Genomic DNA, 65,917 nt, shown 5'->3' with positions numbered 1-65,917 from the left:
CCAGGGTTAAACCACTCTGACCTTCCATTTTAATGAAAAGATAAGGCGCTAGCCAGGCAGAGGCGGAGCCTTCGGCTCAGACACAGTAAACCCCAAGCAACTCCTCTTCTGAGCAAAACCATCTCATTAGGCCTCCCTGTCTTTGGGTCATTTCGGAAGTTGACTCACCCATTGTCCACCCTGAACGAGGCCCTGGGAACTGGGGCCTCAGAATGTGTGGTCTTGTCCTAGGGGGAGGGGCAGATGAGGCCCTCTCTCTGGGAGTGAGATGTTCAGGTGGCCCCATGGCCTGTATCTGTGGCACTTCCCCTGCAAGTGAACTGCAGGGTCATCTCAGGGATGAAATGTAAAATACTATTATTATTATTATTATTATTATTAATTTTATTTTATTTATTTTTTCTGCTGTACAGCATGGGGACCAAGTTACACCTACATGTATACATTTTTCCCCTCCCTTTGTTCTGTTGCAACATAAATATCCAGACATAGTTCTCAAAAAAAAAATATATATATATATATTTTTGTCTTTTTGCCTTTTCTAGGGCTGCTTCCACGGCATATGGAGGTTCCCAGGCTAGGGGTCGAATCGAAGCTGTAACCACTGGCCTACGCCAGAGCCACTGCAATGCGGGATCTGAGCCGCGTCTGCAACCTTCACCCACAGCTCACGGCAACGCCGGGTCCTTAACCCACTGAGAAAGGCCAGGGATGGAACCCGCAACCTCATGGTTCCTAGTCGGATTCGTTAACTGCTGCGCCACAACAGGAACTCCTCAAAAAATATTTTTAATCCACTATGGTATAGGGCACCACCCCACCTGAATACATTCTGGAGGCCCTTTGACTGAGCCGGGCATTAACCATTTAGCTGCTGGATTATGGAGAGGTCTGAGAAATCCTGGGGAAGGATCGGGGGCTGTGAGGGAAGCAGGTAGGGGACCAGTGCCTATTAACCGGTGTGTTCTGCAGTATTTTCACAATCCTTAAAGCCACATAGGTGCATACCTTCTGGTTGTTGGTTCTGCTTGTCCGTTTAATCCCTGGGAACCAACGTCAGCACTGGCTTAATCCCTTCTCTTCTTTTTAGGGCTTTTACCACAAGGATCCAAGCATTCTCAGGCTGGCAAAGGAGCCGCTGGCAAGTGCAGAACCTGGGTCGCTGGGCTTAGCCGCTGGCGGGCATCCCCAGAGAACTGGGGAGGGGGGATGCCCTTCTTTCCACCAGAGGGATGGAGAGACAGGAGTCAGCAGGCCTCAGAATCTTTGCCCTCTTCTCCTGGGTCATCCAGACACTGTTCCCCGGACCCTGTGGCCCGCCTTTTCCCCAGGCCTGGTTCATACTCTTGGCGACGGTTGGGCTGTACCAGGAGGTGGGAGCCTTGGGTACCACTTGGGGCCATCAGCCTCATCAAGGGGCCCCTCTCCTGGGCCTCCTACCCCCCGGGTGGGCTGTTGCTCATCTCACCCGCCAGCTGGAGATGGAGGTCTTGACCCTTGTGGGAAGTGCCAGGAGGACCTGGAGCGAGGCTCTGGTGGGCCAAATGAATCCAGTGAGGAAGCCAGCAAGGCCCCTGGTCCCAGGGCCTGCCTGCCCAGCCATCACACCAAGCTGAAGAAGACGTGGCTCACACGACACTCTGAGCAGTTTGGCTGCCCAGACAGCTGCCTTGGGGAGGAAGAGAGCCCAGCTACCCAGCTGCGGGCCCTCAAGAGGGCAAGCAGCCCTGGGGTCCAGGGAGCGGTGGACAGCCCAGCCGCCAAGCGCCCGCCTGATCCCTTCCCAGGCAGCGTGGCGCAGGGGGCCAGAGGCTGGCAGGAGGGGCTGGACTCGTCATTTGGGAATGAGGCGGAGGCAAAACAGCATGATGACCCCACAGGTAAGGGAGCAGGGGAGGGGCTGCAGGTGCCCAGCCCGTGAGGGTTTGGGGTTGGGGCTTTTGCAGGAGGGAGGCGGGGGTGTCAGTAGGTCCTTTACAAGTGGGTCACACCCAGCTATCTGATTGCCCACCTGGATGGAATAGCTCTCTGGAAGTTCCTTAGCATCTATAGGCCAGAGCCTTCCAGCAAGTGACTTCTCTTCTCATCTGCCTCCTCCCAAGCCATGGCGTGTTGGTAATGGTATAATGACAGTGTCCGGTGTGTGGATTCTGGAGTCAGAGTGCCTGGGTCCTGACTTTGCTGATGTGGTGCTGTGTGACCTTGGGCTAGTTACTTCACCTCTCTGGGCTACAGTTTATTCATCTACAAAGTGGGGATAAAGACAGCACCTGCCTCGAAGAGATGGCGGCCAAGATGCAATGATATCACTCACCTTTGGCGCACTTAGTAAGGACTCAGTGAACAGTCACCTTTGTGATTATTTGTGCCACAAATCCCCTGTCTGGGGGAGGGGGGACTGCTTCTCCTGAAGGACCTCAGGAACGAACAGCAACTCGCTGGGCCGACTGGACCATGGAAACTCAGTTTGGACTCTGCCAGTGTTAGGACTTGGGCATGTCCTGGACCTCTGTCACGCTGTGTCCTTCACGGAAGTTTCTGGCACTGCCAGGCCCAGTCTCAGTTCTTCAGGATCATCTCAGTTTCTTGGCCTCCTGGATTGCTGGGCCTGGATCAGGCCCCTTGCTGGCTTTGCCCAGGCACCCCTGCACCTGGCGTGGGTCTGTCTCTGCTCTCCCGGGCCTCTGCCTGCACCGGGAAGCTGTGGATCCCTCCGCCTTCTTGGGTTACTGCACCTGTGGCCTGTGTTGAAACTCTCCGGCCTTCTCACCTTCCAGTGCCCTCCGTCCATGTCGGGATTGTCTCTTCACACTGTCACTAAGCCAACAGTATCACTGAGTGCAAAGCAGTGCTAGCCCAAGTCTATACCAACTGGATCCTGCGCCCCAGCTGCCCCAACCTGAGGCCCAACATAGCAGAGTCCTCCTCTCGGCCCGTCAGTCCATGTCAGGGCATTCTCAGGCTCCTGTTTAGCCTTTGTGAAGTTTTGGGCTGCCTCTTGTCTTGTTCCAAATCAGGCCTCAAAGACTGGGACCTAGGGGCTGGGTTGGCTCTGCCTGGGGACGAACTGGGTACTAAGGCAGGGCCTGGGCTTTGCGGAAGCCCAGACTTTTTTTTTTTTTTTTGCTTTTTAGGACCGTACCCAAGGCATATGGAGGTTCACAGGCTAGGGGTCTATCAGAGCTGCAGCTGCCAGCCTACACCACAGCCACAGCCACATGGCATCTGAGCCGCGTCTGTGACGTGTGCTACAGCTCGGAGCAACGCCAGATCCTTAACCCACTGAGCAAGGCCAGGGATTGAACCCGCATCTTCATGGATACTAGTTGGATTTGTAGCCCGCTGAGCCACGATGGGAACTCCCAAAGCCCAGACTCCTGACCAGCTGTGTTGTCCCTTCAGGACCCCGAGATGGCAGAGCCAGCCTCCAGGACCCTGGGCTTCAGGACACACCTGGCACAACTCCCCCAGCAGGCGTCACCCAGTGCCAAAGCTGTGCCCGGGCAGTTGGTGAGGCAGGAGGGCTGTCCTGCCATGCCCAGCCTGTGCCCAGGTGAGCCACTGCCCCTGGATGGCTCCAGCATCATCCTCCCAGTGGGGGTCCCCCCCTCACCTTCCTCTGCCCTGCCTGCAGATTGCCTCCGGGGGGGGAGCCACAGCAGGACGAAGACGCCAGCTCTGCAGAGGGAGGAGGGTCTGGCCTGGAGGCCGGGCTCAGCGTGGGCCTCGCCAAGCACCTGCTCAGTGCTCTGGGAGACCGACTGTGCCGCCTGCTGCGGAGGGAGCGGGAGGCCCTGGCCTGGGCCCAGCGGGAAGGTGAGCAGGAGCCACCGGGCCTTCAGGACCCCAGAAGGGCCAGGCCTGTGTCTGTGCTTTCACAAGGAGCACGGCCCCTCCCACCGCCCTTAGTCCTGCCTCAGGCTTGCCAGCTCAGGAGAGCTGCTGCCCTGCCTTGTGCTTGTTCCCAGCTCAGGCTCTGAGTCAACTTGTATTCCGAAGTTTCTGGCCTGGGCGGGGGATGTTGTGAAGGTGTAAAACCTGGTCTGGCCCAACTCTCTAAGAGCTTTGGGCTTGTTAGGGAAACAAGACTGAGTGCCAGTGTGTCTGCAAGAGCAGCTGGAGGTGGGGGAGCTCCCGCCGGCTTTTGGAAGGCTTCTGGGGTGGCTGGCTCTCGGGCCCTGGGGGGCTGTTGGGATTGGGGCTGAGGTTAGAGGCCGATGGAGGCCAGGTGATAGGCTAGTCCATCTAGCTCCAGGCTCTCCCTCCTGTGTCCCTTCCTGAAAATGGTGGAAAACACACACCTGCGGTCCTATCCCTCCTTAGGTAGAGCCTGCTGGTGGCTCGCTCTTGTCCCAGAAAGTCCACCCCTTCCCTCTTCACAGCCAGCCCCCGTCCACTCTGCCACTCCCTCCGCCTGGATTCCCGGTGCACTGCATCACTGGCTCACTCGAGCTGCTCCACCCTCTTGGGCCTTGGCACCCTCTGTTCCCTCTGTCTGGAATGCCCTTCCCCTCCCTTCCTACCTGGTGAATGAAAACTTACTCATCACTCAGGGCCCATTTGTGTGGCTGTCCCCACCCTCATCCTTCCATCCCACTCCAGCATCCACCCCAGGGATGCCATGATCACCGCCATGCTTATGGGTCCATCTCCCCCCTTGCGATGTGAGTGCTTGGAGGGAAAGCATCAGGTCTTGAGCAGCTCTGAATCCTCAGCACCCAGCTTGGGATGGGACAAGTGTTTGTTGAATGAGTAAATGAGCGTGCGCTCACTGGCGTCCTCCCACTTACCAACCAGGCTTAGGGTGAGACTCGGGGGAGGGGAGCAGCCTGTTGAGGCTTCCACTTCTGAGATCCAGGGTTCCCTGAGGAAACACCACTTGGGAGGGAGGGAGGAAGGGAGGGAGTGGGTGAAGGGCTGTGTTGAGAGTGGATTGGGAAACCCTGGGGCAGGCACTGGGGAGGTGCAGCCTGCATGGTCCTGGGAGGGTTGGCCAGAGATGAGGGCGCTTAAGGGCGGCTGACCGGGAAGTGGGGGTGGCTATGAGGGGCCTGTCTCTTTTCTGGGGCAGCGCCCCCCTCAGTGGAAACCTCTCCTATTTCTGTCCATCCCAGCCTAGAGCCCTCCCACATGAGGCCACTGGCCTGAGGTCGCTCTGACCCTATTCTCTCCCACGGTCAGCAGGCCAAGGGCCAGCCGGGACAGAGGACAACCCAGGTATCCTGCGCTGCTGCAGCCGCTGCCACCATGGACTCTTCAACACCCACTGGCGATGCCCCCGCTGCAGCCACCGTCTCTGTGTGGCCTGTGGTCGCGTGGCGGGTGCTGGGAAGGCCAGGGAGAAAGCAGGTAGGGAGAGAGCTGGGGCCCTCGGAAGGGCTGCTCTGAAGTTTATGGCCATTTCTTGGCTGCCTCTCCCCAAGAAAGCCTCCCTCCCCAGCCCTGGGCTCAGCCACCACTGCTCACTGCCCCTTAGAGCAGGCCTTTCCCTTTCCCAGATCAGGGAGCCATGCCCTGTCCTTGTCCACCCTTAGAAGAAGTCAGGTGCCTCCTCTCTGCTTCTCACTTGGCTCAGCTTGCACCTTTTTAAACCTTACAACATGGTGAGGTGGGTATTATTGCCTCCAATTGCTAAATATGGAAAACTCAGAGAAGTGAAGTGACTCGTCCAAGGTCATGCAGCCAGTAAATGTTGGGTCCAGGGTTTAAAGTCAGGTCTGCTGGCTCATGATGCTATGGAACATCGTGAGTGTAATTAATGCCCCTGAATTATATATAAGATTAAAATGGCAAGTTTGATGTTATGCTTATTTTACTACAACTTTTCAACATTAATAAAGTTATATATCAACCCCCCCAAATAAATAAATAAATAAATAAATAAATGAAGTTAGGTCTTCCGATTCCAAGTCCTGCTCTTTTCATGGTTCTCAGCTTTCTCTCCCTTGGCTCAACTTGCCATCTCAACCCTTGAAATTTCCCGGTGTTCCCTGGTCAGAAACCTTTCGGAACACCGTATTCTGCATGATCATCTTGCATCTTGCAATGCACATCTGCAGATTAAAGGCTCCCTGTTCTGTAAGCAAAGGATCCTGTGTCACTACTGAACCTGTTTCCTGGAAAGCCTGTGTTTTATAGATTGTCAAGGCCCCCGATTTAGATATCATGCCCTTGCTCTTCTTCCCTGACCTTAACCTTGGTTTACCTTGATTTCCGAACCTGCAGCTTCTCCCTTCCTATCCCACAGGCTCTCAGGAGCAGTCCACAGAGAAGTGTGCCCAGGAGGCTGGGCACAGTTCCTGCTCCCTGATGCTTACCCAGTTTGTCTCCAGCCAGGGTGAGCCCTCTTGCGGGGTGGGATGGACAGAGGGCAGGTCCCAGGGAAGGTCAGCTTCCTATGTGGATGTCCCTCAGCCTGGTCCTATGCTGTCCTGGGCGGTGAGGCCAAGCAGCATAGGTGTGGCCTCCTGTCTGCTCTTACTGGCAAATTCCATCTCCCCTTTCCCCCTCACAGCTTTGGCAGAACTGAGCACGGCAATGCACCAGGTCTGGGTCAAGTTTGACATTCGAGGGCACTGTCCCTGCAAAGCTGAGGCCCGGGTATGGACCCCTGTGGATGGGGGCCAGCAGGTAAGAAGTGGGGCACGGGAGGGCTCACTAGCCAGTGGGCCCCAGGAGAGGGCAGTGTGACTGCAAATGACTGACCTTAGCAGGGTTTGGTCCTCTGCTTTGTTTTTTTTTTTCTTTTGGGGGGCTGCCCGAGGCATATGGAGTTCCCAGGTCAGCGATCAGATCTGAGCTGTAGTTGCAACCTAAGCTGTAGGTGTGGCATCACTGGATCCTTAGCCTATTGTGCCCGGCCGGGGATTGAACTTGCACCCCAGCTCTTCCAAGATGCCACTGATCTCACTGTACCATAGCGGGAACTTCTGTTCCTTTGCTTTTGATGGGAATGAAGAGGGACATGGAAGTTGGGTGAAACCAGGCTACTTTTTGCCTTCCCCTGGGGGTGAGGGTCCATGGAGTGAGCTCTAGCGTCTGCCCCACCTCTCCTCATCCTGCCCAGCAGAAGTTCTCACTCTGCCTGCCCAGAGCTCCCACCCTTTTTGTGCACATTCCAGCATCTTTTTTTTTTTTTCTATTTTAGGGCCGTACATGAGGCATATGGAAGTTCTTAGGCTAGGAGTCGAATCAGCGACAGCTGCTGACCTATGCCACAGCCACAGCAATGTGGGATCCGAGCCACGTCTTCGACCTACACAGCTCACCACAACGCTGGATCCTTAACCCACTGAGTGAGGCCAGAGATAGAACTCGCAACCTTATAGATCTTAGTCGGGTTTGTTAACTGCTGACCCACGAAGGGAGCTCCCATTCCAGCATCTTGCTAGAGCTGCTGGCTGGAAGTCCTATCTCTCTACTCACCAGGCACTGATTCCTGCCCGCAAAGTGTTGGCCCACATTCTCAGTATTCCCGCACCTGATGCAGAGCATGTGCTCAGTATGCATCTTACTAAGTTTTTTTTTAATGAATTTCATGCTTTTATGATAAAAAGCTTTTATTCAAGAAATTGTTTATTGACTGCCTTTCAAGTGTCAGACACTGTGAACTGTCCCACTGTGGAAAATTTGGAAAATACAGACAAGAATAAGGAAGAAAAGTGCTCCCTCATGGTGCAGTGGTTAAGGATCTAGTGTGGTCACTGCTGTGGCTCTGGTTATAGCTATGGCGAGGGTTCGAGCCCTGGCCCAGGAACTTCCACATGCCATGGGTGCTGCCAAAAAAATAATAAAAGAGTAAGGAAGAAAAACAGCAATGGCCTATAATGCCACCATTATCATTTTGACATATTTCTTTTATTTTTTATCTTTTCTAGGGCTGCACCCATGGCATATGGAGGTTCCCAGGCTAGGGGTCTAATCAGAGCTGTAGCTGCTGGCCTACGCCACAGCTGCAGCAATGCCAGATCCGAGCTGTTTCTTCAACCTACACCACAGTTCATGGTAATGCCGGATCCTTAACCCACTGAGTGAGGCCAGGGATCGAACCTACAACCTCATGGTTCCTGGTCGGATTTGTTAACCACTGAGCCACGATGGGAACGCCACATTTTGACATATTTCTTTCCAGTCTTTTGCCTATATATTTATTGCAGTCCCCTTTTTTTTTTGGTCTTTTTTTTTTGCTATTTCTTGGGCCGATCCGGCGGCATATGGAGGTTCCCAGGCTAGGGGTCTAAACAGAGCTGTAGCTGCTGGCCTATGGCACAGCCGCAGCAATGCCATATCCGAGCTGTTTCTTCAATCTACACCACAGCTCACGGCAATGCTGGATCGTTAACCCACTGAGCAAGGGCAGGGACCGAACCCCCAACCTCGTGGTTCCTAGTCGGATTCATTAACTACTGCGCCACGACGGGAACTCCTGCAGTCCCTTTTAAGTATACTTTATTTATTTATTTATTTGCCTTTTTAGAGGTGCAGCCGCGGCATATGGAGTTTCTCAGGCTAGGGGTCGAATCGGAGCTACAGCTGCCGACCCATGCCACAGCGGCAGCAACGCCAGATCCGAGCCGCGTCTGTGACCTACGCCACAGCTCATGGCAGTGCCGTATCCTTAACCCACTGAGGAAGGCCAGGAATCAAACCCACAACCTCATGGTACCTAGTCAGATTTGTTTCCGTTGCACCACGACGGAAACTCCTAAGTATACTTTAGCTCGTACTCTATACATAAGGTCCATGGCCAATGTTTTTCCACCTAAGGTTTTTCCACCTAATATGACATTTTGCTCCTTATAAACATGATTTTGGGACTTGCAAGAGTTCACTGTTAATACTTGTGGGTTGAATTGTACTGAGTTGCACCTGCCATTTTTAAATTTCTGGTTGGATTGGGGGGTGTATTTAACAGAAGGAGCCGACAGAGGAAACTCCCCCAACTCCACAACCTTCCTGCAACGGGGATACCAACAGGACCAAGGACATCAAAGAAGGTGAGCAGCTGCCTGCCCCTCGCTCAGACTATGCGGGAGAGGCTGGGCCAGGTTGGGGTCCCCAGGAGAGACTGGAATTGCTTTAGCCACCCCCCAACTCATTCCAAAGAAAATAAATCTAAATAAAATCTAGGCCAAGCCTCCTAACCCTTCTCCAGGCAGCCCCCCGTTCTGAGCCCCTCCTTTGGAGATGTCCTGGAGATGCTGGCAGCAAAGCCGATGGGAGGCGAGCACACCCAGAGCAGAGCTGAGATGGGCTATGCCAGTGAGGACAGAGCAGACTCAGCCAGGAGATGAGGGACGAGCACGTGGGCAACGGAGCCTCAGGAGAAAGGTGAAGCTCCTCACCGCTCTCCTCCCTAACAGAGACCCCGGACTCCACAGAGACCCCGGCAGAGGACCGTGCTGGCCGAGGGCCCTTGCCTTGTCCCTCTCTATGTGAACTGCTGGCCTCCACTGCTGTCAAACTCTGCTTGGGGCATGAACGGATACACATGGCCTTTGCCCCTGTCACTCCGGCCCTGCCCAGCGTGAGCAAAGGGAGGGTTGGGGTCTGGAGCGGAGGCTGGGCCAGCCTTCCCTGCAGGGTCAGATGGGTCCTGAGCCCTCCTGCCCCTCCCTCGCTCCCTCCCTGCAGGACGACCGCATCACCAACATCCTGGACAGCATCATCGCGCAGGTGGTGGAACGGAAGATACAGGAGAAAGCCCTGGGGCCAGGGCTGCGAGGGGGGCCGGGCCTGCGCAAGGGCCTGGGCCTGCCTCTCTCACCGGTGCGGCTCCGGCTGCCTCCTCCCGGGGCTTTGCTGTGGCTGCAGGAACCCAGGCCTCAGAGAGGCTTCCATCTCTTCCAGGAGCACTGGAGGCAGGGCCAGGTGAGACTCTTCTCCTCCACGCTCCCGGGTCCCGTAGCCCAGGCAGACATGGTCTGTCCCTCAGAGGAAAAAACACGGCCTGTCCCTGCGCTGTCCTGGTGCCCCTACAACATGCTCCAGTCTGGCGGTGTTGGGTACCCCATCCATCCTCCTTGTGTCCCCCTTTCTCCATGACAGCCCGTGTTGGTGTCAGGGATTCAGAAGACACTGCAAAGCCACCTGTGGGAGACAGAAGCTCTTGGGGCACTTGGAGGCCAAGTGCACGCCCTCACTCCCCTCGGGCCTCCCCAGTCCACGAGCCTGGGCAGCACAGCATTCTGGGAGGGATTCTCCCGGCCTGAGAGTAAGCATCCCTGACGTGGATAGAGGAGGACCTGGGAGCTGGAGCCGGGGGCAGTGGAGTCCCAGGGTGGCCCTGGGGCAGCTGGAAGCAGAGCCCAATGCAGAAGCTGGACAGAGGAGTAGGGGCCTCTGGACCAAGGTGGTTCCTCCCTGGGCCAATGGCTTTTCTGTCTCCTCCCCTAGCTCGCCCAAAGTCAGACGAGGGCTCGGTCTTGTTGCTGCACAGAGCTCTTGGGGACGAGGACGCCAGCAGGTGTGTGGTACCAAGGACAGGCCGGGCCCCCCTTCCTTGCCTCCTTGGTGCTGTGAGCCTCAATGCTCTGTGCTTGCCCGGGGGAGTTACCCTAGTCTCAGGGGCTTTGACGGGGTCTCTGGTACCTGGGTTGAGCCTGCTGGGCTTGCCCCCTCCCCCCCACACACACAGGGTGGAGAACCTGGCTGCCAGCCTGCCGCTCCCGGAGTACTGTGCCCACCATGGGAAACTCAACCTGGCTTCCTACCTCCCACCGGGCCCTGGCCTGCGCCCACTGGTGCCCCAGCTGTGGGCAGCCTATGGTAAGTGTCCATTCTACTCTTACCCAGTGTCCACTCCCTCCCTGTCATCTCCCAGTATGCGTGCGTCTGTGCCAAGGTCATGGGGCCCCTTCCCAGCTGTTCTTTCTCTACCTCCATGCAGGTGTGAGCCCACACTGTGGGCATCTGGGGACCAAGAACCTCTGTGTGGAGGTGACTGACCTGGTCAGTGTCCTGGTACGTGCTGAAGCCCCACTGCCCACCTGGCACCGGGCACAGAAAGGTGCGTCCTTGGCTGTAAGCAGGGGTGGGCATAAGCTCCAGACGCGAGGTGCTGTCTGTGGGCCCCCGGCCCTCCTGAGCCGTCTTTCTCCCTCCAGACTTCCTCTCAGGCCTGGATGGGGAGGGACTCTGGTCTCCAGGCAGCCAGGTCAGCACCGTGTGGCATGTGTTCCGGGCACAGGACACCCAGCGCATCCGCCGCTTTCTCCAGATGGTGAGGAGGGAGCTGGGAGCCCTCCCCTTCCCCTCCCAGCCCCAGAAGCTCTCCCTCTGTATGTGTGCCCCGTGTGCTCGCTCCCCGCCTCAGGTGAGCTGGACTCAACAGCTGCAGGGAAGGTCGACTGGGCCCTTGTGAGAAGCATGTGGTGGGGTGCATAGAAAGAGCAGAGTGTGGAGTTCCCATTGTGGCTCAGCAGGTTAAGAACCCGGCTGGTATCCATGAGGATAAGTGTTTGATTCCTGGCCTCGCTCAGTGCGTTAAAGATCTGGTGTTGCTGTGAGCTGTGGTGTAGGTCGCAGATGCAGCTCCGATTTGACCCCTAGTCTGGGAACTTCCATATGCTGCAGGTACGGCCCTGAAAAAAAAAAAAAAAAGAAGAAGGGGGGAAAAAAAAGGAAAGAGCAGGGGGCCTAGGCAGACCTAGAGATGAAATAAGAATTGCCATAGGCTGGGCACTGTGCTGAGGGCCTTGGGTCCATTATCCATGTTAATTGTCACAACTAGGCTGTGCAGTTGGTACTGCTGCTTTCCCATTTTGAAGATAAGAACACTGAGGCTGGGTGTTAAAGTTGGGACCTGAGCTTGTGGCTGTTCCCAGCCCGTGTGGCTTTACGTCTCCTGGGGGCAGGCAGCCTTCCCTTCATGGGCTCCTGTGGAGGGGGGGTGGGGGGCGGGGTGCTGGCAGGGGGCAACCAGAAGCTCACCTGAGAACCTCCTCTGGGCATCTGCACCTCACCTGGAGGTTCTCTGAGGTCCTAGGAAGTAAAAGCTGAGGGGGGCATCATGGTAGGTAGAGGGAGAGACAGCACCAGGAGGGGGCAGAGAAGGAGAAGAGGAGGGGTGAGCAGGAGTCAGGAAGCTGTGGAGGGGGGGGGGGGGGGACGCCATGGTTCCAAAGTCCAGCTGAGCCCTGGCTGTTCTTGGGGAGAGATGTCCACCAGGAGTCACCCCTGCTCAGGCACAGGAATGTGTGGGTGCCCAGGAGAGATGCAGATATGTGGACAGACTCACCCAGCTCTGCAGATGCCCACAGGTGCTGGGATGCTGACATACACAGATGGCCTTGTCTGGTCTGGGTGTGGTTGGCTGTGAGCAGTCCCAGATGGCCAAACCCAGTGATTCATGGGGAAACTCTGGGGGGCATATTCTCCCTGGGTGGCCTGGGAAATACTGCTCCAGTTCCAGGTTGGACATCCTTGGCACCTGCCTGAGGTTACCCTAGGGTCCAACCTGATTCACTCGCCTCCTCTCTCCCCGTGGCACAATCTTGAGGCCTGAGCCCTAACACCAGGGGGTAACCTGCTGAAAGGGTAGGTGGAGCTGGGAGCCAGCTGGAGCACAATGCAGGTGTCATCTGGGCCCTGGCCTCCACAAGTCCCCCATCTGCCCAAAGAGCTCCCTGTTCTGGGTGGGTTGGTAAAGGCTCCCAAAGCTGGGCCTGCTTTCGAGGCCTTGGCCTGGACTGTCAAGCCCATCCACCCCCCCAAATCAGAACTTCTGTGTGGCCGTGCCTTTCTTGGATCTGGGATCTTTGAAGAATCTGTTGAATGCTTTGGATTGTCTTCCCAGAGACACAAAGCTACCTACTCACCTACCATTTAGCACATAGTTCAGGGCATTCACAGGACTCCACAGGTTAAGAGCTCCTGGTGGGGAGTTCCCATCACGACTCAGCGGGTTAAGAACTAGTATCCGTGAGGACACAGGTTCAGTCCCTGGCCTCACTCAGTGAGTTAAGGATCCAGCTTTGCCATGAGCTGTGGTGTAGGTTGCAGATGCAGCTCGGATCACAAGTTGCTGTGGCTGTGGTATAGGCCAGTGGCTACAGCTCTGATTTGACCCCTAGCCTGGAAACTTCCATATGCCACGGGTGCAGCCCTAAAAAAAAAAAAAAAAAAAAAAAAATTTAAAAAAGCTCCTGGTGGAGATGGTTTATAAGTTGGAATTATACAGGACCTTGGACAAAGGGGTAGCTTTGAAGGAGGGAACAGAGGGCTCAGGTCCAGGGACACAGAAGCTATCAAGGCATCCAGCCCAGGGAGTTCCTACTGTGGCTCAGCGGAAATGAATCTGACTAGTATCCATGAGGATGCGGGTTTGATCCCTGGCCTCACTCAATGGGTTAGGTATCCAGCATTGCCATGAGCTGTGGTATAGGTTGTAGACGCAGCTCAGATCTGGTGTTGGTGTGGCTGTGGCATAGGCCAGCGGCTGTAACCTCGATCAGACCCTTAGCCTGGGAACTTCCATATGTCCCAGGTGCAGCCCTAAAAAGAAAAAAAAAAAAAGACCCCCCCCCGCCCCCCCGCACCGTGGCATCCGGCCCAGAAAGAGCGGGGATTTAGACCCCCAGTCAGAGCCCTTAATCCTTTCCTCTAAGCTCCTTTCAGCCACATCTCTGTTCTGCCAACCTGAGCAGCCCCCAGCCCCTTGCCACCCTGCCCCTTTCTCTCCCTATGTCCTCCCAGCCGGCCTGCCCTTGAGACTCGACCGACCGCCCACCTCAGCTCTTTCCTGTGCCTCTGGCCTTGGGGCAGCCGAGGCCACACCTTCCTGTACTCCTGCCCTAGCCCTCCCCCTTTGCTCATTCCCCCTTCTCTTCTTCAAGGTGTGCCCGGCCGGGGCAGGAAACTTGGAGCCTGGCACCCCGGGCAGCTGCTACCTGGATGCCAGGCTGCGGCGGCGCCTGCGGGAAGAGTGGGGCGTGAGCTGCTGGACTCTGCTGCAGGCTCCTGGAGAGGCCGTGCTGGTGCCTGCCGGGGCTCCCCATCAGGTGCTTCCCCAGCGCGGGGCGGGGATCTGCAGAGCTCAGAATCTCAGAAGCCTTCCCGGGCCTGTTATACTGCTGGGAAGGGCGGGCAGTCCCATCTCCATTGTAGTGAAGAGAAACTGAGTGATCTTGAAGTCATCAAGCCAGTTGGGCTTTGGGCTTTGTGCTAGTTCTGCCTGTATCTCTGACATCCCCTGGGCTGGGTTTTGGCCACACACTTTGGGGTGCCTGGTGCTGGAATCAGGGCCTCTGCTCTCTGAGAGCTGGGCAGGGGTCATTATGGGAAACAGATCTCAGCGATGAGAGGGGCAGGCCATGTCATCCTGGGTCTCTGCTGACACAGAGACACCTCCCCCCCCACCCCGCGCCCCATCTCTGGCACAGGTGCAGGGCCTGGTAAGCACAGTGAGCATCACTCAGCACTTCCTGTCCCCCGAGACCTCTGCCCTCTCCACTCAGCTCTGCCACCAGGGTCCCAGCCTGCCCCCTGACTGCCGCCTGCTTTATGCCCAGGTGAGTGTGAGCCTGGCTGGGAGCCTGGATGTACCGCCTGAGTCCCCCCACAGGCCCAGGAGGGGTGTTCTTGGTGGGTGGGGGGAGACCAGGGATGTGACTGTTAACTCCTTGTTCTCTCTCTTTCTCCTAGATGGACTGGGCTGTGTTCCAAGCAGTGAAGGTGGCCGTGGGGACATTGCAGGACGCTAAATAGGGGGACCCCAGGTGTCCGGGGTAGGGGTGGGAGGCAGGCAGACCAGTGCACAGCTTCAGCAGAGAACGGCACTGACGATCTTGGGGACTTTGAGTCAATGCCCCAAGTACCACTCTGGGCACAAGCAGGGCACCCCTTTCTCTGTCCCTGACCTAGGCCCTAATGCCAACGACCACAGTGCCACCGAAGCTTCACTGGCCCTTGCAGGCTGGCACCTGCTCTGCCCTAGAGTCCCTCTCCATGGTACCAGACCCGCACTGGGGGTAGTTGTCTCCCTCCAACCCCTGCCCCCCAACCCAGGAGACAAACAGACTTTCCTTGGGGGACCTCGGAAATCATTCTGGCTTAAGCAACACCTTCTTTTGCTGCCTCATCTCCTGCTGTCTCACCTGTGCCCGAGCTCTGCTTACACCACCCACATCCTCCCGGGCTCCAGGGCGGCCCTGCGCACTGCAGGCATGCTGGATGAGGGGCCACTGACATCTGGCCCTCTTGTCAGAGAGCTGTGAAGTATGCAGAGGGGGTGTCATCAGGACACTGCCCAGGCTTGGCTTGGGGGGATGACACAGGCAAGACCCTGTCCTGCTCCTTCCTCTCACCTCCTCTCAATTTCCATTAAAGTTTCTTGTTTTGTGATTGCTGCCATGATGCTGTGTGGTGGGCCCTGCTCCCGCAGACCAAATAGGCCGGGGAAGGTGGGACGGCGGGAGGGGGCTGAGGAGGTGGTGACAGGGACGTCAAACACCACTGCCTGCTCTTCTTAGGGTGGGAAGCTGAGTCCTCCCTCTCACTGAGGAGCACTAAGTGCCCTTGAGGACTCTCCTGACAGTGACCAGGGGCCAGGCAGAGGCTGGGTCACAGCAGCAAGGTGATCTCCCTGTGGGTGTGGCACCAAAGGCCCCCTCCCTAAACTCCAGGCTACCCCATCTCTTGTCTGACCTGACCTGGAACGCCGCAAGGCTGGCCTAGGAGAGCCCCTGCCCAGCCTTCTGCTCTCAGTGCCCGTGGTGGCCCCAGATCCACTGCTTGGGACTGGCTGGTTGCCAGAGATAGTTGTTGGCCCCTCCCCACCCCCCAGGGCCCTCTGGTGTGGCTCTGCCCATGCCCCTGCCCTTGTCTCAGCCCCAACATGCTCCAACTCTTATACCTAATTGTTCCTGTGGTGATTTGGGAAGCATTGTTTTTTTTTTTTTATGAAATAAAAAATTTTTATTATAAACAATATACTCAGAACATTGAGAAAATAAGAAGAAGAAACCTGTAAACCTACTTCCACTCACCTCCAATCCAACCACAATTAGTATTTGGATGTATTTCCTTCTAGTCTTTTCTCCAGGGATCTGTTTTACACATGGTTGAACTGGGGAGGTTTGTACTGGGTTTCTTTCTTTAACACTGTACTGCGATCATTTTCTGTGTCACCATCTAACCTTTATTTATTTATTTATTTATTTATTTTGCTTTGTAAGGCCACACCCATGGCATGTGGAGGTTCCCAGGCTAGGGGTCCAATCGGAGCTACAGCTGCCAGCCTCCCCCACAGCCACAGCAACGCAGGATCTGAGCCGTGTCTGGGAACTACACCACAGCTCGCAGCAAGGCCAGATCCTTAACCCACTGAGTGAGGCCAGGGATCGAACCCACAGCCTCATGATTCCTAGTCGGACTCGGTTCTGCTGCTCCACAATGGGAACTTGGTCATCTAACCTTTATTTTAAACGTTGCTCATATTCCCTTAAGTGGCTTTGCAGTGATTGATATAATCACCCCTCGTTCTTAAAACAATTAGGTTTCTTCATTGTTTGTGAAGCTAGGTTATTTTCATTTCTTTGCAGGAGAGGAAAAAAAAAGAAAAAAATTATGGAATTGCTGCACTTTATGTGCCAGTATTTTCTTTTTTTCCTTTTTTCTTTTTTTGGCCGCCCCTTGGCCTATGGAAGTTCCCGGGCCAGGGATCAGATCCGAGCCACAGCTGTGACCTACAGCGAAGCTGAGACAACACCGGATCCTTAACCCACTGTGCTGGGCAGAGATTGAACCTGCATCCTGGCATTGCAGAGACACCACTCACTGATCCTGATCCCGTTTCGCCATATCGGGAACTCCCAGTGTTTTAACGGATCTCACTTAATCCCTTATCATGACTTTGAGGTATATATTATTTCCACTTTACAGAAGAGGAAGCAGTCAGGCTGGAGTTAAGTGAGTTGCCCAAGGTCACACGACAATATTCATGGCAGACTTGGGACTGGAACCAAATTTCCTGCCTCATTTACATTACAGCCTTAGTGCTTAATGGACTTTGCAGATGGACTAGCTGTCCCCTCTGTCCTCTTCCTTCCAGCACAGGCACGTCGCAGCTGATCACATTCCAAGTGGCACAGAGCGACCCATCCTTACCTTTGCTTCACCATGTATAGCCGTGTCCTGACGTCACCCCAGATCCCCAAACACACACAGGGTCCTTGCTATGGGAAGATGGCAATGGCCTAGCCCCAGGGCCTCTCTCCCCTCAAGACAGCTCCCCTCTCCATCCTTTTACGGCAGGTCACAGTACCCTCCAGGACATACTGGTTCTGCTCCTAGGGAACAGCAGGTGGACCAAATGTTCTAGAACTAGACATGGGAATGAAGCCAGTCCAGGTCGGGACTGACCTTGAGACAGCTTGAGGCACTCAGTGGCCCTCTTCCTCACAGTGGCTCAGCGGGCTCACCTGCCATCCAGCCCTGCCCTTTGGGCCTCTGCTTCCCCCAGCCTCCCACTGTCCATCTTCTACCCCAGCCCTGCTCACTGGCCCCGAAATCAGAGGCGCAGCCCGCAGAGCTGGAAGTGACCTTGGAGGGTGTACATCCAATGCTGCCTTTTTTTTTCTTATCCAGCACAATTTTTAGACTTTTTATTTTGAAATGATTTGAGGTTTCCAGGTGAGCTACAGAGATGCAACAGAAAGTTCCCAATTACACAGGAGTTCCTGCTGTGGCTCAGCAGGTTAAGGACTCCACATTGTCTCCGTAAGGATGTAGGTTCAATTCCTAGCCTCGCTCAGTGGTTGGGGATCCAGAATAGCCACAAGTTGTGGCATAGATTGAGGATGCGGCTTGGATCTGGTGTTGCTGTGGCTGTGGCATAGGCCCCAGCTGTGGCTCCAATTTGACCCCTGGCCCAGGAACTTCCATGTGCCATGCAGCTGTAAAAAGAAAAAGAAAAGAAAGTTCCCAATTACCCTTCATCCACCTTCCTCTCATGTTAACATATAATCATGGCACAGTGATCAAAACTTAAGAAACCGACATTGATGCAAAACTATTAACTCAGCAACAGACTTTATTGAGATTTCACCAGTTTTCCACAGACGTTCCTTTTCTGTTTCGGGATCCACCCAGCCACCTTACAGATGTCTTAGAGGGTAGATATGGCTCCCCCGAGGTCAGTCAGCAAGCTAGTGGCAGAGCACAGGCTGGAGCCAGACCTACTCCTCCCTGAACCCCTCACCCTGCCTTTTGTCCAGGGCCAGGGTTGCTCCTCCCTAAACAGCTCTAGCCTCCCAGACACCCTTGCCCCACCCTGCCTCCGTTTCCGAGGCTGCCTTCCTGCACACATGCTCACACACACACATGCGTGCCCACAGGCCCTGAAATGGCTGGTTCAGGCTTGGCTGCCGTGGGTGCTGGGAGCCCACAGGCCCAGCCACTTTTGTCTACCACTCTGCGAGGACAACAGCCGTCTTCCTTACGTGAGAATGGAGGACACAGAGCAAATGGGAAAGAGACCTACCTTTGTTTCAGGTTCTGGACGTTGCTGTCTCAGCCCACCTCCCTCCCTTCGATTTTCCAGTTCTGTCTCTGGGTCTATGCTCTCTGCCTCCCCACACCTTGAGAGAATCTGCTTTCTGTTGTCCCCTTTAGCACTATGTGAAGGCCTGGGTACACCCACCGCAAGGGTCCCCTGCCTGGGGGGCCCTTTCACAGTTTGCTACTGGCTTTCAAGTTCCTCCTGTGCTCCTCATTACTTCACAGGAGAGGGGTGCTCTTCCCAGTGATAATGGGGGAGTGGAGCTTCGGCTTGCTGCAGGCTTTACTCTTGCAGGCTGTTAGGCTGTCTGGTGTTTATCTTAGGCTGCCTGTGAGGCTCTCAGAGTCCTGCCCAGACATGACCTCACTCTCTCTCAAATCATCCCTGGGAGGCGGAGAAGAGTCAGGGACCCATGCTCTCCCCACTTCACAGATGGGAAAACCAATATCTAAACACACATGTGCACACACACACACACACACACACACACAAAGCTTGATAGAGCAAATTTGTTGACAATTTGCCCTGCAGTCCCAGGACTTTTCAGCCCTGTGAGTTCAGTTGATTGGATGTGAGAGTCTTGGATGGGGGTGGGGGCAGCAGTGTTCACCAAATGCCTCAAAAGATTGTGGGCCCCCCAGGGATATCCCACAGCCCAATCCAGCACTCCGCCTCCGGGGAATTTACAATCAGTTCAGTATGTGAGAAGGGGCTAAGGATTTGGTGTGGCTGGAATTCCTGAGAGTAACATCTAGTTCATGGCAGCTCTCTAGGCACATCTTGTGAAAGTGGGTCTTTGTGTAGTAGCAACAAGTGCTGTGGCCAGAAGGTTGGTGGGCTGCCTGTTGATGGTGACCCACACTTCGCAGTCTACCAGGCTCCTCTCACGACGTCTCACCTTCCCGACAGCCCTGGGAAGGAAGAGCTGTCAGGAGCTTACTGTACAGATGAGGGAACAGGCCCACAACTTATTCAGGGCACAGATCAGCCAGGGAGCAGTGGCTGGGCATCCAGCTCCAAGCAACTCCACCAAGCAACTGTCACCCCAAAAGGGATGTGCCCAAAGCCAGCAGAAGGGAAATGGGAGATCTCACTGGGGCTGAGCAGCTCAGAAATGGCTGGTTTCAGTTTCATGCCAGCTGGCCCTGCCTTCCTGTCCTGAGAGGAGGTTAAAGACGCTCTGAGGAGGCAAGGTCAGGCCAGGGGAGAGGCAGGAGCTCCCCAAAGCAACCCGCGCCTGGCTGTCAATGGACCAGGCCCTGTGAAAGTGTTAGGGGTGTGTGTGCGCAACAATGACAAAAGGCAGAACCCCGCCCCTGGCGGGAGAGGGCCCTGAAACTGATGACTGGGAAATGTGGCCGGCCGGCGGCGAGGGACCAGGGACACTGCTGAGGGCTGATCCCAGGCCCTTTCTCTGCATCAAATCCTCGCCTCCCAGCCTCCCACCGCCAGGCACACCTTGACCTTCCCAGCTCTGCTCCCTCCCTCCTCTGAGCGCCTGTAGCAATTCCTGCCCAAACCAGTCATTTAGCACTTGGCTTATTAAGTCCATTGACTTTCCATTATATAGCTATGGCCACCTCTCCAGCTGGATCGGAATCTCCTCCAAGGCAGGAGCTCTCGTCCACCTTGCCACGTGACATTCTAAGCGAAGAAAGGTTATTTGGGCAGTGTCATTTCAGGTAATGCAGTGGTATGTTTATGACAAAAGCTATCCAGTGGGTCCAAGCCGTGGGCGGACCCGGTGACAGCATCGGGCTTGTGACGTCACCGTCGCTGGCCGCTGCGGCGCTCCGCAGCCTGCGGGCAGGGTGACGTCACCGTCGGAACCCGCTCAGACAAGTGCGCGCGGGAGGAATTAGCGAGGCTGGCGGCGGGAGACGCCGGGGAGAAAGGAGGACGCCACTGAGCGTCAGAAGCCTGGCGGGGGCCGCAGAGCGGGGGCGCGGCGCCCAGCCCCTTATGGACTGGCTCCGCCTCACAGTGACGAATGCGCTCTAGCCAATCCTAGCCGGCCGCGGTGACGCGTAGCCTATCAGCGGCCAGGGCCTGCCGGGTGCTTCCGCGTTCGCGAGCGCTCTCCGCCCGAGCCCGCAGGGGGAGGGGTTGGGGGCGACGAGTTTCAGGGTCACCCACGTCCACCCTACCCTTCTCGGCGGGTCTTCGGGGCCCTCCCCATCGCCTTTTAGGGGACCCGATGGCCTCGGAAGGCCTTGCGGGGGCGCTGGCGGCCGTTCTGGGGGGCCGGGGTCTGCGGGTACAGAGCTGCGATTCGAAACCGGCCGGGGAGCCGCTGGCGCCCGTGCGGCTGCGGAAGAATGTCTGCTACGTGGTGCTGGCCGTGTTCCTCAACGAGCAGGTGAGCGTCCGCCGGTCGGGCCCACCGCCCGGACCTCCGGAGCGCGCAGCCAGCCCCGGTGGGGACCGAGGACCTACCGGCAGCAGCCACCGCTTCCTGGTGTGTGGCTCTTCCCAGTTTTGCAAAGCACTCTTACACTTATACCTGAGCCTGGTGCGGCCGAGCCCTGCAATTGTCACGAAGTACAGAGGAGGAAACTGAGGCCCAGGAGCCGTCTGTCTCATCCCACTAGGCCTCAGTTTCTTGAGGAGAGGGCTGTCTATTCCTCCTCTTTTCCCCAGAATCTAGCAAAGTGCCCGCCGCGACGTGGGTTTTTTTAAAGATCTGTCCAGTTCTTCAGAGATTCCCCCCTTGGGTCCCATGGGCAGTAACTGCACAACCTGCGCTTACACTCTGACCTTCTGACTTCCTGTGTGATGCTCATTTTGGTGTAGATCCCTGCATAAGTGGCTTGTAAAAAGAGCTAGAAGGCGTCAGGGCCATAGGTAGGAGTTCAATGGGGCCATGGTTTGGGGTGTGTTTCAAAGCTGAGAGCCCAGTGTGAAGACTGGCCACAAGCAGTTTATAAACCACGAGGGGAGGTGAGAGAGATCATTGACTGGTGCAGACAGAAGTCATGGCTGGGCACATGGTAACCCTCACTGTGAGGCCTGTTCTCTGGCCCCTGAAGCAGCTCACAGGAATCTCAGCCCCCTTCTGAAATGGAAGCCTGAATACAAAGTGGGATGAATTGCAGAGACAGCTGCAATCTACCTACACACAAGGGCCAGGCCCCTGGGGAGCTCAGCAATTTCAGGGTGTCCACTAGCAGCTGTACCTGAGCTTTGGTCTCGGCAAGTGAAGGTTGCTGGCTGTCCCACTCCCCTGGAGCTCCCAGCCCAGCTGTGGTGGCTAAGAATCCTCTCTCTCCTCTCAGGATGAGGTGCTACTGGTCCAGGAAGCCAAGAAAGAGTGCCGTGGGTCGTGGTACCTACCCGCGGGGAGGATGGAGCCTGGGGAGACCATCGTGGAGGCGCTGCAGCGGGAGGTGAAGGAGGAGGCTGGGCTGCACTGTGAGCCTCTGACATTGCTGTCCTTGGAGGAGCGGGGCCCCTCCTGGATCCGCTTCGTGTTCCTTGCTCGCCCTACAGGTATGGCCCAGTGGGTGGCAGTGTGGGCAGGGGCAGTTGATACCATTTCCCCAGCTTGTTCTCAGGTGAGCTGAACCCCTGTTCTGGCTGGTTCAAGCCTGGCATCGCCAGATTCCAGTTTGAGACTTGACTCAGGGCCTCCTGTGCACCTGCTGGGTCAGAGCTCGATTCCTGGGTGGGCCTTTATTCTGCCAGGTCCAGCACTTCCCTCAACAGACTTTTTCCACCTCCTTTTCCCCCACATCTATCCCAGGTGGAATTCTTAAGACTTCCAAGGAAGCAGATGCAGAGTCCTTGCAGGCTGGCTGGTACCCACGAACCTCGCTGCCCACTCCACTTCGAGCCCATGACATTCTGCACTTGGTAGAGCTAGCCGTGCAGTATCGCCAGCAAGCCAGGCACCCTCTCGTTCTGCCCCAAGAGCTTCCCTGCAGTTTGATCTGCCAGCGGCTTGTGGCCACCTTTACCAGTGTCCAGACAGTGTGGGTGCTGGTTGGCACTGTGGGGATGCCTCACTTGCCCATCACCGCCTGTGGCTTTGCTCCCATGGACCAGAGGGGTGGCATCAAGATGGCTGTCCTGAGGCTGCTACAGGAGTGCCTGACCCTGCACCATTTGGCAGTGGAGACCAAGGGGTTGCTTGGACTGCAGCACCTGGGCAGAGACCAAACGGATGGCATCTGCTTAAACGTGCTGGTGACGGTGGCTTTCCGGAATCCAGGTATCCAAAATGAGCCCCCAAAGGTTCGGGGTGAGAACTTCTTTTGGTGGAAGGTGGAGGAAGACCTACAAAGCCAGCTCTTACAGAGGCTTCAGGAATCATCCGTGGTCCCAATCAATAGATAGGAGGCTGCTGTCTGTGGGCCAGGACATGGGCATCTCTGCTTTAGAGGAGGCTTTGCCTCCTCTAAGGGGGACAGGGTTGGCAGTCAGGGATCTTGTCACATCAGAACCAGGACAGTTCTCCTGGCTCCGAGGGTGACTTCTGTCTCATCACCATGGACCAGGTTTCTGCACTGCACCAAAAGAGACAGTGCCTCTTCAATCAAGCAGAGCTCATAGACCCAGTTGCGCAAGGGGACAATGATGGCATGACTCCCTAAGGGGATGCGAGGACTTTCTGAACCAGGGCTGGCATCGCCTCATCATTTTCCAGGCCTGCCTCAGTGAAGGCTTCATTCGGATCCTTGGGCACTTGGAACAAGGAGGGGGCACTGAGGAAGGTCATTCCAAGGGAGTGGGTCCCTGGCTGAGTAAAGAGGTGTTGCTCACTTTGCCTTCTCACCTCATTGTCTCTGCGGGGAGGGAATGAGCAGAAAGGTGGTGGGGGGGCATTCCCACTGTGGCTCAGTGGTAATAAACTCAACTAGCATCTATCCATGAGGATGCAGGTTCAATCCCTGGCCTCACTCAGTGGGTTTAGGATCCCTTGTTGCCGTGGCTGTGGTGTAGGCCAGCAGCTACAGCTCTGATTCGACTCCTAGCCTGGGAACCTCCATGTGCTGCAGGTGTGGCCCTAAAAAGACAGGAGGGAAAAAAAAAAAAAAGGAAAGGGAGGGTGTGTGCCATCAGGAGAAGCTCCTCCCCTGGTTTCACTGACATCAGCCAGACCTTCCCAGACAGCAGGTGACCGGCTAGCAGACTTCCTTTGTCCACCACAGCCTGTCTCAGGCACAATGGGGCTCCTTCATCTGCCTGCTAGGCGGGATGTGACCACTTCCCCTCCAAGGTTTGAGCCGTGAGAAGGCCAGGAGAAGCTTCAGGTGGGTGAGGAGCCCGAGCACGGCCCCTCCTCTCTCTCCCAGTCTCTTCCTCCTCTGGCTTTTCCAGGGGATCCTTCCCTACCCCTGTGTCGCTCTGCCCACCCCAGGCTCCTGGTCTGACTCCTGCCCAAACTTGACCAAAACCTTTTCTTCATTTCCCCTCAGCATGGCTGAATCAAGGCAGGAATTATTTTTTAAAAGATCTTGACCAAGGGAAAACTACAGGAAATGGGAACACGTCATGCTACTCACTGCTGTATGCGCATCACTAATGTGCACATTTTTTTTTTTTCCTTTTCTCTTTCAGCTGCCCTGTGGCATATGGAGTTCCCAGGCCAGAGACTGACTTTGAGCCAGAGTTGTGACCTATACTGAAGCTTTGGCAACACCAGATCCTTTAACCCACTGCTCCAGGCCGGAAATCAAATCTAAGTCCCTGCTGCTGTGGAGACACCTTTGATCCCGCTGTGCTATAGATGTGGTTTTGACAAGAGAGATCCTTGCCCGGGCTTCCCCTCTGCGGTAATTCTGCTCTGACACCAAAGGACCAGGGCCGCCTCGAAGACCCCCCTCCCTGCCTCTCTCGGCTTCCATCTGGTTTTCCTGGCCTCTGGGGCTGTGGTGGGAATCATCTTGTTCCCTCTAAGGACAAACATATTCCAAAGGATGGAACCAAACCCTTTCATTCTGGTTCATTTCTCTCAGTGTCTGAGGGACCAACCCATCCGTATCCACATCAAAGGACAGTGATCTTGACGTCCATGATTTAGCACATGGTAGCTCTCAACCCTGCGTGCCCGTTACAGTCACCTGGAGAGCTTTCAAAACAACCGTGGGCCTGCCCCCCAGAGATCTGATTAACTGCAGCTTGCCCTGGAGTACTCTTGGTGTCTCCCTCTTCCCCCACTTAGAGGATCTCCACACATAGGTTTAGGAACAAGATCTTAAAAACATCAGACCTACTGTTCACCACTAAAGCAGTCACACAACTTGCAACACAAAGCAGTCACAACCTCGCAGATGCGCACCCACACCCCAGGTGGCCTGTTCCCTTGCTGCGTCTCCGGGGCTGCTGGCTCCCAGCTGTAGGCAAGCTGAGCAGAAATAGTGCTACTTGGCCAAGAGAGGTTTGGTTCCTGGTTCCTGGCAGGCGCCGGGAACATCAGATGTGCACTGCCAGCGCCTCCCCCAAACACATGCACATACTGCCTTTTTTTTTTTTTTTTTTGTCTTTTTAGGGCTGCACTCGAAGCATATGCACAGGCTAGGGGTCAAATTGGAGCTGTAAGTGCCAGCCTACACCACAGACATAGCCCACGTGGGATCCGAGCCAGTCTGTGACCTACACCACAGCTCACGGCAACGCCGGGTCCCAGACTCATTAAGCAAGACTGGGGACCGAACCCGAATCCTCATGGATACTAGTCAGATTCATTTCCGCTGCGCCTCAAAGGGAACTCCTGGGGAAGGAATTTAATTCGTCTTCTTTAGGAAGGAAGATGGACCCGAATTAGCAGTGGAGCCCTGGGCAGAAGGATGCAAAGGGGAAGAACAGGGCAGCGGTGTCCACGCAAACACCCCGTTTATTTCGCTATTGTCTTGGGGGACCACGGGGAGACCACCCCAGGGCATCGAGGAGGGAGTGCCTGTGACTCCCAGATGCTCCAACATTTTCTGAATCGAAAAGTCCAGGCCCAGTTCACTGCTGAGCTCTGCTCCGTTGTCCCACAGCAAGGCCCCCGAGCGCGCAGGCGTGGAGGCACCTGCACGCCGCCCTCTGGAGCAGCACTTAGATCCTCCCCAGCTTGGAGGAATGCAGGAGAGGTAGAGGTCAATGAGTTTGCTCCTCTTTCATGTCACCTCTTGGCAACCTGCGGCCAGCTTCTAGAAGCGGCATGGGCAGGAAAAGGAAGCGAAAGGGGCTCTGGCCTGCTCCTCCTTGCCCAGGAGCGGAGCCAGCAACTGCAGTTTGCTCTGAGGTAATGCCTGGCGCCGCCTGTGTGTTCCTGCAGGTCGAGACAGATTCAGGCCGGGTGGGGTGGCAGCCCCAGCCGCAGAGGGCATGCAGGGAGAACAGCACCGCGACTAGCTGCCTGTGCCCCACCCCCTCCCGCCAGGACTTGGGGGCCAGCTGTCAGGTGGGCATCCAGGCCTCATCTGGACCCAGAGCGTCCAGCACCCCTGGGAGAGCAATCCCTTGAGAACACAGGCAGAATGCTGAGGGAGAGGCCTGGCCTCCCCTGGGCTCTGAGCCCCTCTGCCCAGGTGTTGTAGACCTGCCGAGACGGGTTCAGAAGGCGCCAGAGAGAAACCAGCTGGGGCTGGAGCCTGGCACCCATCCCCCCAGCTCCCCAGGCCCTCTCCCGCCCTGGCTGCAGTTGCATCAAGCGTCTCATTAGCAGCTGCCCCCGCTTGGGCGCGGAGCATGCTTTGGGCATTTGCCACGAGGCGGGTGGGAATTTTGCAACAGTTTCCAGGAGGGCTGTGCGGGAACAGGGGCTTCCCCTGCTGACCACTGCCCCTTCCGCAGGGATGAAGCCAAGAAGGCAGGAGGAAAAAAAGTCAAGTCTCTGCAGTGTCTATTACACGAGTGTGACAGAGACAGGGCCACACCCTCCTCTCTCCGGCCTGTGGTCCTGACCAGCCTGGGAGCTATCAGCTCCCTCCCACCAGTACCCCTGGAATTGAGTCTCAGGTCTTAGCTCTGGCCACAGAAGGTGACAGGTGATAGGCACAGAACGCATGAGGGTCTGAGTCTGGGGGCTCACCGCCATCACCCAGCTCCCCAGAGAAGGCCCTGAGGACACCATGCTGTCCAGGAAGCCATTTCTTTTGCTCCTTGGCTTCTGGTACCTCGGGGACCCATTCCTTGAAATCCAGTCTGGTGTGGCCAACGGGCCAAGGTCAACCTGGAAGTGGAAGCCCAGGCCTCCACACAGGGCAGGGGTCTCTGCGATGTCCAGGAGCTGGAGCCAAGCTCCCCACCCCAGAAGGAGAGTAGTGGTGGCAGTGCCAGGCAGGAGGCAGCTCTTGGGCGGAGGTCCAGACAGGAGTCTCCCTTCCCGTCATGCTCCTGGCTCAGGCGTGCCCTTCTGGGGGTTCGGCGAGGTGCGGGTGAGGACCACGTGGGGGGAACTTGACAAAGGCAATGGCAGCCAGCTCCTTGCAGAACTCCTCAAGGACTACCACACCCTGGAGGAGGGTCTGGTGGTCCAGCCTGGGGGAGACAGCCGAGGGGTCAGGGCTGGGAGGTGTGGGAAGCATGACATCCCAGTGTCTGCGAGCGATCACCCAGTGGCAGACACCTCTGAGTGAGGACAGGCCTCGGCAACGGGCCCTCTTCTGCTCCCAGCCTCACGCCTCCTCTACCCGGAAGTCCTCGCCTTCCCACCCCAGGGCTCTTCCTTGGGCACCCGCTTCCCTCGGTTACTTACTGCTCCCCGGGGACCTGGCCCATCAGCTGCCTGCGCACCAGGAGCAGCTTGCCTGGGAACTGGGGCACCCTCTGAATTCTCTGCATCAAGTCCCCAATCACCTACAGTGGGAATAGGAGGGGAATGAGGAGGAGACCTGTGCCACGGCTCAGGGTCCCTGCAGGGACCCTAACTCTGCTGCACTGAGGGAGGAGTGTGGTATCTGTGCTTTCCCCTGGCACTGGCAAGGGTGCCCACTCCTGCCACCCCCAGCCCCCCATCCTATCCCTCTCCCTTCCTCCCCCCACCCACCGGCACGCTCCCACTGGCCCGGACATCCTTACCCTGACGAGCACAGAGAACAGGCTCCTGCAGCCGGGGGCCAGGTTGATGTAGGGATCCAGGAGGTACTCATGGATAAGGGGGTGGGGGAAGAGGGCGAGCCGCGACAGGACCGAGGTCACTTGCAGGTTCAGGCTGTACGGCTGTGGAGAGCACAGTGGACCAGCGAGGGTTGGCAGGGGTGGTGAGCATTTTTGCACCCCCACCCCCACCCCCCGCAAGGCGCTTGGCCAGTGTGAACGTGTGCGGGGGTGGGAGACGCACGTGATGTGTGTGTGTCATGGACTCCCTGGGGCTGAGGGCTGGGATGTGTTAGGGCGTGTGGAGCAGAGGCAAGACGGGGCTTCCCGCCTGGGGAAAGGTGGGGGTTGAGGGGGGTCGTGGAGCCGGAAAATGGAAGACCACTAGACCCCTACAGCTGGGCCCTGCTCTCTTGGAGGTCACCAGAGGCCCTTGCCCTGTGGCTGGGGCCCAGCCCTGTCAGCTACCTGTTCTAAAATCCGGGACATGCGGTCAAACAGCATTCGGAGGAAGTGACCCTCGAAGAAAGGCCGTTCGGGCTCATGGGGGTCCAGTGGTGGGGGACCCAGTGGCCAGCCCCAGGGTGCCACTCGGGAGCTGCACTCCTGGAACTGAAACAGGCAGGAGAGTTGAGGCGGAGGGCCCAGTGGTCAGGGAGCTGCACAGGTGGGTGAGGCTCGGGCGCCTGGCCAGTGCCAGGAGCACCTGGGCCAGGAGACCACCCAGGCGGAGGGTATTCGCCCCATGCTCCGAGGGGCGAGAACTGGGCACTGGCAGAGGCTGGACACTCACCAGTCCGTAAGCATCGTGGACGTATGTGTCATATCCAGTCTCCTCCAGGAAAGCCGAGGTCTTGGCTTCCTCAGGAACGAGGCAGAGGAAACTGAGAGACAGGACCTGGGTGTGGGGCGCCCGCCAGGGCCGCCCTGCTCTCCCCTGGCTCCATCTCCAGCCCTGAAGGAGCACTCCCTCTTGGGCTGTGCCCCCTCCGGGCTGTGGCCAGAGACAGAACAAAACTCAGGTGGCCCAGGCTTTCTCCTGACCTGCTCCTACCTGTTGACGATCTCGGTCACTGCTGTTTTGCCATCGGGGTTGGCGGCAGGGGCAGGGGGAGGCTTTGTGGAGCGTTGAAAGCCCGAGTCGAGGAAGCCGTCTGTGAAGTAGGGGTCTTCCTCCAGATCTCTGTGCCAAGGGGCACACAAGTGGGGCACTGGTCAATGCAGGAACCAGCGTCGGGGTGCTGGGGGCCAGGCTGGGTCTGGTGGCCTGAGGCCTCCGAGGGGCTGTGTTTCACTTACAGGGTGTCCTCGTAGCTCTCCGGCTCGGGCGAGCCCCGAGCCACATAAGGGCGGCCCTCGAGGTGGCACAGGACCAGGCTGTGGATGATTTGCTCGTGGGGCTTCTGGAGCAGCTCCTCAAACAGCCGCAGCGTGGCGATGCTGATCTGGGGCAAGAAGGGGTCAGCAGGACACTCCTTCCCCACCCTGGCTTCTAGAGGTGCCTGGGAACCGCTCACCCAGATAAGAAGAGTCCCCTCAGGAGAACCTCCTTGGACCTGGGGCTAGGGCAGCAGGTTTTGTGGGGAGCAGATGGGTGTTGGCTTGGGAACCGAGGTCTGGCTGGTCCCGGTTCCATTACTAATTTGAGGTGCGGCATCAGGCAAGCCAACTGGCTTCTCTGTGCCTCAGTTTCCATGTCTGAAAAATGGAATACCGGCCTCACCTACCTCACAGAGTGGCTGGCAGCCTCAAACAAGCCAAATACATATAAAAGCATTTTGCAAAATAAAAAGTGCTCTCACGAGTACGTGATCACAGAAAATTACTGTGTGACAAAGGCAGTTTAGCTACCAATCACTGGGTCACTGCTTGTGGGGTTTTTTTTTTGGGGGGGGGGGCTGGGTTTCAATGCCTCAAAAAGAACCATCTAGTAAGCTAATGAAAATGGGAAAAAGCACTCAGGAACTTGCTTGGGCAGGGGCAGGGTGGTACGAGTGGAGAAGAGGGCCCTCCCACCTCACCTCATCTGAGAGGTGGTCACAGTGCTTGATGAGGTGGGCGCACAGGGTGTGGGGGCTGTCCTCGGGGGCTGCAGGCTGCTGGTCCTTGCCCAGGAGGAAGGCCACGGCCTCTCGCAGCAGTGCAGGGGAGCAGAGCTGGTGCAGCATGGCCGTGAACAGGGCGGTGGAGGTCAGGACACTCTGTTCAGACCTACAGGGAGGGCGCGCTGAGCCAGGCGGGGCAGGGGACACCAGAGTAGGAGCCGGGAGTGAAGGGAACAGGGTAGGGCAGAACCCTCTTCTCGTTTCCTTACATCTTCAGCTGGCATTTCTCTGATCACTCCCCATGCCTCCAGAGGTCCTGGAGTCCAAGGGCGGGAGGCCTTTGTTAGCCCATATGGCTCTGAGCCATGAGTATGTCAGGGGGAAGGCGTGGCAGACTTCCACCATAGGGCCCATCGACTCCCAGGACTCTGGCCAAGGAGGCCGCTGGCCTCAGGCACAGGAAGGGGCTTGGTGGGGTAGGCGGATCGCCCAGCCCACAGCCACGCCCGAGAGAACTGGACAGAACTTACACGTGTAGGAGCTGGGGCTGCAGAATCTCCACAAATAACTTCTCAGCCACAGCCTTTGCCAAGGCATCTGAAACCACCTGGGTGCCAAAGAGCATGTCTTATACACGTTTTACCTCCACTGACAATTTTCCACAGAGAAACAGCTATGTCCTTGCACAGCGCCTAACACAACAGGCAGAGGGTCCTTGCTGACCCGGGGCCCCACCCAGCTCCCAAGAGACCCCTTGGGTCCTCGAAGTAGAGACACGAACAGAGCAGCGTGAAACCTCGGACAAGCACAGAAAGAACCCTGTGGGTGCCCAGCCCTGGCTCACCGTGTGTGCCTCTCTGATGAGGTGGTCACAGTAATCGAACCAGCCCAAAAATGCAGCCAAGGCCTCCTTGCCAGGGAAGGAAGCCTCATCAGATGGGGCACTGGGTAACCTGAGAGAGGGCGAGGGAGTTTTGTGAGGCCGCCTTCAGGTATGTTTAGGAAGCTGGGCCCTTTTGCCCTCTGCCCTGGAAACTCTGTTGCTGGGGATCAGTTCTACCGTGGACTCTGAGGGCAGAAGCCAAAGTGATGCTTTCCTGGAGGGCGAGAAGGCCCTGGGTCATGGGCTGTGTTCAGGAAGAAGGTGGCCAGCAGGGGGCCCCAGCCCCCCTGGAAAACTAGAAGAGTCACTATCAGAAAGACGACAGGTAGGGCTTCTCGCCACTGAAGAGGCGGCCCAGCCTTCGCTGGCCCAGCGCCTACCTCCAGCTGATGCCCTCTAAAGCAGCAATGTCTGCAGGGTCCAGGAAGGTGGGCAGCGACTGGTACAGCTGGCAGAGGTGCTCGACGATGGCAGGGCAACAAGGGCTGCTCTGCACCAGGAAGGTGGCAGCTGCCTGGGAAGCCACACTCACTAGGAGCAGCAGGTTCTCCTGGGCCTTCAGGGCCACCCGCCCTTTCTAGAGGATAAGGGTACGACTTCAGAGACATGCAGCTGACCCCCCAAGTGCCCTCCCATCAACTCACCCTGCCCCGTGTCTCAGCAGCCAGCACCTTGCTCTTGCACAAGCCAATCAGGGAGGTGATCAAGTTGCTCTCCCCAATCCCTCCGCCTGGCTCATCCATCTCAGCAGGCAGCTGGGTGTTCAAGGCCCGGGCCCCACAGGGACCCCTGTCGAGAGCCTTGTTGTGGGGGTGGTCCTTGTCCCTGCTGCTCGCCGCCTCTTTCGGCAGGACAGTGGCTTCTCTGGATGCCTTCTTCCTACTGACAGTCTTTTTACCCTGCAAGGGAGGTTGGGGGAGGCCAGGCTGTGATGCAAACCACTCCCCATGACGGCTCCCTGGGAATACAGGATGTGCTGGCTGCCAGGGCCTCAGCGTGGAGCCAGAGAGGCTTGCCCTGAGCTCTGGGCCCTCCTGCTCCTATTCCCCAGAGGCACTCACTTCCAGGATGTAGGTGAGCAGGGCTGGATCCTGCTGGATCTTGGAGCAGAGGACAGTGGTGAACTGCACCTCCTCCTTTTCTGTGAGGGATCCAGGAACTGTCCCACCAAGTCGGAGAAGTTTCTGGAAGGAAAAAAAAGAAGCCCCCCCCGCCCCCCGCCAACCATGGGTTTAGACTCAAACCCACTGCACAGTGCCAAGGTCCCGATGGAGAAGATGGTTCTCTGGATCCGGTCCGAAGGATAGAGGGTGCAGTGTCTTTGTAAAGAAACTTTTGGTGCTTTGAAACTGGTCTTGAACACCACCTGGTTTTTCTTGAAAGCATCGCTGTCACCCCCAGACACCCGTTGGCTTGTGGGCCCCTCACCTGCACAGGTCTGTGGACGTTGAGGTAATGCAGGAGGGGATGCTGCACCTGGGCCAGAACCTTGCTGAAAAATTGGAGCACCTGCTGCCGCATGCCTGGTGGGTACTGCGGGTTGGGGACAAGGAGCTGTCAGTTAGGAGGCGAGGCCACGCCCCCGCCAGGACTGCCCCTCCCCTCCCCTCCCCGTGGGCCTCCCATCCCTGCGGAGGCCCCCTTCTCCGCAGCTCCCTTCCCTCTTTGAAACTGCCTATCCCCCTTCCTGCTTAATTTTTTTCCATAACCTTATCTTTTTTGAACATACTATACGGGGGCTCCTTTGATTATTCTGCCCCTCCCGGTCTAGAACATTCGTCCATTTTAATCACTGGCAGATTCTCCAAGCCTGGGATACAGCCTGGCATGTGGCTCGTTCAGTACGAGAATGAAGGCAGACTGAACCAAAGGGAGCACGTCCTCAACCGGGGCGACACCCAGAACGTGCCACCAAAGCAAATAAGGGAGGGCCAGAAGCCTGGGGAGGTGGCGGGGTGTTCTAAGCGAGACAGCCGCCATGCCCTGGCCCTCAGCTCATCCCCTTCCCCAGGGCGGGGGCTGGGAGGAGCACTGGTAGAAGGGCCAGCATCCAGGCGGAAGGTTCCAGAAGCATCCTGTGGTCCTGCCCACCTCGGCCTTGCCCAGCGTGCACAGGGTCTCCAGGATCTTGTGCTGCAGCAGGTACTCCAGACACGGCCCCGCCTCGCCGGCTGCCTGCTGCCGCTCCTCGTAGACTAGGATGTCCAGCATCTGCTTCAGCCGCCAGGGAATATCTGTCTTCTTCGCTGGGGTGTTTTCATCTAATTACGATTCAGGAAACAAGGTGAATGAGATGAAGAGGGCACTCTGGCTTAATGGGGTCAAGCCCACAGGACCTGGGGGGCTGGGGGAGATGGAGAGCAACCTGGAGGAGGCCTGGTTAAGTTTTCTTTAAAGACCAGAGGAGGAGTTCCCTGGTGGCTGGAGTTAAAGATCTAGCAGTTGTCACTGCTGTGATGCAGGTTTCATCCCTGGCCCAGGAACTTCCACGTCATGGGCACAGCAAAAGAAAAAAAAAAAAAGAGCAGAGGAAATTGAAGTTTACTGCTGATGCCTCTCTAGCTAAAAATTCAGAAGGCCTGCCACATGAGGCCCAGGGTACAGCCCTCTGATGGAGAACGTGTGCACACTCTAGCTCCCTAACAGAGGAAAGCAGTATCAGTTTTTCTCTGAATCCTGGGGCCTACAGAAGGGCACCTGCCAGGGGCACAGGCCAGCTATGGGGTCAGGGATTTGTCATACAATGTAGAGGCTGTCTTCCAGCAGCTTCCCAGCAGATAACCTCCTAGGGCCTGGTTATGTCTCTTACACTCGCCTACACCTTCAGAAAGCAATACTCTGGGTTTTTTTTTTTTCCCACACCCATGGCATATGGAAGTTCCAGGGCCAGGGATCAAACCCCGTGCCACAACAGTGACCCAAGCTACTGCAGTGACAACACCAGATCCTTAACCCGCTGTGCCACAGGAGAACGCCCAACACTCTATTTTTTTGCAAAGCAAAAAAACCCAACCAGGAGTTCCCATCGTGGCAAAGCAGAGATGAATCCGACTACAAACCATGAGGTTGTGGGTTCGATCTCTGGCCTCGCTCAGTGCGTTAAGGATCCGGTGTTGCCGTGAACTATGGCGTAGGTCGCAGATGCGGCTCAGATCTGGCATTGCTGTGGCTGTGGCTGGCAGCTACAGCTCTGATTGGACCACTAGCCTGGGAACTTCCATATGCTGCAGGTACACCCCTAGAAAGACAAAACAAAACAAAAAACAACAACAACACTGTATGTGTGTGTGTGTGTGTGTGTGTGTGTGTGTGTATACATATACGTACATACTGTACTGTATTCGAAAGTAACTAACAGACAATTTTAAAAGTTCTCATCATAAGAAAAAAAATTGTAGCTATGTGTGGTGACTAGATTTATTATGGTAATCATTTCGTAATATATTCTTATGTTAAATCAATATGTTGCACACCTGAAACTAACATGTTATCTGTCAATTATATCTCAGGTTAAAAAGAGATCTTCAGGAGTTCCTATGGTGGCTCAGCAGTAACGAACCTGACTAGTATCCATGACGAGGTGGGTTCCATCCCTGACCTTGTTCATTGGGTTAAGGACGAACCGGGTATTGCTGTGTGCTGTGGTGTAGGCCAGCAGCCACAGCTCTGATTTGACCCCTAGCCTGGGAATCTCCATGTGCCGTGGGTGTAGCCCTCAAAAAGACACACACACACACACACACACACACACCTTCAGGAGTTCCTACTGTGGCACAGGGGGCTAAGAATTCAACTGCAATGGCTTGGGTCGCTGCAGAGGTATAGGGCCAATCCCTGGCCCAGCGCAGTGGGTTAAAGGATCTGTGCAGCTGTTCTGTAGGTTTCATCTGTGGTTCAGATTCAATCCCTGGCCTGGGAACTTCCATATGCCACAAGTGAGGCTATAAAGTTTAAAAAGAGAGAGAGAGAGAGCTTCAGTCTAAAGCCAGTCATTCTTGACTGGGGGCGATTTTGGCACTCCTACCTAGGATATTTGGCAATGGGTAACACAATGGGGGGTGCTACTGGCATCTAGTGGGGAGAAGGCAGAGTTGCTGCTAAACATACTACATGTACTCCCCAACAAAGAATGATACTGTCCAAATGTCACTAGTGCCAAGATTAAGGAAGCTGATCTAACAAAATGCTCAGAGTCCCTCAGAGAATCCAAAGGACACCTTTTTAACTTCTTGGGCTGGCTCAGGCTGGAAATACAGTCTTTAGCAAAGGTTAGGCGGGAACTGAACCCCAGTTTGAACCCAGGAGGTGGAGAGCTAGGGATGCAGGAAAGGTTACTTGGCAACCAGTGTGTCTCTGCCAATTCTAGCATACTGACTACAAAGCAGCCAATGAGATTCTTCCCCTCCCAAGGTGAGCGATCCTGATGGGGCCAGGTGACCTAAGTCCTTGGCTTTCTAGAGTATTGGCTTGGGGAGAAGGACCAGGCACGTTATATGCTTTTTTGCCTGTTTGTTTGTTTAGGGCCACACCTGCAGCATATGAAAGTTCCCAGGCTAGGAGTAGAAATCAGAGCTGCAGCTGCTGCCTACACTACAACCACAGCAGCGCCAGATCCGAGCCACGTCTGCAACCCACATTGCAGCTCATGGCAACACTAGATCCTTAACCCACCGAGCAGGGCCAGGGATCAAACCCATGTCTTTATGGATACTAGTCGGGTTCTTAATCTGCTAAGCTACGATGGGAACACCTATGCTTTGGTTTTTGTTCTCCTCCTACTCCAGGTCTCTACAAGGGAAATGCCCTCTGAGTTGGCTCAGGGAAAAGAAGAATTTATTCCATTTGTCTTCTTTAATCAGTGAGCCGTGGGCACAGGCACTTGGGGACTTAAGGCCTGGATACCCTGCCCACCTTCCAGCTGAGAACAAAGTAGCATTCAACCTCTGTGTTATGGAGTCAGCGAGACGCCAGCCTCCTTGTCCCCACTCCTGCCCCAAACAGGTCCCCTCCCAGAAGGTCAGAGTAGGGCAGCCCCAATGTGAACTCCTGGGCCACAAATGTCACCTTCCCTAGGACACTTGCATCTCTGAGCTGCAAGGTGACACTGCCCACATGTTCCTCCCTTCTCCATTCAGGGGTCCTCAGGCCAGGGGAGACCAGGCCCCACCTGTGCTTTCGATGTAGTAGTTTGTGATGCCCTTCCAGTGCTCCACGAAGGCCTCCAGCAGGTCTATGCTTGGCTCCCGCTGTGGAGAGAGCAGACACAGACTAAGCGGCCACCATAGTCATCACCGGCTCTGTCGCGACGAGCATTCATCAGAATGGACATTCCATGAGTTCCCGTCGTGGAGGAGCGGAAACAGAATCCGACTAGGAACCATGAGGTTGCAGGTTCAATCCCTGGCCTTGCTCAGTGGGTTAAGGATCTGGCATTGCCGTAACCTTGGTGTAGGTTGCAGATGCGGCTCGGATCTGGCATTGCTGTGGCTGTGGCCGGCAGCCACAGCTCCAATTAGACCCCTAGTCTGGGAACCTGCATATGCTGTGGGTGTGGCCCTAAAAAGACAAAAAAAAAAAAAAAAAGGATATTCCACATCTACTAAGTGTTGGAAGGGTGCTGGGCCCTGGAGGAGGCACTGTGACCCTGGGTTCTCAAAGGGAATAGTGATACATTTTCTCTAGGACACTTGAGCATTGTGTCCATATCTGCCAACCATCTCCTGGCACCTCTCCCCAGACTCCCCTTCCTCCTGGAATTGCTCTGCTCCTGCTACATGTCAGGATTACATAGTCCCTGTCCCAGAGCCACTAAGAATGTTGGTAGGGGAAAGAGACACAGATACAGATCATTTCCATTCAACATGGTTATGCTACAATAGAGGTACATAGAGAAGACAGGCGGGCACCCCCAAAACAATAAAACCAAAAGGATACAGACAGCAAATGTGGCACAGACAAAGCTTTCAGGTTCCTCTCAGTCTGAGAGTCTGGAAAATCCATGTTGAAGTGGTTCCGCTAGACGGGTAATGTCAGTGACATACTAGGAAAGTGCCTGGGAGTTGCTGTCATGGCTCAGCGGAAGCAAATCTGACTTGTATCCATGAGGATGTAGGTTCGATCCCTGGCCTCACTCAGTGGGTTAAGGATCCGGTGTTGCCGTGAGCTGTGGTGTAGTTTGCAGACGCGGCTCGGATCCCATGTTGCCCTGGTTGTGGTGTAGGCCGCCAGCAGCTACAGCTCAGATTAGACCCCTAGCCTGGGAACTTCCATATGCCATGTATGCAGCCCCAAAAAGAAAAAAAAACAAAACAAAACAGTTCCTTATTTATAATGTGCTCACAGCTTTTGTCCAAGGCCACAGGCCGTGCACCCTTAGCTCTGCTCCTATCCGTGTCTTTTCTGGCTCCTTCTATGGCCCAAGCCCAGTAAATCCTGATCAGCTGTGAGCAAGCCTGAACCTCCTCCTTTTCCTGAAGTGCCCTCTCCATTTCCATGCCTGGCTGGAACTAACCTTGAACTGGTAACAAGCACTTCTCCAAAAAAGGGCATTTCTTGTCTTTTCTTGCAGAGTAAATGTTGCAAGAGAAAAACACATAATCTAATAGTCCTTACCTTCAGGGCTCATTCCTACCTCTTGGCCTTTGCTCTGGCCGCTCCTCTGCCCAGGAGATCCCTTATCCCCTTACTGCTGGGTCCTAGCTGTCCCCTGTGAGGTCCAGCTCAGGGCTACCCCCTCCACAAAGCCACTTCCAGGGACCCTGGATGCACCTCTCTAGCCTCGTGCTAGAGAAGGCTGAATGCTGCCTCCTCCTTCCATAATGCCCTCGGGAGTTATCTGTTGAGGGCCTACCAGGGACAAGACACCAGGCTGGATGCTACAAGACTTATAAGACTGTTTAAGAGCCTGTCCTCCAGAAAGGTGCCGTGAAGAAGAGAGTTTAAAACCGCTCTGAGGAGTTCCCATCGTGGCTCAGCAGAAACGAATCTGACTAGCATCCATGAGGACACAGGTTCGATCCCTGGCCTCGCTCAGCGGGTTAAGGATCTGGCTTTACTGTGGGCTGTGGTGTAGGTTGCAAACGCAGCTTGGATCTGGCATTGCTGTGGCTCTGGCGTAGGCCGGCAGCTGTAGCTCTGATTGGACCCCTAGCCTGGGAACCTCCATATGCCACGGGTGCGGCCCTGAAAAGACAGAAAAAAAAAAAAAAAGAAAAAAACCTCCTCTGAGTAACTCAACTGTGAGAAGCAGTGTAAGAATACAGGAGAGGTGGAGAGTGACCTCCGGGCAAAGACAGGTCACTTTTAACAGGCTGGAAGGGAAAGGCTTTACCAGGACTAAAACCCAAAGAGCTGGGTCTGATTTCAACAGTGAGAGAGTGTTCCTGCTCAAGGAACTCTGCAAAGTGTGTCCAGGGTGAGGATGTATTGATGGGGGGTGGGGGTGGGGGACGACTTGGACTTCTTGGCCAAATCAAGAAGTCAGATTTTTTTCCTTTTTTTGCAGGCAGTTGGATGACAGTGACATCTGAGCAGTGCTAGGAGTCTTCTCTTAGTTGTGTGTAGGAGACAAAGGCAGGATGAATGTCTAGAAGGCTATTACGATAAGAGGATGAAGCAACAACGAGGAATCAGAGACCATGAAACATTCCCCCCCCTCCCCCCTCACCGCCCCCCCGCCTTGGCTGCCCAGGCAGTCTTGTCTTCTTTCAAAGCTGGCTGTGGGGGTCACGACCCTTATGGGACTGGCCCCTCCCACAGTTGTTCTAGACACACCATCCATACGGAGTGACTGCATCTTATTGTGTTCTACATGGTGCTATTATTGTCGGGTGAAGAGTCAGCTCTGCAGAAGACTGTGAGATCTCTGAGGGGCAGGGTTCTGGGTTTTATCTCTGCCTGCCCCTAAAGGGCTCTACATGGAGTGACTACTTTTTTTTTTTTTTTTGGTCTTTTTAGGGCCACACCCACGGCATATGGAGGTGCCCAAGTGATGGGTTGAATTGGAGCTATAGCTGCTGGCCTATACCACAGCCATAGCAACTTGGGATCTGAGCCGTATCTGTGACCTACAACATAGCACACAGCAATGCTAGATCGTTAACCCACTGGGTGAGGCCAGGGATCAAGCCTGCATCCTCATGGATACCAGTCAGATTTGTTTTTGCTAAGCCACAATGGGAACTCCCTGAAGTGACTACTCATTGATGCTTAGTAAATATCTCAGCAAACTCCTTAAGCCCTTTCCATAGTGCCTTGTTTCTGGGAAAGCCCTCTGGCTCTTGATCACACTGCAGTTATCTCACAACCTTAAATGTAAATGGACTAAATGCTCCAACCAAAAGACATAGACTGGCTGAAAGGATACAAAAACAAGACCCATATATATGCTGTCTACAAGAGACCCACCTCAGCTCTAAGGACACATACAAACTGAAAATGAGAGGATGGAAGAAAATATTCCATGCAAATGGAAATCAAAAGAAAGCCAGAGTAGCAATACTCATATCAGACAACATAGACCTTAAAATAAAGAATGTTATAAGAGGAGTTCCCATCATGGCACAATGGAAAGGAACCACGAGGTTGCAGTTTCAATCCCTGGCCTTGCTCAGTGGGTTAAGGATCTGGCGTTGCCTTGAGCTGTGGTGTGGGTCACAGACACGGCTCAGATCTCATGTTGCTATGGCTGTGGCATAGGCCGGCGGCTGTAGCTCTGATTGGACCCCTAGCCTGGGAACCTCCATATGCCATGGGTGTGGCCCTAGAAAAGGCAAAAAGACAAAAAAAAAACAAGGATAAATACAATCATTTCACAAGTCTTTGATGTGGTCTCACCTAGCATTAAAATTCATTTATAGGAGCTCCTGTCGTGGCGCAGTGGTTAACGAATCCGACTAGGAACCATGAGGTTGCAGGTTCGGTCCCTGCCCTTGCTCAGTGGGTTAATGATCTGGCGTTGCCGTGAGCTGTGGTGTAGGTTGCAGACGCGGCTCGGATCCCGCGTTGCTGTGGCTCTGGCGTAGGCTGGTGGCTACAGCTCCGATTCGACCCCTAGCCTGGGAACCTCCATATGCTGTGGGAGCGGCCCAAGAAATAGCAACAACAACAGCAACAATAACAACAACAACAACAAAATTCATTTATAGTATCTGGGAGCTTTAAGCTGGAATTAAATAAAAAAATATCCAGGAAGAAAAGAATAAACAGGAGAATAAAGGTTAGCCAAAACAGACCATGAAAGGAAAGAAAGCAGGGGATGAGCTTTACCTGAATCTATTAGCTACTGAGACTCCAGACCAAAGACACTGCACTAAAAGATTTTTTTTTTCAAAGATAATATTACTTAAAAAAAAAAAATGTAGGAGTTCCCTTCATGGCTCAGCAATTAACGAATCTGACTAGTATCCATGAGGACGCGAGTTTGATCCCTGGCCTCACTCAGCGGGTTAAGGATCTTGTGTTGCTGTGAGCTATGGTGTAGGCTGCAGACACAGCTTGGATCCCAAGCTGCTGTGGCTGGGATGTAGGCCAGAGGCTACATCTCCAATTTGACCCCTAGACTGGGAACCTCCATATGCCTCAGGTGCGGCCCTAAAAAGACAAAAAAAAAAAAAAATAAAAATGAAATAAATAAAATAAAATAAATGTAGATTGCTATTTTATTTTGTCAGAAGACGGCAGGGGGAGCAGTCTTTCTCCTCAAGGAGTTAAACAACTTTGGTGCTTGGTGGTAGGGGCCAGGGTGGCGGTGGTTTAACTTGGTGGCCCAGCCCTGGGAAGACCTATGCCCAAGATGGGAGTGGGGTGGGAGAAGAGGGGTCCCCATCTCTCCTGATGGTTACACAGGGCCCACATTTTTAGGGCATCTTCTATATGTTGTATACTGAGGGGCCTAAGATCACCTGCCTAAAAATATCTCCCTTGACCACCAATACCTCCTCCAGCCACTGACTCGGAAATTCCCACACTGCCAGGGTCGTCTGTCCCATCAACCCACCTTGTGTACTGTGTACAGGAGCTTTCCCTAAAGGGTATGAAGTAGTGTCAGATTACTTTCTAAGATGACAGCTATTTAGACTGGGGACAGGAAGGATGGGAGGAGAGGTCATTTGGGAACTCCCTCCTGAGGCAGGCTGGCCTGAGGCCCCTGGACATTAATTAGTAAGGGCAGGGCTGGGGCAGGTGGGAGCATAGAAAGAGCAGAAGCTTTTCACTTTCTTCACAGGTTTCCTTAAGGCTGAGACGGTTCTCCTTCATAACAAGCTCTGATTTGGGGTGTGCGTTGGGGAGGAAGAGGATGGAACCCAAGGTTGTTTCTCCTGAGAACATCTGATACACTAAACTGATCCATGAAGGGAGGATTTATACTATGGGCCAAAAGAATCATTAACTTTTCAGGCAGATTCCCGGCAGGGTTACTTTAACTGGAGGGCAACCTGGCTTGCCTGTCAAAACCACCGCACTTTTATCTTGCTGAAGGCAGGGAACAGCCGTGGGTGCCTCTGACCTGCCTTCAACCCCTACAGAAAATGGCAGAAACACAGACTCCTTTTCCTCGGTGGCTGCCCCAGGCCCCACCACCGCTGGCCCCTCCTGACTCAAGGTCAGTCCCACTCCTGCTGTTGAGAAAACTGCGCAAATACCCTGCAGAAGTCTTTGCCTGGGTATGGGCGCCCCCCACCCCAGAACTGTCATCTGTACTCTCCCGGGGGACACGGCCAGCCGGGGCCCTGCACTACCCAGGTGCTGGGTGAGAGGGCAGACTGCGGCCGAACAAAATCATGAAGTCGTGGGGGGCTCAGAACCACGGGAAGGGGCTGCAATTTTTAAGGCCTGCTGACCAGGAAGGGAGGAGCGTAGGGGAGGAGGAAGGCATACCAGCTGGGGGAGGGGACTTTGGGGGAATTTTGGGAAGAAACTATTGGGTGCCAAGGGAGCACTCGGCCCAGAGGAGTTTGGGAACAGGGAGAGACTCAGGGAAAATAAACAGAAAATAAGCAGGGAGAGCGGTTAGGGGCTGGAGCGACCTGGAGGGGAGCTGGGAACTGGCGCGATCGGGAAAGAAGCCACTGGAAGCAGGGAGTGCCGCCGCGGCTAGGGAGCAAGGAGGCCCCGGAAAGGACGCCACGGCCTGGGATCGGGTCCCTTCCCTGAGGCGGGAACGCGCCCTCCGCCCGCCAGGCCGCCAGCTCCTCCCCCGGCCCCGCGCCCGCCCTTCCGGCCCCGGCCCGGCGCGCCCCGGCCTCACCGCCCCCACGGCCTCCTGTAGCAGCGCCCCGAGCCGGCTCAGCATGACTGCGGCCCGACTCCCGGCTCCCTGTCCCCTGGCGGCGGCGGCGGCGGCGGCGGCGGCGGCGGCGGAGCTCCCGGGCTCAGGCTGCGACCAGGAGGCTCGGCGAGGGGGGCGGGGCCCATGCCGCCCCGCCCCGCAGCCCCCGCCAGGCCCGGCCCCGGGTCGGACTGAGGGCCGGCGCCGACGTGGCCGGGCGGAGCAGCGAGCTGGGGCTCCGGGGCAGGAGTCGCGGGCCACGGAGGGGCACGGTCAAATTCACAGGGAACCCTTTGGGGAGCCGGGAGTCCGCGAACGAACGACCCTTAGAGAAGAGCGAATGGAGCCAGGCAGGTTTTTCCCATGAGGGATGAGAAGATTTACGGATTCGGGAAGTCTCTAGACTTCCTTCGCGGGACCCCTAAGGCCTTACGTGATGTCAGGGGTGAGCAGGAATACATTCTGACAGCCCTGTGGTCCGGGAAATGTCTTTCCATTCTTGAGGGGGGAGTGGAGAGAGATGGGGGGCGGGCTTTGAACTGCAGAGCTGGCTGCCCCAAGGCCCACGCTTTGGACATTGTAGGAAACTCAACTCTGGTTGAGGATTCTGCCTGTGTGATTGGACACAATTTTCCCAGGTGTACCCCCCACGCCGGCCTTGGGAGACCCACCTTCTGTGTCTTTCCTTGGTGCAACTTGGCCAGTTGTGACTTCCTCATCCCAGCACAGGAGGTCCTGGCCGCTTGTGCTGATACCTGCTACTCTTAATTGAGATGTGCCGAAGACAGTATGAAGGAAACAGTGTAAAATAGTCACTGATGATGTTTTATGTTGACTATGTGTTGAAATGTAATCTATTAGATAAATTGGGTTAACCAAAGTATATTATAAAAATTAATTTCAGGAGTTCCTGTCGTGGCGCAGTGGTTAACAAATCCGACTAGGAACCATGAGGTTGCGGGTTCGGTCCCTGCCCTTGCTCAGTGGGTTAATGATCTGGTGTTGCCGTGAGCTGTAGTGTAGGTCGAAGATGTGGCTCGGATCCCGTGTTGCTGTGGTTCTGGAGTAGGCCAGCGGCTACAGCTCCGATTAGACCCCTAGCCTGGGAACCTCCATATGCCACGGAAGCGGCCCAAAGAAATAGCAAAAAGACAAAAAAAAAAATTAATTTCACTTGTTGCTTGTTACTTTAAGTGGATACAGTGCTGGTCCAGAGGTTCTGCACAGGAAGTCACACTGGCCCTGTTGTGCCCTTCTAGCCACACCAAGGAAAGAAATGGGTGACCTGTGCTGGGGGGAGCCCATGGGAAAATTACACCCAAGAATTACACAGGCAGAACCCTCAACTGGAGCAAGGTTCCCTGGAGTGTCCAAAGCTGGGGCCTGAGGGAGGGCGCCTAAGAAGGCAGCTGGCTCTGCCGGTTCAAAGCCCATTCCCCATCTCCCACCTCTACACCCCGCCCCCCGCCCACCCCAGGAATGGAAAGATATTTTTCCTGAGGACACTGCTGATGTCAAAATGTGTTGTTGCTGACCTCTGACACCATATCGTGAGCAGGTTAGGCATTAGGGGTCCCTCGAGGGCAGGGGGTAGCCCTTGTTGCAGAACTGAGGACCTGGAGCTGTGGGATCACCAGGCGTCACTGCACCGGCCCTGCATTTTGGACCCCATTCACCAGTGGGACTGAGGCTCAGGAAGCAACGCCTGCCCGAGCTGGCCTCGTGCCTTAGAGCCTGCAGTCCACACGGAGTCCCCAGGAGGCCAGGGTTCGGCTGAGCCCTGGCTGAGCTAGTATTTGGATCTCAATTCTCTGGCAGCTGCTTGGGAAAAATAGATGTTTTCAAACAGTTCATCTGCAATGGGGCCCTGGTGAGTAGCCTTTTAGGCCAAAGACAAGGCTGTTTTGTGTGTCTAGAAACAATCTGGAGTCTAATCTAACAATGTTCTCCTCTGGACCTCATTCTGCGTAGGTAAAGGAAGCAGTGTGGGTGGATAAATCCACTTTTATCCCCTCAACATGTGTCAGAGAAATGAAGGATATAGGGGAAGTGTATAAAGAATTCATAGGTTTATTTATGAATAAACCTTTCAGGACACAACAGGAACTCCTGAAATTAATTTTTATAATATACTTTGGTTAACCCAATTTATCTAATAGATTACATTTCAACACATAGTCAACATAAAACATCATCAGTGACTATTTTACACTGTTTCCTTCATACTGTCTTCGGCACATCTCAACCTTTTTTTCTTTCATAACCACACCTGCGGAACATGGAAGTTGCCAGGCAGGGGTTAAATCTACGCTATAGATGCCAGCTAATGCCACAGCCACAGCAACCCAGGATCCCAGCTGCCTTTGCAACCTACGCCACATATCACCACATCCTTAAACCACTGAGCAGGCTAGGGATGGAACTTGCATCATCATGGATACCCAGTGGCTTCATTTCTGATGAGCCGCAACAAGAAAATCTTATTATCCCCTGGGGGCCTTGCCTGGCTGCTTGGCCTCCTCCCGGAGCCGTGAGTGTCACAGGCCCGGAAGGGTCCATCCTGTCAGCCGCGGATGAGCTGGACGGCCAAGGGGGAGCCCTGGGTCCTGGCTGGAGGACAGAGCCTGTATCAGGGTCCGGAAAGCCTCGCTGTCCCTCAGCCGGGCCACCATCCCTCAGCCCCCGCAGGGGAGGAGGCACACAGGACCTGCTAGCGTGGCCCCGCTCTCGGGCACAGGGTTTGAGGAGGGATCGGTCTGGGCCATCTCTCTCCCTCCTCCCATTTGGTATTGGCAGTCTCGCTTGCATGCTTGCTTGCTTGCTTTTTTGTTTGGTGTGACTTTCTGTCTTGCTGTCTGTCTTTTTAGGGCCACAGGGCAAGGCACATAGAAGTTCCCAGGCTATGAGACAGATCAGCACTGGATCATTTACCCAGTGAGCGAGGGCAGGGATGCAACTTGCATCCTCATGGATATCAGGTGGGTTGATTTCTGCCAAGCCCCAACAGGTTCTCCTTATTTTTTTCTATTTCTCTCACTGTTTTGTTTCTTTTCTTTCATTCTTTCATTCTTTCTTTTTCTGTTTTGCTTTGGAGGGCCTCACCCGGGGCATATGTTGGTTCCCAGAGAAGGGGTCCAGGTGGAGCTGCAGCTGCCTGCCACAGCCCATGCCCCAGCCCCAGCCACGCAGGATCCAAGCCTCCTCTTCAACCTCCACCACAGCTCACGGCAATGCCAGATCCTTAACCCACTGAGGGAGGCCAGGGATCAAGCATGCAAACTCATGCGTCCTAGTGGGATTTTTTCTGCTGTGCCACGATGGGACCTCCTTTTCTCACCTTTCAAGTTTGATGTGAAACGCTCTAAGCAGATCCATGCCCACACTTGTATGTGTGTTCGAGTGAATGGGTGGCTTGAACTCCTGCTCCCAGTTTGGCTCATTGGGGAAGTGGTTGAGGCTTCCTCTCCTCCTGTCCACTTGAGGGCAGGTACAAGACGGCTGCAGAAGAAACAGGGTGAGAGAGCAAGCCCCTCAGCCCCGACGCGACCAGATGGGACCTGGATGGGGCCCCTCAACCCGAGGAATGAGCCCGTTTGCTTTGGCGGGCATGTTTAAACCATGGCAACCTTGTCATTCCTCAGCTCTGTGAATCAGGATGTTCTGGATAGGGTGCAACCACATCCAAGAATGAATGCGACCCTGCGCTTGGTGCAAGGGCAGCTGCTGTGCACAAGTGCACAAGTGCACAAGCCCCCGCCCCCGCCGTCAATTCAGCTGACTCTGGACGGTCCTCCAACGGTTTCCTGGCTCTCGGAGTTCCCGTCGTGGCTCAGCAGTTCTCGCACCTGACGTGTATCCCTGAGGAAGTGGGTTCGATCCCTGGCCTCACTCCGAGGGGAAAGGATCCGGCGGGGCCGAGAGCTGTGGTGTGGGTCCCAGACACGGCTTGGATCCCCTGTTGCTCTGGCTGTGCTGGAGGCCGGCAGCTCTGGCCCCGATCCACCCCCTAGCCTGGGAACCTCCATATGCCATGGGGGAAGCCCTCAAAGGACAGAAGACAAAGGACAAAAGACACACACACACAAAATCACTTCTGTCTTCTCAATGATTGATTGAGAATAATTAGCTTTATTTATTAATTTGTGCTTTTTATTACTTCCCTATCAATAACTACTTCCTTTTTTTATTTTTATTTTGTTTCAACGTTCTAAAAACTCTAGGCTCAAAACACAAAGTGAACTATACCATAAATGACATGAATCAGGAAAGAGAAATTGGACACATCTCCAAAGAGCAATCAGGAGAGGGGAAGGAGAGTGCATGTCAGGAGGGGGAGCAAGGGGATGGGGTTTGGGGGGAAGCTGATGGGGAGGGCACTGGCAGGGGCGGAGGGGACCTTGGGGAAGGTGGTTTTGGAAATGGGCCGAGGGTTCTTGAAAGAGCCAGGCCAGGACCTGGTAGAGGGGGTGTGGGAGCAGTCAGGGCAGGCACTCCCAGAAGGGCTGCTGAATGCGCCTCGGGCCCTTTGACCCCAGCAGAGGCCGGGGCAACGTTGCCATCTAGCACAGGGAAAGGCACATCAGTGTCCGGGAATTCGGCCAGAGCAGCGCCAAGTGCCCCCTGCCAGGGCTGGTGAGTGTTCGAGTGGACGGGAGACTTCTGGAGGACCAGCAGGATTTTCATCCTGCCCCAGCTAGTGAGTCCTCCGTGAGAGCCTGGTCCTGCCGGAGGAGGAGCAGGCTTTTCAATCCTGCCCGCCACGGCTGGAGTCCTCCTGAGAGCCTTCGTCCTCCGGGAGGAGGAGCAGGATTTTCATCCTGCACGGCTGCTGAGTCCTCAGGAGAGCCTTGTCCTCCAGGAGGAGGACCAGGATGTTCATCCTGCCCAGCTAGTGAGTCCTCCAGAGAGCCTCGTCCTCCAGGAGGATTATCCAGATTTTCATCCTTCCCAGCTGATGAGTCCATCTGAGAGCCTCGTCCTCCGGGAGGAGGAGCAGGATTTTCATCCTGCACGGCTGCTGAGTCCTCAGGAGAGCCTTGTCCTCCAGGAGGAGCACCAGGATGTTCATCCTGCCCAGCTGGTGAGTCCTCCAGAGAGCCTCGTCCTCCAGGAGGAGGAGCAGGTTTTTCCTCCTGCCCGGCTGGTGAGTACTCCTGACAGCCTCGTCCTCCAGGAGGAGCACCAGGATTTTCATCCTGCCCGGCTGGGGAGTCCTCATGAGAGCCTCGTCCTCCTGGAGGAGGAGCAGGATATTCATCCTGCTGGGCTGGTGTGTCTGCATGAGAGCATCCTCCTCCTGTTGGAGGAGCCGGATTTTCCTCCTGCCCGGCTGGAGAGTTCTCCTGAGAGCCTCGTCCTCCTGTAGGAGGAGCAGGATGTTCATTCTGCCTGGCTGGTGAGACATCCTGAGAGCCTCGTCCTCCTGGAGGAGGAACAGGATCTTCATCCTGCCCGCTGGGGAGTCCTCATTAGTGCCTCGTCCTCCTGTAGGAGGAGCAAGATGTTCAACCTGCCCGGCTGGTGCGACAACATGAGAGCCTCGTCCTCCACGAGGAGGAACAAGATTTTCATCCTTCCCGGCTCGTGAGTCCTCATGAGAGCCTGGTCTTCCAGGAGGAGGAGCAGGATGTTCATCCTGCCTGGCTGGTGAGTCCACCTGAGAGCCTCGTCCTCCAGGAGGAGGAGCAGGATTTTCATCCGGCCCGGCTGATGAGTCCTCCTGAGAGCCTCGTCCTCCAGGAGGAGGAACAGGATTTTCATCCTTCCCGGCTCGTGAGTCCTCCTGAGAGCCTGGTCTTCCAGGAGGAGGAGCAGGATGTTCATCCTGCCTGGCTGCTGAGGCCTCAGGAGAGCCTCGTCCTCCAGGAGGAGGACCAGGATCTTCATCCTGCCCCGCTGGGGAGTCCTCATTAGTGCCTCGTCCTCCTGTAGGAGGAGCAAGATGTTCAACCTGCCCGGCTGGCGCGACATCATGAGAACCTCGTCCTCCAGGAGGAGGAACAGGATTTTCATCCTTCCTGGCTCGTGAGTCCACCTGAGAGCCTGGTCTTCCAGGAGGAGGAGCAGGATTTACATCCGGCCCAGCTGATGAGTCCACATGAGAGCCTTGTCCTCCAGGAGGAGGAGCAGGTTTTTCATCCGGCCCGGCTGATGAGTCCTCCTGAGAGCCTCGTCCTCCAGGAAGAGGAGAAGGATATTCATCCTGCAGGGCCGGTGTGTCTGCATGAGAGCCTCGTCCTCCTGTAGGAGGAGCCGGATATTCATCCTGCCCAGCTGGGGAGTCCTCCTGAGAGCCTCGTCCTCCTGTAGGAGGAGCAGGATGTTCAACCTGCCCGGCTGGTGAGACATCATGAGAGCCTTGTCCTCCAGGAGAAGGAAGAGGATTTTCATCCTTCCCGGCTCGTGAGTCCTCCTGAGAGCCTGGTCCTCCAGGAGGAGGAGCAGGTTTTTCATCCGGCTCAGCTAGTAAGTCCTCCTGAGAGCCTCGTCCTCCAGGAGGAGGAGCAGAATGTTCATCCTGCCTGGCTGGTGAGACATCATGAGAGCCTCGTAATCCAGGGAGGAGCAGGATTTTCATCCTGCCCGGCTGGTGAGTCCTCCTGAGAGCCTCGTGCTCTAGGAGGAGAAGCAGGATGTTCATCCTGCCTGGCTCGTGAGTCCTCCTGAGGGCCTCGTCCTCCTGTAGGAAGAGCAGGATTTTCATCCTGCCCTGGAGGTGAGACCTCATGAGGCTCTGGTCACCTTCAGGAGGAGCAGCAGGTTGATCCTGCCCCATGCGTTTGGTCTTCATGGGGGCCTGGGTCCTGCTGCAGGAGGCACCTTGGTTCCACCCCTGCCCGGGTGGGGACTCCTCAAGAGGAGCTGGGCCTCTTGAGGAGAGGAGCAGAGGGTTCATTCCTCCCCGGGGGGCGCGAGTCCCCATGAGGACGTGAGTGTCCCTCTGAAAGAGCTACAGGTCCTCCCTGACCGGGGTGCTGAGTCCTCCTGAGAGCCTCGTCCTCGGGAGGAGGAGCAGGATTTTCATCCTGCACAGCTGACTGAGTCCTCCTGAGAGCCTCGTCCTCCAGAGGAGAAGCAGGCTTTTTCATCCTCCAGCTCGCGAGTCCTCTGAGGGCCTCGTCCTCCGGAGAGGAGCAGGAGGTTCATCCGGCCCGGCTGGTGAGTCCTCCTGAGAGCCTCGTCCTCATGTAGAAGAGCAGGGATTTTCATCCGGGCCGGGGAGGTGAGGTCTCCTGAGGCTCTGGTCCTCATCCGGAGGAGCAGCAGGTTGAGCCTGCCCGTGGGCTGAGTCTTGATGGGGGCCTGGTCCTCCTGCAGGAGGCACCTTGGTTCCACCCTGCCCGAGTGGGGACTCCTCAAGAGGAGCTGGGCCTCTTGGGAGAGGAGCAGAGGGTTCATCCTCCCCTGGGGGCGAGTCCCCATGAGGACGTGAGTGTCCCTCTGAAAGAGCTACAGGTCCTCCCTGCCCGGGTGCTGAGTCCTGCTGTGGTCTTGGACCTCCTCTGGGGGCTGCTCCAGGGTCTTTCCGCTCGGCTGGCGTCTTGGCCTCTGGCTCCGGGTCTCCTGCTGGAGGTGTGAGAGAGGAAGAGGTTTGGTGCCTGCCCTGCCTTGCCATGTGCTCTTCCAAGGAGAGCAGTCTTCCCAGAGCCTTCCCGACCAGTCCCGGCCAGCGCCCTCCTGGCTCTGCTGTCCTCCAGGCCGGTCGTGTGCCTTTGTCTTGGCTCCTGGCCCAACAGCATCCTCTGGGGACTCCCCGCTGTGCGGCCCCCACCTCAGCTCCCCCCACACGCCCCGAGCCCCGGCCCCCTCTTCTCACCTTCAGGCTGGGCCTCAGGGGGGGCCAGGCCTTCCAGGGTTGTCAGGCTCATGTGGACGGTGTCTTCATGGCCACAGCTGGCGGTGCCGTGCTCCCCACCAGCCCGGCAGAGGACCCCGGGGAGCGGCCTGCGTGGAGGTTCCTCGGGAGGCCTTCTGCCTTCCTCACCCAGCTCCTGGCGGGTCTCAGGTGGGGGACTCTGCAATGACAGTGAGCGTCAGAGGGCCCGGCCCCGAGGCGTCAGAGCCCTGTGGGGCTGTTAGCTTCTCGCTGCTTCTGCTGCCCCCTTGACCTTCTGCTCCCAGGTCAGGGGAGGCCTTGCCTGCTCAGACACCGCACCCCCGCCACATGCCAGCGGCCCCCCCGTGACCCGGGAGGAACGAGAGCCCCCTGGAGGGCTGGGGGTACCGTTGCACACAGGGCTCGGCCCTGACTCCAACCACCCCCCTCCTCGGCCCCCCGCTTCTCCCCAGCCAGCTGTGTCCTGGGATGTGGACAAGCCCTGCCCAGCAGGTCAGCCGGCTCTTGCTTGAGGCGGACCCACCCCTCACCACCCGCCTCTGCTCAAAGTCATCCAGGGAGGGGACATGGGGCTACCGTGTGGGATCCGAGAGGTCCCTGCCCTTGGCTGGAGCTCCCTCTCCCGGTGTTACCTCTGGGTCCCTGCGGGCAACGGCCCATAGGCGTCCGCCTCGTGTTCTCATCCAGGTTCTGCAGGCTTGGCAGAGGCCATCTCTGCCGCGACGACGCCTGCGGCCTCGGCCTCGGCCCCGGGAGAGCGGGATGCAGCAGAGCCAGTCCATCCCTCCTCCGTCCTCTCCTGGACTGGACCAGTAGGTGCCGGGCTCCCAGGTTCCAAGTTCCGTTGGCCTCTGTCGCCAGGGAAGTGAGGTCACTTCCTGGGGTCCCCCCAACTGGCCTTCCTCCTTCCCCACAGCTCCCCCAGGGTCCCTCTGGGCTGCTCCAGCTCCCCTCCCCCCACCAACCCCATGGTCTCGTGCTGTGAACAACGGTCTTGGGCATTTGACAGGGATGGCGGTGACTCTGTGGACTGCCTCGGGGAGCATGGTCCTTGGGCTACTATAGGCTCTTGCAACGCAAGAGCAAGGTGTGTCTTGCCATCTGTTTGCGTCCTCTGGGATTGCTTTGCATCAGCATCTGGGGGGTTCTGCATCTCTCCAGGGAGGTCTCTTCCTCAGCCGTCTCTTCTTTGGGAGGTGACGGCAAATGGGATCGTTTCCCCGATGTCTCTCTCCGAGCTCTCGTTCCCAGGGTAGAGAAAGGCACTCGGTTTCTGTGCCTTCAGGGTGCCTCCTGCGACTTGGCCCCATTCACTGAGGCGCTCTACCCGTTTTCTGGGAGCGTCTTGAGGGGTCTGCGGGGATAGGATCATGTCATGTGCATTGAGGGGTCGCTTGACTTCTTCCTTTCCGATGCGGATTCCTTTTGTGTCTTGTTCTTCTCTGAGGGCCCTGGCTAGGTAGGACTTGCAAAACTGTGTCAACCAGCAATAGGACCCCTAGCACAGGACTCTGCACATGCCGAGGGTGCGGCCCTGAAACGTCAAACGACAAAAGACACACAGACACACAGACACACACACACACACACACACAGAGACACACGGAAAGTTCCGTTGTTCTCCATGATGGATTTCATAAGCATTAGCTTTCTTTATTTCTGTTTGCCTTTTAGCGCCACACCTGTGGCATAGGGGAAGCTCCCAGGCCGGGGGTGGCGTCGGAGCTGCCGCTGCCGGCCTCCATCGCAGCCACAGCAACGCAGGATCCGAGCCTCGTCTGCGACCTACACCACAGCTCACGGCAATGCCGGATCCTTCACCCACGGAGCGAGGCCAGCCATCACACCTGTGGCCTCATGGCTACCAGGCAGGGTCCTTGCCACTGAGCCCCATCGGGAACTCCTCATAGCAGTGAACTTTCCACCTCGACGTATGCACATATTCTCCTTCCTAATAGGAAGACCCACTTTCCAAAGAGATTGGCTGGAGTTCCCACTGGGGCTCAGTGGGTTCGTGCTCCAGTCGTGTCTGTGGAGGCACCCGTTGGATCTCCAGCCCTGTGCGGTGGGGAAAGGATCGGGCATTTCGGCAACGGTGCTGTGGGTCGTAGGCGCGGCTCAGATTCCATCCCTGGTCGGGAACTTCCATGTGCCACAGGTACCGCTGAGAAAGAAGACAGTATATATACGTAGAATAAACTAGGCAAAGATTGGTGGCGTGCCCGTGGTGGTGCAGCAGCATCAAATGGGACGAGGCTGCGTGAGGATGCCCCGATCGATCCCTGGCCTCACTTCAGGGGGGGTCGGGGATCGGGCATTGCCGCGAGCTGTGGCGTGGGTCGCAGACGTGGCTCGGGTCCCGCGTGGCTGTGGCTGTGGCTGTGGCTGAGGCTGTGGGGCAGGCCAGCAGCTGCAGCTCCGATTCCACCCCTTGCCTGGGACCCTCCCTGTGCCCCGGGTGCGGCCCTCAACACACAAGCATCCAGTCAAATCCCATCCACGTCGTCCTTCCCTTCGGAGTGACTCGGACCCACTCTGCTTTTGTTTCAACGCCAGGGGCGAGCCACTCTGGGGGCAGAAGCCAGGTCCAGCCTTGGGTTCCCGCTCGGGCCCCGCTCCAGCTCACCGGGTCCTCGGGATGACGGCAGCCCTCTTCGGGGGCCCAAACCCAGATGTGGGGCAGGCCAGAGGAGCCCGGCCCACCCCCAGCAGCACGCACCCCCAAAGGTCTCCTCCTGCCCTTCCAGGCCTGCCGGCCCCCTCGCCACCCGCCTCAGCAGGCCTCTTCCAGGGCTGCTCCCCCCGGGGGGTCCTGCCAAGCTGCCCCCGCCCCCTCGGCCTCCATGGGACCCTGGCTCCTGCGGGATCTCGTCGAGCCCTTCTCCAGGCCTTCCTTGCCCCTGCCTGACCCTCCACACTCGGCTCAGCACCCGCTCGTCCGCTGGGGGCCTTGCCCGGCTGTTTGGCCTCCTCCCGGAGCCGTGAGTGTCACAGGCCCGGAAGGGTCCATCCTGTCAGCCGTGGATGAGCTGGACGGCCAAGGGGGAGCCCTGGGTCCTGGCTGGAGGACAGAGCCTGTATCAGGGTCCGGAACGCCTCGCTGTCCCTCAGCCGTGCCACCATCCCTCAGCCCCCGCAGGGGAGGAGGCACACAGGACCTGCTAGCGTGGCCCCGCTTGCTGGCCCAGGGTTTGGAGAGGGAGCGGTCTGGGCCTTCTCTCTCCCTCCTCCCATTTGGTTTTGGCTGCCTCGCTTGCTTGCTTGCTTGCTTGCTTCTTCGTTTGGTGTGACTTTCTGTCTTGCTGGCTTTCTTTTTAGGGCCACAGGGCAAGGCACATAGAAGTTCCCAGGCTAGGAGACAGATCAACACTGGATCGTTTAGCCAGTGAGCAAGGCCAGGGTTGGAACCTGCATCCTCATGGATACCCGGTGGGTTCACTGCTGCCGAGCCGCCACAGGCACTCCTTATCTTTCTTCTATTTCCCTCACTGTTTTGTTTCTTTTCTTACTTTCGTTCGGTCTTTCTTTTTCTGTTTTGCTTTGGAAGGCCGCATCCGGGGCATATGGCGGTTCCCAGGCTAGGGATCAAGTCGGAGCTACAGCTGCCGGCCAGAGCCAGAGCCAGAGCCAGAGCCAGAGCCACACAGGATCCAAACCTCCTCTGCGACCTCCACCACAGCTCACGGCAACGCCAGATCCTTAACCCACTGAGCAGGCTAGGGATGGAACTTGCATCCTCGTGGATACCCAGTGGCTTCATTTCTGATGCACCCCAACAGGGAAATCTGATTTGTTTTAAATTTTAAAACTTGACTTTAAATGCTCTAGTCAAAGCCAGTGCCCAAGCGTGTGTGTGTGTGTTCGAGGGCACGGATGGCTTGAACTTGTGCTGCCGGTTTTGCTCCCTGGGGAGGTGGATGAAGCGACCTCTCCTCCTGTCCGCATGAGGGCAGGTACGAGAGGGCTGCGGAAGAAACAGGTGGAGAGAGCAAGTCCCTCAGCCCCGAGGCTGAGAGCCGGGACGTCGATGGGGCCCCTCAGGCCGAGGAATGTGCCCGTTTGCTCTGGCGGGCATTTTTAAACAGTGGCAATCTTGTCATCCCTCAGCTCTGCAAATCAGGAGGTTCTTGACACTGTGCAACCACATCCAAGAATGAATGCGACCCTGCGCTTGGTGAAAGGGCAGCTGCTGTGCACGAGTGCACAACCCCCCGCCCCCGCCGTCAATTCAGCTGACTTTGGACGGTCCTCCAACGGTTTCCTGGCTCTCGGAGTTCCCGTCGTGGCTCAGCGGTTCACGTGCCTGACGCACATCCCTGAGGAAGCGGGTTCAATCCCTGGCCTCACTTGAGGGGAAAGGCTCCGGCGGGGCCGAGAGCTGTGGTGTGGGCCCCAGACACGGCTTGGATCCCCTGTCGCTGTGGCTGTGCTGGAGGCCGGCAGCTCGGGCTCCGATGGACCCCCACCCCCACCCCACCCCCGCCCCCCTGCCCAGCCTGGGAACGTCCATGTGCTGCGGGGGTGGCCCTCAAAAGACAGAAGACAAAAGACAAAAAAAAAAAAATCGTTTCTCTCTTCTCAGTGATCGATGGATAATAATTCACTTTATTTATTAATTTTTGCTTTTTCTTATTTCCCTATCAATAACTACCTTATCTTTTTATTTTAATTTTGTTTCAACTTTCTAAACTTTCTAGGCTCACAACATAAATTAAACTATGCTATAGATGATATGGAAGAGGAAGAGAAATTGGACACACATCCAAAGAGCAATCGGGAGAGGGGAAGGAGAGTCCGTGTCAGGAGGGGGAGCAGGGGGATGGGGTTTGGGGGGAGCTGATGGGGAGGGCACTGGCAGGGGCGGAGGGGACCTTGGGGAAGGTGGTTTTGGAAGTGGGCCCAGGGTTCTTGAAAGAGCCAGGCCAGGACCCAGGGTAGGGGGTGCGGGAGCAGTCAGGGCAGGCACTCCCAGAAGGGCTGCTGAATGCTCCTCAGGTCCTTTGTCCCCGGCGGAGGCCGGGGCAACGTTGCCATCCACCACAGGGAAAGGCACATCAGTGTCTGGGGATGCGGCCGGAGCCGCGTTTTCATCCTGCCCGGCTGGTGAGTCCACCTGAGAGCCTCGTCCTCCTGTAGGAGGAGCAGGATTTTCATCACCTCCCTGCCCAGGAGGTGAGGTCTCCTGAGGCTCTGGTCCTCCATCCGGAGGAGCAGCAGGTTGAGCCTGCCCGTGGGCTGAGTCTTGATGGGGGCCTGGTCCTCCTGCAGGAGGCACCTTGGTTCCACCCTGCCCGAGTGGGGACTCCTCAAGAGGAGCTGGGCCTCTTGGGAGAGGAGCAGAGGGTTCATCCTCCCCTGGGGACGAGTCCCCACGAGGACGTGAGTGTCCCTCTGAAAGAGCCAGAGGTCCTCCCTGCCCGGGTGCTGAGTCCTCCTGTGGTCTTGGACCTCCTCTGGGGGCTGCTCCAGGGTCTTCCTGCTCGGCTGGCGTCTTGGCCTCTGGCTCCGGGTCTCCTGCTGGAGGTGTGAGAGAGGAAGAGCTTTGGTGCCTGCCCGCCTTGCCATGTGCTCTTCCAAGGAGAGCAGTCTTCCCAGAGCCTTCCCGACCAGTCCCGGCCAGCGCCTCCTGGCTCTGCTGTCCTCCAGGCCGGTCGTGTGCCTTTGTCTTGGCTCCTGGCCCAACACCATCCTCTGGGGACTCCCCGCTGTGCGGCCCACACCTTAGCTCCCCCCACACGCCCCGAGCCCCGGCCCCCTCTTCTCACCTTCAGGCTGGGCCTCAGGGGGGGCCAGGCCTTCCAGGGTTGTCAGGCTCGTGTGGACGGTGTCTTCATGGCCACAGCTGGCGGTGCCGTGCTCACCACCAGCCCGGCAGAGGACCCCGGGGAGCGGCCTGCGTGGAGGTTCCTCGGGAGGCCTTCTGCCTTCCTCACCCAGCTCCTGGCGGGTCTCAGGTGGGGGACTCTGCAATGACAGTGAGCGTCAGAGGGCCCGGCCCCGAGGCGTCAGAGCTCTGTGGGGCTGTTAGCTTCTCGCTGCTTCTGCTGCCCCCTTGACCTTCTGCTCCCAGGTCAGGGGAGGCCTTGCCTGCTCCGACACCGCACCCCCGCCACATGCCAGCGGCCCCCCGTGACCCGGGAGGAACGAGAGTCCCCTGGAGGGCTGGGGGTACCGTTTGCACACAGGGCTCGGCCCTGACTCCAACCACCCCCCTCCTCGGCCCCCCGCTTCTCCCCAGCCAGCTGTGTCCTGGGATGTGGACAAGCCCTGCCCAGCAGGTCAGCCGGCTCTTGCTTGAGGCGGACCCACCCCTCACCACCCGCCTCTGCTCAAAGTCATCCAGGGAGGGGACATGGGGCTACCGTGTGGGATCCGAGAGGTCCCTGCCCTTGGCTGGAGCTCCCTCTCCCGGTGTTACCTCTGGGTCCCTGCGGGCAACGGCCCATAGGCGTCCGCCTCGTGTTCTCATCCAGGTTCTGCAGGCTTGGCAGAGGCCATCTCTGCCGCGACGACGCCTGCGGCCTCGGCCTCGGCCCCGGGAGAGCGGGATGCAGCAGAGCCAGTCCATCCCTCCTCCGTCCTCTCCTGGACTGGACCAGTAGGTGCCGGGCTCCCAGGTTCCAAGTTCCGTTGGCCTCTGTCGCCAGGGAAGTGAGGTCACTTCCTGGGGTCCCCCCAACTGGCCTTCCTCCTTCCCCACAGCTCCCCCAGGGTCCCTCTGGGCTGCTCCAGCTCCCCTCCCCCCACCAACCCCATGGTCTCGTGCTGTGAACAACGGTCTTGGGCATTTGACAGGGATGGCGGTGACTCTGTGGACTGCCTCGGGGAGCATGGTCCTTGGGCTACTATAGGCTCTTGCAACGCAAGAGCAAGGTGTGTCTTGCCATCTGTTTGCGTCCTCTGGGATTGCTTGCATCAGCATCTGGGGGGTTCTGCATCTCTCCAGGGAGGTCTCTTCCTCAGCCGTCTCTTCTTTGGGAGGTGACGGCAAATGGGATCGTTTCCCCGATGTCTCTCTCCGAGCTCTCGTTCCCAGGGTAGAGAAAGGCACTCGGTTTCTGTGCCTTCAGGGTGCCTCCTGCGACTTGGCCCCATTCACTGAGGCGCTCTACCCGTTTTCTGGGAGCGTCTTGAGGGGTCTGCGGGGATAGGATCATGTCATGTGCATTGAGGGGTCGCTTGACTTCTTCCTTTCCGATGCGGATTCCTTTTGTGTCTTGTTCTTCTCTGAGGGCCCTGGCTAGGTAGGACTTGCAAAACTATGTCAGCCAGCAATAGGACCTCTAGCACAGGACTCTGCACATGCCGAGGGGGAAGCCCTGAAAAGACAAACAACACAAGACCCACGCACACACACACACAAAGTTCCGTTGTTCTCCATGACGGATTTCCTAAGCATCGGCTTTCTTTAATTCTGTTTGCATGTGAAGGCCACCCCTGTGGCATAGGGGAAGTACCCAGGCCTGGATGGCATCGGAGCTGCAGCTGCTGGCCTCCCACCCCCTCCCCCGCCATCGCAATGCAGGATCCGAGCCTCGTCTGCGACCTACACCACAGCTCACGGCAATGCCGGCTCCTTCACCCACGGAGTGAGGCCAGCCATCACACCTGTGTCCTCATGGCTACTAGGCAGGGTCCTTACCACTGAGCCCCAACGGGAACCCCTCACAGCAATGAACTTTCCACCTCGACATATGCACACATTCTCCTTCCTAATAGGAAGAGCTTCTTTCCAAAAACATTGGCTGGAGTTCCCACTGGGGCTCAGTGGGGTCATGATCCAGTCGTGTCTGTGGAGGCACCCATTGGATCTCTAGCCCTGTGCGGTGGGGACAGGATCTGGCATTTCAGCAATGGTGGCGTAGGTCACAGGTTCAGCTCAGATTCCATCCCTGGGCGGGAACTTCCCTATGCCCCAGATGCAGCTGAGAACTCTCTCTCTCTCTATCTCTATATATATATATATATATATATATATATATATATATATATATATATATATATACACACACACACATATATGTATGTATGTATGTATGAATGTACACGCACACACACATATATATACATATATCCGTGTACACACATATATACATATATGTAGGTATGTACATGTATGATACTTTAAATATAGACTGGTGTCATGGCCCTGTTGGTGGGGCAGAATCAAATGGGACTAGGATGGGTGAGGATGCACGCCTGAGCCCTGGCCTCACTTCAGTGGGGGTCGGGTTTGGGCATTGCCGTGAGCTGTGGTGTCGGTCACAGTCGTGCCTCGGATCCCACATGTCTGGGGCTGGGGCTGGGGCTGGGGCTGGGGCTATGGCTGTGGCTGGCAGCTGTAGCTCCAGTTCCACCCCTTCCTGGGAACTTCCACACGCGGTGGGTGTGGGCCCTCCAGTGCAAAAAAAAAACCCACCAAAACTCAGGAGACTATAGAAAAACTATTGGCTTTGAGGAAGCCTTGGAAACCTCGGGCGGCTCAGGTCTCGACCGAGGTTTTGGCTTAGGACAGACCTCCACTCCAAACTCCCAGGACCTTCCCATCGTGTAGGGCCTCCCACCTGGGCTGCCCCGGCTCGGACGCTCCCCAGTGCGCGGTGAGCAGACGCTCCTGGGCCCCCATGGGAGCCCAGCAGCCTGAGGGCTCCGTGGACACCAGGGGCTGGCCTCGACTGGCCTCCCTCACCCTGCAAGGGGGAAAAGCCTGCCAAAGCTTTGGCGACCATTCCTTGAATCCCGGGCCGAGGGTGAAGGTCCCGACTCTCTCGGCTGCCCCTGAGAAGCAACTGTCTGTCCTGCGAAGGGCCCAGGGGGGACGTGACGTCCTGGGAGTCTGGCTTCGTCTGCCTCCGCTCGTTGCTCGCAGCGTCAAGCTGCCGGGGACGTCTCTCTAGTCCGCAAAATTCTCATTACCCGAAGGGACCAAAACAACCGGTGCTATTGGCCTCACTGGTTTGTGGAGGGGATCAAACGATGTTGTGGGTGTCATAGGACTCCGACCAAGGAATCATCCACTGTGTATATATGAAAGTACACACACACACAGTGGTAACAGCCCCGACTGGGATCCAAGAGGATGCCGCTTCGCTCCACGGGTAAGGATCCGGCCCTGCCGTGAGCTGTGGTGGTGCAGGTCGCAGACGTGGCTCAGTTCCCCTGTTGCCGTGGCTGTGGTGGAGCCCGGCAGCTCTGGCTCTGATGGACCCCCTGGCCTGGCCATGTTCACGTGTTCAGGGTTCGGCCCTCAAAAGACAAAAGACACACCAAAACATCGTTTCTTTCTGCTCAGTGATTGAATTCCTTGTGATTTACTTTATTTAGTGTTGCTTTCTTTTCTTTCCTAACAATAACTACTTTCTGGTTTGATGTTTACTTTCAAGGGTCAACTTGTAGGCTTCAAACGTAAAGTCAAATATAGTATAAACGATATGGAAGAGGAACAGAAATTGAGCAGACATCCAAAGACAAATGAGGAGAGGGGAAGGAGAGGACATTTCGGGAGGGGGAGCAGGGGGATGGGGTTTGGGGGGAGCTGATGGGGAGGGCCCTTGGAGCGGCTGAGGGGACCTTGGGGAAGGTGCTTTTCTAAAGTGGCCTGGGGTTCCTGCCAGAGCCAGGCCAGGACCCAGTATAGGGGGTGCTGGAACCGTCAGGGCAGGCTCTGCCTGCAGGGCTGCTGCATTCTCCTCGGGCCCTTGTTCTCCTGCAGAGGCCTGGGAAAGGTTTCCAACCAGCAGAGGGAACCTCTCCTCAGGGTCTGGGGAAGCTGCCAGAGCGGTGGCAGAGTCTCCTTGCAGGGCTCGTGAGTCCTCCTGAGGCCCTGGGCCTCCTGCAGGAGGAGCACCAGGTTCACCCTGCCCGGGGGGGTGACTCCTCATGAGGGGCTGAGCCTCCTGCGAGAGGAGCAGTGTGTTCGTCCTGCCCCGGGGGTGAGTCCACATGAGGGCCTGGGCCTCCCGGAGGAGGAGCAGCAATTTCATCCTGCCCGGGGGGTGAGTCCTCATGAGGGCCTGGGCCTCCTGCAGGAGCAGCTGCAGGGTTATCCTGCCCAGGGGGTGACATCTGAGCCCCGCCTGGGCCGTACACCACAGTTCATGGCAACACCAGATCCTTAACCCACGGAGGGAGGCCAGGGATGAAACCCACATCCTTCTGGATACCAGTCAGCTTCGTTAACCGATGAGCTATGACAGGAACTCCAAAAGTGTCCCAGTCCCAGGGAAAAGAAAAGTGAAAAGGATGAATGGACAAGTCACAAGAACTGAAATGGAAACTGCTATTACAAAATGTCCAACAAACAAAAGTCCAGGACCAGATGGCTTCACAGCCAAATTCTATCAAACATGTAGAGAAGAGCTAACACCTATCCTTCTCAAACCATTTCCAAAAACTGCAGAGGAAGGGATACTCTCAAGCTCCTTCTATAAGGCCACCATCACCCTGATACCAAAGCCCGACACAGACACCACAAAAAAGAAAACTACAGGCCCGTTTCACTGAGGGGAACATCGATGCAAAACTCCTCAACAAAATGCTAGCAAACCGCATCCATCAGTACGTTCCAAGGATTGTACATCACGATCAAGTGGGATTCAGCCCCAGGACGCACGTGTTCTTCCACATCCGCACATCCATCGGTGTGATGCACCACATTAACAAACCGAAGAGGAAAACCCCCACGATCCTCTCAAGAGATGCGGGAACAGCCTTTGTCTGACAAGATCCAACACCCAAGTGTCTGATAAAAACCCTTCAGAAAGTGGGCATAGCAGGAACCTACCTCAACATCACAAAGGCCGTGTGTGACAAACCCACAGCGAACATGATGCTCAATGGCGAAAAGCTGAAAGAATTCCCGCTGAGATCAGGAACAAGACAAGGATGTCCGCACTCACCACTACTCTTCAACATAGCTTGGGAAGTCCTAGCCATGGCGATCAGAGAAGGAAAAGAAATAAGAGGAATCCAAATTGGAAAGGAAGAAGTAAAACTATCCCTATTTGCAGACGACATGGTACGATACCTAGAGACTCCTAAAGACTCTCCCAGAACACGGTTAGAGCTCATCTGTGAATTTGGCAAAGTCACAGGATACAAAATTAATGCACAGAAATCGATGCCATTTCTATACACGAACAAGGAAAGAGCAGAAAGAGAAATCAGGGAAGCATTCACGTTTACCATTGCATCCAAAAGGATAGAATCCCTAGGAGGAAACTTACCTCAAGAGACAAAAGACCTGTACTCTGAAAACTTTAAGACACTGATGAAAGAAATCAAAGATGATACAAAGAGATGGAAAGCTATACCATGCTCGTGGACTGGAAGACTTAATATTATCAACCTGATTATACTTCCTAAGGCAATGCAATCCCTATCCAATTACCAAGGACATTTTCCACAGAATTGGAACAAAACATTTTGAAGTTTGTTTGGAAGCACAAAAGCCCCAGAAGAGCCAAAGACATCCTGAAAAGGAGAAAGGGAGCTGGAGGATTCGGGCTCCTGGACTCCAGACTATACCACAGAGCAACAATCCTCAAAACCGCATGCTACTTGCGCAAAGACAGAACTCGGCATCAGTGGAACAGGATGGAAAGCCCAGAAGGAAAGCCACCCCACACCTACAGCCACCTCATCTATGACAAAGGAGGCCAGACCATGCAACGGGCAAAAGACAGCCTGTTCAAGAAGGGGTGCCGGGAAGACGGGACAGCCACATGGAAAAGAATGAAATGAGAACACTTCCTAGCACCAGACGCAAAAACAAGCTCCAAATGGATTAAAGACCTAGCGAGCCGACCAGAGACCCTGCAACGCCTAGAGGAAAACATAGGCCAAACACTCCCCGACATAAACGACAGCAACAGCTTCTCAGATGCACCTCTTAGACTAATGACACGAAGAACCACAACATACCAATGGGACCTAGTCAAACTTAAAAGTTTCTTCAGAGCAAAGGAAACCCTAAACAGAACGAAAAGACTTCCCACAGAATGGGAGAAAACCTTTGCAAGTGAATCAACTGACAAGGGATTCCTCTCTCACGGTTATAATCACCTTCTGCAGCTCCACACCAAAACAACAAACAACCCCTTCCAAACATGGAAAGAAGATCTCAACAGACAGTTCTCAAAGAAGACATACAGATGGCCAGAAAACACATGAAAAGATGTTCAGCATCACTCATTCTGAGAGACATGCACGTCAAAACCACCATGACGTACCACCGTACACCAGCCAGAATGGCCATCCTCAGAAAGTCCACAAGCAATAAGTGTTGGAGAGGGTGGGGAGAAAAAGGAACCCTAGGACACGGTTGGTGGGATTGTAAATGGGTGCAACCACTGTGGAAAACAGGATGGAGATGCCTCAGAAAACGAAACCTAGAAGTACCATTTGAGCCAGCAATCCCACTCCTGGGCCTCTACCCAGAGAAAACCATGACTCGCAGAGACACACGAACTCCGATGTTCATCGCAGCACTCTTTGCAACTGCCGACAAGACATGGAAACCACCGAAGTGTCCATCGACAGAGGAGTGCATCAAGGAGACGTGGTACATATACACACCAGAATATTACTCGGCCACTAAAATGAATGACATGCCAGCAATTTTAGCAACATGGATGGACCCAGAAATTCGCATGCTAAGGGAGGTCAGCCATACAGTGAGACCCCAACATCAAATGCTTTCAGGGACACGTGGAATCTGAACAAAGGGCAGACTGGTCTTCTTTGCAGAACAGATGCTGACTCACAGATGCTGAAAACATTACGGTTTCCAGAGGAGAAGGTTTGGGGGGTGGGGGGATGTGGTTGGGTTATAAGGTGGACATCCTGTGAAATTGGATTGTTAGGATCATTATACGACAACAGATGTGATGAATTCATCTGAGTAATGAAAAGAATAACCATAAATTTAAAAAAAACCCGGGCCGAGTGTGGAGGGCACGACTGTCTCGGCTGCCCCTGAGAGGCAACTGTCTGTCCTGCGAAGGGCCCAGGCGGGATGGGAAGCGCTGGGTGTCTGCCTCCGGTCGTTGCTCGCAGCTTCCAGCTTCCGGGGACGTCTCTCTGTTGCACAAAGTTCTCATTATCAAAAGGGACCAAAACGACCTGTACTATAGACCTCGCTGGTTGGTGGAGGGGATCAAACGATGTTGCGGGTGCAGCAGGACTCCAACCACGTAGTCATCCACTGGGAGTTCCTGTGTGGCTCAGTGGAAACAACCCCGCCTGGGATCCAAGAGGATGCCGCTTCGCTCCACGGGTAAGGATCCGGCCCTGCCGTGAGCTGTGGTGTAGGTCGCAGAGGCACCTCGGATCTGGTGTGGCTGTGGCTGCGGGGCAGGCCAGCAGCTGCAGCTCCGATTCCACCCCTTGCCTGGGACCCTCCCTGTGCCCCGGGTGCGGCCCTCAACACACAAGCATCCAGTCAAATCCCATCCACGTCGTCCTTCCCTTCGGAGTGACTCGGACCCACTCTGCTTTTGTTTCAACGCCAGGGGCGAGCCACTCTGGGGGCAGAAGCCAGGTCCAGCCTTGGGTTCCCGCTCGGGCCCCGCTCCAGCTCACCGGGTCCTCGGGATGACGGCAGCCCTCTTCGGGGGCCCAAACCCAGACGTGGGGCAGGCCAGAGGAGCCCAGCCCACCCCCAGCAGCACATGCCCCCAAAGGTCTCCTCCTGCCCTTCCAGGCCTGCCGGCCCCCTCGCCACCCGCCTCAGCAGGCCTCTTCCAGGGCTGCTCCCCGCGGGCGGCCCTGCCACGTTGCCCCTGCCCCCTCAGCCTCCATGGGACCCTGGCTCCTGCGGGATCTCATCGAGCCCTTCTCCAGGCCTTCCTTGCCCCTGCCTGACCCTCCACACTCGGCTCGTCCGCTGGGGGCCTTGCCTGGCTGTTTGGCCTCCTCCCGGAGCCGTGAGTGTCACAGGCCCGGAAGGGTCCATCCTGTCAGCCGTGGATGAGCTGGACTGGCAAGGGGGAGCCCTGGGTCCTGGCTGGAGGACAGAGCCTGTATCAGGGTCCGGAAAGCCTCGCTGTCCCTCAGCCGTGCCACCATCCCTCAGCCCCCGCAGGGGAGGAGGCACACAGGACCTGCTAGCGTGGCCCCGCTTTCAGGCCCAGCTTTTGGGGAGGCCGAGATCTGGGCCATCTCTCTCCCTCCTCCCATTTGGTATTGGCAGTTTCGCTTGCTTGCTTGCTTGCTTGCTTGCTTGCTTTTTTGTTTGGTTCACTTTCCGTCTTGCTGTCTGTCCTTTTAGGGCCACAGGGCAAGGCACGTAGAAGTTCCCAGGCTAGGGGGCTAATCAGCACTGGATCGTTTAGCCGGTGAACGAGGCCGGCGATGCAACTTGCATCCTCATGGATACCGGGTGGGTTGATTTCTGCTGAGCCGCAACAGGCACTCCTTACCTTTTTTCTATTTCTCTCACTGTTGTTGTTGTTGTTTTTCTTTTCTACTTTCTTTCATTCTTTCTTGATCTGTTTTGCTTTGGAGGGCCGCACCCGGGGCATATGGCGGTTCCCAGGCTAGGGGTCGAGACGGAGCTACAGCTACTGGCCACAGCCCCAGCCCATGCCCCAGCCGCAGCCACGCAGGATCCAAGCCTCCTCTGCGACCTCCACCCACAGCTCATGGCAACGCCAGATCCTTAACCCACTGAATTAGGGCAGGGATCGAGCCCACAACCTCATGGGTCGTGGGATTCGTTTCCACTGCGCCAGGATGGGAAGTCCTATTTTCACCTTGCAAGTTTGGTATGATATGCTGTGAGCAGATCCGTGCCCACACTTGTATGTGTGTTCGAGTGCACGGATGGCTTGAACTTCTGCTGCGGGTTTGGCTCCCTGGGGAGGTGGTTGAAGCAACCGCTCCTCCTGTCCGCATGAGGGCAGGTACAAGACGGCTGCAGAAGAAACAGGGTGAGAGAGCAAGCCCCTCAGCCCCGACGCGACCAGATGGGACCTGGATGGGGCCCCTCAACCCGAGGAATGAGCCCGTTTGCTTTGGTGGGCATGTTTAAACCATGGCAACCTTGTCATTCCTCAGCTCTGTGCATCAGCATGATCTGGATACTGTGCAACCACATCCAAGAATGAATGCGACCCTGCGCTTGGTGCAAGGGCAGCTGCTGTGCACAAGTGCACAAGCCCCCGCCCCCGCCGTCAATTCAGCTGACTCTGGACGGTCCTCCAACGGTTTCCTGGCTCGCGGAGTTCCCGTCGTGGCTCAGCAGTTCACGCACCTGACGTGTATCCCTGAGGAAGCGGGTTCCATCCCTGGCCTCATTCCAAGGGGAAAGGATCCGGCGTGGCCGTGATCTGTGGTGTGGGTCCCAGACACGGCTTGGATCCCCTGTTGCTCTGGCTGTGCTGGAGGCCGGCAGCTCTGGCCCCGATCCGCCCCCTAGCCTGGGAACCTCCATATGCCATGGGGGAAGCCCTCAAAAGACAGAAGACAAAGGACAAAAGACACACACACAAAAATCACTTCTCTCTTCTATGATTGATTGAGAATAATTAGCTTTATTTATTAATTTGTGCTTTTTATTACTTCCCTGTCAATAACTACTTCCTTTTTTATTTTTATTTTGTTTCAACATTCTAAAAACTCTAGGCTCAAAACACAAAGTGAACTATACCATAAATGACATGAATCAGAAAGAGAAATTGGACACATCTCCAAAGAGCAATCAGGAGAGGGGAAGGAGAGTGCATGTCAGGAGGGGGAGCAAGGGGATGGGGTTTGGGGGAAGCTGATGGGGAGGGCACTGGCAGGGGCGGAGGGGACCTTGGGGAAGGTGGTTTTGGAAATGGGCCGAGGGTTCTTGAAAGAGCCAGGCCAGGACCTGGTAGAGGGGGTGCGGGAGCAATCAGGGCAGGCACTCCCAGAAGGGCTGCTGAATGCGCCTCGGGCCCTTTGTCCCCAGCAGAGGCCAGGGCAACGTTGCCATCTAGCACAGGGAAAGGCACATCAGTGTCCGGGAATTCGGCCAGAGCAGCGCCAAGTGCCCCCTGCAGGGCTGGTGAGTGTTCGAGTGGACGGGAGACTTCTGGAGGACCAGCAGGATTTTCATCCTGCCCAGCTAGTGAGTCCTCCTGAGAGCCTGGTCCTGCAGGAGGAAGAGCAGGATTTGCCTCCTGCACGGCTGGGGAGTCCTCCTGAGAGCCTCGTCCTCCGGGAGGAGGAGCAGGATTTTCATCCTGCACGGCTGCTGAGTCCTCAGGAGAGCCTTGTCCTCCAGGAGGAGCACCAGGATGTTCATCCTGCCCAGCTGGTGAGTCCTCCAGAGAGCCTCGTCCTCCAGGAGGATTATCCAGATTTTCATCCTTCCCAGCTGATGAGTCCA

General features: G+C 56.2%; 6 protein-coding genes and 1 long non-coding RNA gene across 12 annotated transcripts in view; 6 read left to right on the top strand and 1 right to left on the bottom strand.

Moving 5' to 3' along the window:
- HR (HR lysine demethylase and nuclear receptor corepressor) overlaps positions 1-15,342 on the top strand; it is a 17,512-nt gene extending 2,170 nt beyond the window's left edge. Inside the window, exons 3-19 of one of the 2 annotated variants that reach the window (XM_047760943.1) lie at positions 1,091-1,880; positions 3,403-3,553; positions 3,635-3,816; positions 5,185-5,349; positions 6,248-6,337; positions 6,515-6,630; positions 8,915-8,996; positions 9,363-9,526; positions 9,634-9,870; positions 10,048-10,213; positions 10,396-10,465; positions 10,637-10,767; positions 10,889-11,008; positions 11,106-11,221; positions 13,836-14,000; positions 14,382-14,510; positions 14,644-15,342. In XM_047760943.1, coding sequence (XP_047616899.1) covers positions 1,091-1,880; positions 3,403-3,553; positions 3,635-3,816; positions 5,185-5,349; positions 6,248-6,337; positions 6,515-6,630; positions 8,915-8,996; positions 9,363-9,526; positions 9,634-9,870; positions 10,048-10,213; positions 10,396-10,465; positions 10,637-10,767; positions 10,889-11,008; positions 11,106-11,221; positions 13,836-14,000; positions 14,382-14,510; positions 14,644-14,706 — 2,937 coding nt within the window. In that variant the 3' untranslated portion in view covers positions 14,707-15,342. Of the gene's footprint in view, positions 1-1,090; positions 1,881-3,402; positions 3,554-3,634; positions 3,817-5,181; positions 5,350-6,247; positions 6,338-6,514; positions 6,631-8,914; positions 8,997-9,362; positions 9,527-9,633; positions 9,871-10,047; positions 10,214-10,395; positions 10,466-10,636; positions 10,768-10,888; positions 11,871-13,835; positions 14,001-14,381; positions 14,511-14,643 lie in introns of those variants that run through there. The other variant, XM_047760944.1, reaches the window with a different exon arrangement.
- A 5,232-nt stretch (positions 15,343-20,574) lies between these two features.
- On the top strand, positions 20,575-23,262 carry NUDT18 (nudix hydrolase 18). The gene is made up of 4 exons (XM_047761944.1): positions 20,575-20,858; positions 21,775-21,988; positions 22,242-22,709; positions 22,996-23,262. The coding sequence occupies exons 1-4, from the start codon at positions 20,697-20,699 to the stop codon at positions 23,073-23,075; spliced, it is 924 nt and encodes a 307-aa protein (XP_047617900.1). The 5' UTR covers positions 20,575-20,696; the 3' UTR covers positions 23,076-23,262.
- Positions 23,263-25,316: 2,054 nt separating this feature from the next.
- On the bottom strand, positions 25,317-41,827 carry FHIP2B (FHF complex subunit HOOK interacting protein 2B). The gene is given in 19 exon segments (XM_047762804.1): positions 25,317-26,820; positions 26,823-26,882; positions 26,884-26,968; positions 27,186-27,286; positions 27,509-27,649; positions 27,995-28,138; positions 28,320-28,410; positions 28,581-28,709; positions 28,826-28,971; positions 29,548-29,737; positions 30,102-30,178; positions 30,416-30,524; positions 30,835-31,031; positions 31,126-31,353; positions 31,516-31,638; positions 31,883-31,987; positions 32,546-32,715; positions 35,622-35,700; positions 41,703-41,827. Coding segments are annotated over 19 exon segments (2,385 nt in total). The 5' UTR covers positions 41,748-41,827; the 3' UTR covers positions 25,317-26,655.
- A 66-nt stretch (positions 41,828-41,893) lies between these two features.
- On the top strand, positions 41,894-45,421 carry LOC125117075 (uncharacterized). Its single transcript, XR_007132463.1, has 3 exons — positions 41,894-42,168; positions 44,591-44,701; positions 45,365-45,421. It is a non-coding gene; the product is annotated as an uncharacterized LOC125117075 (long non-coding RNA).
- A 4,089-nt stretch (positions 45,422-49,510) lies between these two features.
- Positions 49,511-53,982, top strand: LOC125117072 (uncharacterized). Its single transcript, XM_047762805.1, has 6 exons — positions 49,511-49,728; positions 50,248-50,372; positions 51,519-51,718; positions 52,117-52,541; positions 52,879-52,989; positions 53,668-53,982. The coding sequence occupies exons 1-5, from the start codon at positions 49,607-49,609 to the stop codon at positions 52,898-52,900; spliced, it is 894 nt and encodes a 297-aa protein (XP_047618761.1). The 5' UTR covers positions 49,511-49,606; the 3' UTR covers positions 52,901-52,989; positions 53,668-53,982.
- Positions 53,983-55,021: 1,039 nt separating this feature from the next.
- Positions 55,022-63,847, top strand: LOC125117073 (acidic proline-rich protein PRP25-like). 4 transcript variants are annotated; one of them, XM_047762808.1, is made up of 3 exons: positions 55,022-55,514; positions 56,034-56,158; positions 56,356-56,872. In XM_047762808.1, the coding sequence occupies exons 1-3, from the start codon at positions 55,393-55,395 to the stop codon at positions 56,409-56,411; spliced, it is 303 nt and encodes a 100-aa protein (XP_047618764.1). In that variant the 5' UTR covers positions 55,022-55,392; the 3' UTR covers positions 56,412-56,872. The 4 variants fall into 4 exon arrangements, 3 of the variants coding, with proteins under 3 accessions (XP_047618764.1, XP_047618762.1, XP_047618763.1); XM_047762807.1 differs by lacking the exons at positions 55,022-55,514; positions 56,356-56,872 and adding exons at positions 55,530-55,838; positions 63,072-63,755; XR_007132462.1 differs by lacking the exons at positions 55,022-55,514; positions 56,356-56,872 and adding an exon at positions 63,830-63,847 and having other exon boundaries at positions 55,523-56,158.
- Positions 63,848-65,338: 1,491 nt separating this feature from the next.
- The window catches only part of LOC125116107 (uncharacterized), a 1,004-nt gene continuing 425 nt past the window's right edge, over positions 65,339-65,917 (top strand). The window contains exons 1-2 of one of the 2 annotated variants that reach the window (XM_047761063.1): positions 65,339-65,593; positions 65,687-65,845. In XM_047761063.1, coding sequence (XP_047617019.1) covers positions 65,381-65,593; positions 65,687-65,845 — 372 coding nt within the window. In that variant the 5' untranslated portion in view covers positions 65,339-65,380. Of the gene's footprint in view, positions 65,846-65,917 lie in introns of both variants that reach the window. The other variant, XM_047761062.1, reaches the window with a different exon arrangement.

Source organism: Phacochoerus africanus, chromosome 15 (genome assembly GCF_016906955.1).
Source record: "Phacochoerus africanus isolate WHEZ1 chromosome 15, ROS_Pafr_v1, whole genome shotgun sequence".
Taxonomy (NCBI): domain Eukaryota; kingdom Metazoa; phylum Chordata; class Mammalia; order Artiodactyla; family Suidae; genus Phacochoerus; species Phacochoerus africanus.
The sequence above is the reverse complement of the archived record's forward strand: the minus strand, read 5'-3'. Positions and strand labels throughout refer to the sequence as shown.

What these genes read in the sequence shown, in the direction of transcription:
- NUDT18 (XM_047761944.1), top strand. Translation starts at nt 20,697, where the DNA reads ATGGCCTCGGAAGGCCTTGCGGGGGCGCTGGCGGCCGTTCTGGGGGGC. An exon ending in GTTCCTTGCTCGCCCTACAG is followed by an intron (nt 21,989 to 22,241) that starts GTATGGCCCAGT and finishes CATCTATCCCAG; the next exon opens with GTGGAATTCTTAAGACTTCC. An exon ending in GGTGGCTTTCCGGAATCCAG is followed by an intron (nt 22,710 to 22,995) that starts GTATCCAAAATG and finishes ACCATGGACCAG; the next exon opens with GTTTCTGCACTGCACCAAAA.
- LOC125117072 (XM_047762805.1), top strand. Translation starts at nt 49,607, where the DNA reads ATGGCCACAGCTGGCGGTGCCGTGCTCCCCACCAGCCCGGCAGAGGAC. An exon ending in CAGCTCCTGGCGGGTCTCAG is followed by an intron (nt 49,729 to 50,247) that starts GTGGGGGACTCT and finishes GTTCTCATCCAG; the next exon opens with GTTCTGCAGGCTTGGCAGAG. An exon ending in TTTGGCCTCCTCCCGGAGCC is followed by an intron (nt 52,542 to 52,878) that starts GTGAGTGTCACA and finishes CTTTCTTTTTAG; the next exon opens with GGCCACAGGGCAAGGCACAT.
- LOC125117073 (XM_047762806.1), top strand. Translation starts at nt 55,674, where the DNA reads ATGCCAGCGGCCCCCCGTGACCCGGGAGGAACGAGAGTCCCCTGGAGG. An exon ending in TCCTCTCCTGGACTGGACCA is followed by an intron (nt 56,159 to 63,071) that starts GTAGGTGCCGGG and finishes TTTCAACGCCAG; the next exon opens with GGGCGAGCCACTCTGGGGGC.